This window comes from Hippopotamus amphibius, chromosome 9 (genome assembly GCF_030028045.1).
Source record: "Hippopotamus amphibius kiboko isolate mHipAmp2 chromosome 9, mHipAmp2.hap2, whole genome shotgun sequence".
Classification (NCBI taxonomy): domain Eukaryota; kingdom Metazoa; phylum Chordata; class Mammalia; order Artiodactyla; family Hippopotamidae; genus Hippopotamus; species Hippopotamus amphibius.
In genome coordinates this window covers 31,156,027-31,228,115 of record NC_080194.1, presented here as the reverse complement: position 1 = coordinate 31,228,115, position 72,089 = coordinate 31,156,027, and the positions used below count along the sequence as shown (strand labels likewise).

General features: G+C 43.3%; 1 long non-coding RNA gene across 1 annotated transcript; it reads right to left on the bottom strand.

Moving 5' to 3' along the window:
- Positions 1–33,354: 33,354 nt before the first annotated feature.
- On the bottom strand, positions 33,355–71,857 carry LOC130860881 (uncharacterized). Its single transcript, XR_009055523.1, has 4 exons — positions 71,710–71,857; positions 59,525–59,684; positions 42,889–43,148; positions 33,355–33,500 (listed from the first exon to the last, which is right to left on the bottom strand). It is a non-coding gene; the product is annotated as an uncharacterized LOC130860881 (long non-coding RNA).
- Positions 71,858–72,089: the final 232 nt, after the last annotated feature.

The window sequence follows — 72,089 nt, the reverse complement described above, 5'->3', positions numbered from 1 at the left end:
GATGCCATCAGGGTTGGTTTCTGGTAAGACCTCTCTTTCCAGCTTGTAGACAGCTGCCTTCTTGCTCTGTCCTCACATGACCTCTTCTCTCTTCTCTTTACTCAACAAATGAGCTCTCTGGTGGCTTTTCCTCTTTTTATAAAACCCCAGCCCTATATGATTATGGTCCCATCCTTATGTCCTCATTTAACCTTATTTACCTCCTTTTTTTTTTTAACCTTAATTACCTTCTTAAAGGCCCTATATACAAGTATAGTCCTATTGGGGTCAGGGCTTCAACAAATGAATTCGAAGGGAGACACAATTCATTCTATAATAACTATTCACCTATCAGAATGGCTAAAATTAAAAATAGAATACCAAGTACTGGCAAGGGTGCAGAGAAATTATCACTCACATATTGCTACTGGGAATGTAATATGGTACAGTCCCTTTGGAAAAACTGGCAGTTTCTTTAAAAAAAAAACAAAAAAAAAACACTAAACACCCAACTACCGTATGACTTAGTAATTGCATTCCTGGGCATTGATCCCAGAGAAAGAAAGCTTAAGTTCACACAAAAATCTACACACAAATGTTTATTGCAGCTTTATTTGTAATTACCAAAAACTAGATGACTAGATGTCCTGCAAAGAACAAAGGATTAAACCAAGTGTGGTACATCCACGCCAAAGAATAGCACTTAGCAATAAAAAGGAACAAACTATTGATTCACCCAGGAACACACACAACCTGGATGAATTTCTAGAGAATTATGCTGAGTAAAACAAAGGCAATCCCCAGAGGCTAATATTGTGTGATTCCATTTATATAAAATTCTTGAAGTGACAAAATTATGGAGAACACATTAGTTTTCCAGGGAGGGTGTGAGGGCAGAGGGAAAGTGAGTGTGGCTATGAAAGGGCAACATGAGGGATCTTTGTGGTGATGGAAATGTTCCATACCTCAACTGTATAATATCCAGATTGTGATATTGTAGTATACTTTTGTAAGATGTTACCACTGAGAAAAACCAAGTAAAGGGTACATGGGATTTTTCAGTATTACTTCTTGCATTTGCATGTGAATCTACAATTATCTCAAAGTAAAAAGCTAAATTTAAAATTCTGATGAAATTTTTCATTTAGATGTCATAGGCAAGTTAAGAATAAGCCTTCATAATTGCATGGTCTACAGTGTTTAAAGGTACTTTCACATCCATCACCTCATAGAATCACTGACATTCATTCATGCATGCATGTAATCATTAAAAAATACTCTATCAAGCATTGTGCTTGGGGTGCAGGTTACAGTTACAAATCCTGCAATTTCTCTCTCAAGGAACTAACTGCCTTTTTATCCTCACCAATCACATGAGTTAGGTTAAGCAGGTATTATCATCCCTGTGTTAGAAATGAGAAAACTGAGAACCAAAGGGTTGTGTGTCTTACCTATAGACTAGGAGAAAATATTTGCAAATGATGCAACCAACAAGTGGTTAATATCCAAAATATACAAATAGCTCATACAACCTAATATTGAAAAAATAAATAACCCAATTTAAAAAATGGGCAAAAGACCTAAACAGACATTTCTCCATAGAAGACATATAGATGGCCAACAGGAACATAAAAAGATGCTCATCATTGCTAATTATTAGAGAAATGCAAATCAAAACCACAGTGAGGTATCACCTCACACTGGTCAGAATGACTATCATCAAAAAGTCTGCAAATAATAAATGCTGGAGAGGGTGTGGAGAAAAGGGAACCCTCCTATACTGTTGGTGGGAATGTAAATTGGTATGACCACACTGGAAAACAGTATGGAGGTTCCTTAAAAAACTAAAAATAGAGCTACCATATCATCCAGCAATCCCACTCCTGGATATATATCCAGAAAAGACTAAAACTCTAATTTGAAAAGATATATGCACCCCAATGTTCATATCAGCACTATTTAGAATAGCCAAGACATGGAAACAATCCAAGCACCCATCAACAGGCAATTGGTTTAAGAAGATATAGTATATATATACTATGGAATATTATTCAGCCATAAAAAGATTGAAATACTGCCATTTGCAGCAACATGGATGGACCAAGAGAATACCATACTGAGTGAAGTAAGTCAGACAGAGAAAAACAAATACTTTAAGATATCACTTACATGTGGAATCTGAAAAATAATAAAATGAATCTACATACAAAACAGAAACAAACAGACATAGAAAACAAACTTACGGTTACCAAAGGTGAAAGGGAGTAGGGGTGGGATAAATTAGGAGTATGGGATTAACAGATACTAAGAACTACACATAAAAAGTAGATAAGCAACAAAGATTTACTGTATAATACAGGGAACTATATCCAATACTTCGTAATAACCTATAATGAAAAATAATCTGAATATATATATGTAACTAAATCACCTTGCTGTATACCTGAAACTAACACAACATTGACTATAGCTGATAATTAAATCAACTATACTCCAATTGTTTAAAAAAGGGAATCAACAAAGGGTTGTGTGTCTTATCTAAAGTCACATAGTTAGTTCACCATAGGGCTGACAGTAGACGTGGGGTCCTCTTGTCTTATATTCTTTCCATTTTACCTGAAGCAAAGCAAAATGGTGAAGAACAGGCTTTAAAATCAGTCAGGTAGACTCAACTCCATCATTTATTAGCTGTGCCCTTGATGAGTCCCTTAATCAATTTATGCCTCAGTTTCTTTCTCTGTAAAACAGGGATGGTAGTTCTCATCCTGCAGGATTTTGTAAGATTTCAATTAGTTAACACATGTGATGCACTCAAGATGCCTAACACATCATAATATCCCACTACATGTCAGTTGACATTAGATATTGCCTTTATACATGATAGAAATTATAATAATATAATATTAATTGCTCATACAAATATATGATATTTCTTCCACAAATCTCCCAACCACCATCAAACATCAATTAATATACACACATTGCAAAATGGCAAATGGGTAGAAACATTTAAGGTTTCTGTTTGAGAGAATGGAGAAGTGGCATGCTTGGCTAGAGCTGCAAAATGTTCCAAAGACAGAATAGGGACTAAAAGTAAAAGACTCTTTCTTCATGAGTATTTTTTAAACAATTTAAAAATAAGAGCTCTCTTGTATTGGCCACAAAGGGAAGCTGTGGTGTCCATTTATCATTTGTATCTTGTAATCCTCTCCCTTCTCTCCAGCTAGTGACCATATGCCAAAGTGTGCATGTGTTTTACTGCAGCCAGATAGGCATCAAGACCCTCATCAGTTCCCTCCCTCAACAATGCCCCAATTTTTCACCTCTCCAGCAATCATGGATTAATTATGAGTCTTGTCTCCCCAACAGGTGGTACCTGTGATCACATGACCATATCAGATCCACCTCTGCAATCAGACAGATAAACAGTCTATTCAGCATTCCTAGTTTAAATGTCCATCGCCTGTGTGTGCAAGGAGGTAGGACAGGTGTGGTCTTTACCAGGTGCTCTTTGACTTGGTATTCGAGTGTCTGGTGTCTGTAGACAGAGTTGATGAGGCAGTTCTAAGTGACCCCATTATGGGCCATCAATTTAAATTAGGCCACGCTAAGCCTGACATTCAAGGATTTGCCTAAACATCTCCAAGTGGGACACTGACATGGTCCCATTGCTCCCCACTACCTTCCTAGAGGCACCTGGCATGCATCAGTTTCATTAGTGGCTTATGTCAGGGATTTTTAAGATAGTTCCAATTTCAAATGTTCTCATAGTCAATCATACAAAATATCAATGCCATTGAAATATCTACTTTTCAGCCTGCCCCTTATACCTCAAATTGGCATAAAATTCCTTTTGCAAACTTTGTGTTCTGATCTGAGATTCAGAAAATAAAGTCACCATAGTTTAAGGCTTAATGACTAGGTATAGTTGAGGCTAAATGTAAAGAGAAAGCAAATTATTTCTCAGCCATGACACTGCCAAAAAGGCACCTGATGCTTCACGCCAAGGAAAACCACATGTGCAATGGCTTCGCAGAGGAGCTAAGCTAGCTGCTTGTTTCACGGAGAACCGCTTTTACTTGCAGAGCTGGTAAACGATGGACATTCAGAGTTGGGTATTTGGCAGGTATTTTCTTGAAGATGGATGACGTAAGCCTATCACTTCAAGGAAAACAATAGGCTTTAAAAAAAATCATTATCAAAATTTGAGCCATCAAGTTAAAATTAGAATTTTGGAACACTTGTATCTGCAGCTATGCAGATCATATAAATGTGAGAGATGAACATTGGGACCTGTGAGTCTGATGAAATCCCCCAAGGGGATAGAAAAGAAGAGGATGAGAAACACCTTCCCAGAGGGTGGAGAGCAAAAAGGCAGAGAGTGAAGGAGAATAAAGATGTGGGGTCGGAAGTGGGAGAAGAACAGAGAGAGTCGCGGAGGCGCTTCACTGATAATTGTTGTTTTACAGCGGAGCATGCCTAATGATCTGTAGAAACTCAGCTCTTCCAAGCTTCTATTTTGTTAATGCCTTTTGATCTTATCTGCCATTGAAAGAAATATGCTGTGTTACCTCCTTGCATGGATGTATTATGATGATTAAAAGTATCAAAATATCAGATGAAGAAGCAATTCTGGCTCTCCAATTCGCATCTTCTAAAAGTTGATCAGAATGGCTTCTAATCTTGCAGAAACACCAACAATTCATCTTTATAATCTTACATTTTCTCAGCTTTTTATAAACTTTTGAGTTACAGTTGATAAAATAGCTTCAAACCCTGCATGCTCTGATGCAAGACTGCTGTGCATCTTGCCTACATTCTGGTCCACGAGACAAGTTCACTTGGGTACCGCAGCCGTGTCAGATTTCCGTAACGGTTTCTAAATGCTTGCTCTCAATTTCTGCAATTAGCTTAGCACAGAGAGATAAACAGTTCACAACTCAGCATGGGTAGCACCAGTTTAGACATCAAAACGGTCTTAAAATCCTCTTTAATCCTCTGTCTTCCCAAAGCTCAGCTCCCTCATCTTCTCTATCTCACACCCTACCTCACTGATACTTGTTCCCTCCGAGCAACTCCAACTACCTTCTTAGTAAACGGCTCCCCATACCTGCAGCCATTCATGTCTTCTACCTATGTACCCCCAGCTCAGCAAAGCAAAAACCTTCCTTCGGACCTGCTGTTCTGGTGGGGGGAGGGGAAAGAGAGAGAAAGGGAGGGGAGAGAGAGAGTTGGTGTATGTGTGTGTGGAGGGGGTAGATTACATGGCTTGTAGGGAATAGAATTATAAATATAAATATTTACAGTTTGGCATTTCTGTCCCTTTAACAACGTTATTTATCATAGAACAAAAGTGAAAACAGAGTTAGAAAATAGGTAAATGAGAATATAACTTGATCGAACAGTAAGTGCCTATTAAAACCAGTCTTTGCCTTTGCGAATCATCTCTCTATTTTGCTTATGTACTCAACATTTTTAAAAATAATAAGTATATATTTTCTTTATATTTCAAAACTGTATTTTAAAATATAAAATAATTTAAAAGAGTACAATTCAATAAACATTTTTGAATGTCAATCATGTGCTATGTGATATGCTAGGAAAATCACAGAATGATAGAACTGGGTCACTTATGTTTTCCAAGGATGATATCAATGATTTACAATGAATCCTTTGCAGAGGTTAAAAAAATTATCAGGACTCAAATAGAAGAATGAGCCAAAGATATGGTTAGGCCATTCATAAAAGAAGAAATAAAAACATTTAAAACCACAGGGGAAAAGATGTTCACCACTGGTAACCAAAGAAATATTAGTTTTAAGCAATTTGAGGTACCATTTTTTCATCTCTAATTCATTGAGGATGCCAAGCAGTGGCATCACTTAATGCTGTGGAGTCCGGGTGAGGCTGGTTTCCCCAGAGACTGAGGGTAGCAGTGAAAACTGGAACAAACGTTTACCCTTCAGAACCTCTTTAGATTTCCACATTTATTAAATGCCCATTTGTTCTTTTGTCATGGAATGGAATTCACACCCACTGCAATCCCAATCTTAACTACATGTAATCTGATCTCCAGTTGACTCTTTGTATTCTCTAATTCTTCGAGTCACGAACTTCATGCCATTCTGACATGATGCAATTTGAAATGATGTCAAGAGAGTTTAGCATCTTATATTTCCTCTGTTTATCATTAAATCTATGACAGGCATAAATGTGGTCAGAGAAATCTGTCAAAAACTCTCCAGACACACACGTCATGGTGTTGAAAGTTGTGGGTTAAATATTGCCCAACCTCCTCCTTTGGAATTCTTGCAAAACAGGAAAACCCCAGTTTCTGTGAAGAAATTAAAAGTAGAGATAGAAGCATCTTTCAGCCAAAGTATTTAAGAAAGTCATTTCTGGAATTCTGACTTTCCTCTTGGAAGATGACGTGAGACAGTATTTCATAAATAACTTTGTAAAGCCTGCCCTCTACTGTTCGTTGCAGTAAATGCAGCCAATATCCATAGATTTATTTTATGATTCAAATGAGATCCTGAATAGTTAATCTACTGTTTAAGAGCAGCTTCAAATGTGCCAGGCAATGAATAGATGCTTTACATGCTTGGCCCATTTAATATTTACAATAGCCCCGTGAGGCTATTATTCCTACTTCACATTGGAGGAAACATGCTCAGAGAGGTTAAGTAACCTTGCCAAAGACACACAGCTGATAAGTTCAAGTTCCTAGATTGTAACTCTAGTCTGTCTAATGCTAAAGCTCGCAGTTTTTCTTCTATGTCACATTGCCTCTAATTTACTTATAATGTGACAATTTATTACACAAATACATCCATGTATTTTTTTATCTCCACTATCATTTCCGAGAGCCATTTCAGATGCACGTTTAAAGACAAAATTGACCACAACGCATACTGAAGACAACCTTTCAAACGCTAACTCCAGGAAGCTTTTATAAATTTATTTATTTATTTATTTATTTTATTGGCTGTGTTGGGTCTTTTTTGCTGTGCGTGGTCTTTCTTTTAGTTGCGGTGAGTGGGGGCTACTCTTCGTTGTGGTGCAAGGGGTCCTCATTGCCGTGGCTTCTCTTGTTGTGGAGCACAGGTTCTAGGTGTGTGGGCTTCAGTAGTTGCAGCACATGGGCTCAATAGTTGTGGCTCATGGGCTTTAAAGCACAGGCTCAGTAGTTGTGGCGCAGGGGCTTAGTTGCCCTGCGGCATGTGGGATCTTCCTGGAGCAGGGATCAAACTCATGTCCCCTGCATTGGCAGGTGGATTCTTAACCACTGAGCCACCTAGGAAGCCCTCAAAGAAGCTTTTAGACTTTAATCATGCTTTCTAGTCACACATAATTCTCCCTGTCAAGTGGGCAATCAGGCCACAGGAGCTGAGTGCCCCCAATAAGATGCATCACAGGGCTGGTGCCACTTATGAAGCTATCGGCTTCCACAGGGCATGAAAGTTTAATTGCCGTCGTCCCGCAGTATCCTTGGGGGATTGGTTCCAGGATCGCCTGTGGATACCTACATCTGTGGGTGCTCAAGTCCCTTATATAAAATGGTATAGTATTTGCATATGACCTTGCATATCCTCCCGGATGCTTTAAGTTATCCCTGGATTACTTATTTATAATACCTAAGACAATGTAAATGCTATATAAATAGTGGCCAGTGGGCAGCAAACTCAAGTTTTGCTTTTTTGGAAATTCCTGGAATTTTTTTCCAAATATTTTCAATTCAGGTTGGGTTGAATCTGTGGATGTGGAACTTATAGACGCAGAGGGCCACCTTAACTGGGGACTGGTATTGCTGGAGGAATTTATCAGAGCCGCAGAAGACTGAAACCAAGCAATCTCACCTCCAGGCAGTGTGTTTCCAGCCCCTGCTGCATCATCAGAGGAGAACAGGGGAAGTCTGACAGCATAACTGCCAGGCCACCAGTCTGCACAGGGCGTTAGTTGTTTGACTGATGTGCCCATGCCACTGGGAGCCCAGTGGTTCCCTAAAAGGTTCACTTCCAGCCCTGCTGGGCTGCCAAAGAGAGCAGCTGTGAGGTCTGCTGAGAAGAGCGAGAGAGGAAGAAGGGCAGGGGCAGCTTCTGGTTGATTTCGGAATCACGAGGATCCTGCCCTGCCGCGGTGTAAACGACAGGCGTGTGGGTCGTATCTGTTCTGTCTTCACCTAGTAAATGAGGTCATTTTATTGTCCTGGGTACTTGGTTCGCAAATATTTGAAACACGTCACCATAGAAACATCAGGCCCTAGCCATCCATAAAATTCATTTGTCTTTGAATGTTTTTGTTCATTTAATGTATCTAAAATATCACACTGTTGTGGCAGAAGTATGCGCGAAAAGTTTCTGGGGAAAACCCACTCAGGATTCCAACCCCTGACTTTAGGATTCTAATCCACACAGTCTTTCATGTGGTGGAACCAGGAGATCTTCTTGTGTTATTTGTCCCCCTCCCATCTACAGGACAGGGAGGGACACCAGGGTTTTTCTCAGCCGCAGGCCACTGCTAGTGTGGGGCAGGGCTGCCGCGGGAGCAGGAGCGGAGGGGCGGGGACCTGGTGGGTGGGGCTGGAGACCCACTGAGCTGCTGTGGGTCAGCGCTTTTGGCAGTATTGTCCCGAGTAGGGCAACGTCTGTGTCCTGGGCCAGTATCTGACCCTCCCTTTCTTTTTTCCCTCCAGTTTTCAATCTGGCCCAATTCCAGAGTCCAAGCAAATCTAGTGAGCCAGGAGGCTGTGAGTTGGATTGTTCAGGGCCCCAGCAGAGAGCAGATGTCACTCTCCATCAAACAGGTAAGTAAAGAAAATTTAGGGAAGGGATTGTTTTAAAGGGTTAAGGGAAACCACAAGTGTGGTGAAGCATCCTGGGGTGAGAAAAGAAGGGAACCAACCCTCGGCTGAAGGGACAAGAGAAGGGAGAGGGTACCAGCACCGAGAGAGAGTAGCTGCAGGAAAGGGACGTTGGAACAGACTGTGGCTGTCAGCCAAGGGACGCAGGCAGTGCATGGCTCAGGAAAATAAATAGCCCACCCTCACTCTCTTCCTACCCTTCGACCTCTCGCCTGGGCCTCTCATTGGCCAAATCCAGCTGGAAGCCAGAAGGCAAAAGAGCCCTTGGATGCAAGCCACAAAGGTCAGCCTCAAAGAGCACAGAGCAAGGTGGAGATGGGTTTAAAGTAGATCTGCACTGGAGCACATGAAAAATTTAGAGTACAGGGGCCTTTCTCCACCTGTAGCAATAACTTGTGAGGTGGTATGGTGGATTGGCTAAAGACAAAATCTTTGTATATAAAGTGACCAGTCCAAATACTGGCTCCATCACTTAAGAAGAAATCACTTAACCCCCTCTAAGCTTCAGTTCCACATCTGCATAATGAGAATGTGATTTCCTACTGTCCAGTCCCCCCAGGTATGTGTGCTGGGTTTTCTTTTTTAAGCTACAACCACGCTTCAGGCTGTTAAGAAACACATCCTGATGGGGATATGTGTATAAAAACAGATGATTGAACTTGGTGTACCCCCCAAAAAATAATAAAAAAAAACAAAGAAAAAAAAAAAGAAACACATCCTGTTTTAAAGGGCCTGCCAATATCCTGGGGGTGTCCACATGGGACCCCTCAGGTGCAGGTCAGCAAGGTCACATGGCACAGGCAGACATCCTTCTCTTGGTCATTCTAAATAGGATGCTCAAGAAGGTCCCTGCTTGGCTGCATGGAGAGCATCTGCCAAGGCTTCACTGCACAGTTGATGGTACAAGCTCCTGTCAATGATGAGAGACAAGAGGATCTCTGGAGGCACTGGCTTGGCTTCCACCAACTCCCTGATGCTGGCCACAGACCCAGGCTTGGCCATTTTTCACTAAAGAGGCCCCAGGTCCCTGTGTGGTTCTAAGTCTAATCCATATAGCACTCCACTCCACCATTTCCAAGGAGACCCTCCCTGCAGGTCCCTGGACACAGGTGTGAATGTGTCAGGGGAGGGGGAGTTTTTCTCTCCCCTGTTCTTTTTCGAATTTATTGTTCTAGAACAAATGGACTTTCAAGGTCTTTTCATCTCCATCTGTAAAGAGGGACAAATGGTTGTTGTGAGGAATCATCTATGTGTTATGCAGTGTTTACCTGTCAATATACGTAGATCACTAGCACCCTTCTGGGAACGGCTTTTCATTAACATGCAGGGGAATGAGCTGTATGTCGAACACACAGGAGGCCAAAGCCTCTGCCCGACACTGCCAGGGCTCCTGGGCTGCTCCAGCTCACCCTCCTCACTCGGAGGCTAGAACCCTGACCCACTACTACGCCTTCATTCCCCAGAGAGCCACCAGCTGAAGGCTCATGTGTCTGTGAGAGTCTTTTACTAAAGAGGTGGAAATAACCAAGAGTAATTGCAGCCCAGGCAGAAAGCTGAATGTCAAGTGTCATTACCCCTCATCATTCCTTACGGGTTTAGGGGACTCTCAAAATAGCACTTCTTATCTAAGTTCAAAACCAATTAAGAATTAGATGCAGTAGTCAGACGAAAGAAGACCAAAATATATCCTTTTGTTCGTTAGGTGTTTTGCCTTGTTTTGTTTTATTAATAAAGGTAGGCGGGCAAACCTCAGTCACGTTAGCTAAGCGGGCTTCCTAACATTTCATCCGTGAGTTGAACTTACCCACCCAGACGATGCTGGAAAACCACAGGCCTCCCTTGCAGAGGGAGGTGGGGGGAGTCCTGTGAAACTAGGACACAGAGAAGCAAATAGAATGAGTGTTTTTTTCAGGAAGCCATGTTCCAAAAGGAAAGAAAAGGGAGGTACAGAAACTTGCTGGGCTGTGCATGGCCTTTCCTGCTCTCTAATTCACGAATCTAAAATGTATCTGGAAAAGCAAAGGACCAAGATGAGTCAGTGTACCTTAAGAAAAACAAAATTTGATGACCTATACGCTCCAATTTCAAGACTTTTTATAAAGCTACAGCATTTAATGTGGTATTGGGGCAAGAATACGCAAACAGACCACGGGAGCAGAATAGCGATTGCAGAAACAGACCCACACATACATGGGCAGTTGGATTACGACAACACATAGTGGAGAAAGGATGGCCTTTTTGATGAATTGTGTTATTATTTGTATCATAATATGGAAAAGCTTGTAAATTGACCCCTACCACATGCCATATACAAAAGACATCAAAACTAAGTGGATTTTAAATCTACATGCAATTAATGTAAACAATAAAGCTTTAAGAAGATAACGTAAGAGAATATCTTTATGACCTTGGAGTAGACAAATACTTTTTAATATTTAGTTATTTTGCATTCTTAATCATGAAGAGATTGATAAATTAGAATAGCTTAAAATTAAGAAGTTTTGTTTATCAAAGGACTCTATTAGATGAGAGAAAAGGCAAGCCAGAGTTGGAGGAAAAAAATATACATATATATGTATTTATACATGTATAAATACATATATATGTATATATAAAGGGTTCCTATCTAGAGCATGTAAAAAAGCTGTGGCAAGTTTTTTTTTTCCATTGGAATATAGTCGCTTTACAATGTTAGTTTCTTGCTGTACAGCAAAGTGAATCAGTCATACGTATACATATACCCACTCTTTTTTAGATTTCCTTCTGTGGCAAATTGTTAAATGGTCACAAAACTCCCTCCATCCCAGTATGCACACACTTTTATAATGTGACCTTGCCATTTGTCTTATTTGGAGACAGAGTCTATTTCTCTACAATCAGCCAAACTTCCAGCTGAATATAGTTACACGAGTAAGCTCAGGCAACATTAGTAGAGGGAACACCTGCCAACTCACCAAACCACACAAAAAAGTGATAAGTTATTGTTTTGTCACTATTAGAAATCAATGATAAATCATTACCACCGAAGATTTTGAGGTGTTCTGTTACGTGGCAATAGATAACTAAAATAGAACTCCTACAATAAGAAAAACTTAGGCAACATACTCAAAAAGGCACTTCACAAAAGAAGTGTCCCAAAGGCAAATAAACATATGAAAATATTTTAAATTTCATTAGTCCTCAAAGGAATGCATAAAAAACACCACAACATAATACTAGTAAACATTCCTAGAAAGGCTAAAATGAAAAGGATACCAAATGTTAGCAAGGATATAGAGCAACTGAAACTCATATTTTGTGAGTCAGACGATAAATTGGTACCACCACTTTGGAAAGCTATCTTGCAAGATTATAGCTGGACATAAAAAACCCCTATGTCCCAGTGATTCCATTCTTATGTATATACCCAAAGAAATGTGTACATATATTCACCAAAAGTCATGTACAAGAATATTCAGGGGAAAAAAACGGATCAAAGGTAAACATGTAAGAACTAAAACTATAAACTTTGAGAAGAAAACCTAGGCATAAATCTTTGTAAACAATGGATTTTTGGATTAAACAACAGATTTTTAGATATGACACAAAGTACAAACAACAAAAGAAAAAAGGTTAAGTTGTACTTCATCAGCATTTAGAACTTTAGTGCTTCAAATGATAACACCAAGAAAGTGAAGACAATCCACAAGATGGGAGAAACTATTTGCAAGTCATATATCTGATCAGAGCTTTATATCTAGAATGTAGAAAGAACTCTTACAACTCAGTAATAAAAACATATAACCCAAAGGATATGAATAGACATTTCTCCAAAAAAGACACGCGAATGGCCAATAATCACATGAAAAAAATGGTCAGTATCATTGACACCAGGGAAATGCAAATAAAAACAGATGAGATACCACTTCACACCTACTGTAGTGGCTATAATCACAAAGGTGACAATGACAGGCGTTGGTGAGGGTGTGACGACATTGGAACCTTCGCACGCTACTGGCGGTGCCGTGAAAGAGTTGAGCCCACTGTGGAAAACAGTCTGGCAGTTTCTGAAGATGTTAAACACAGAGTTACATATGACCCAGTAATTCCACTCCTTGGTATATACCCCCAAGAGGAATGAAAACATATGTTCAGAGAAACAGCTGTACACAAATGTTTATAGCAGCATTATTCATAATAGCCAAAAACTGGAAACAACTCAAATGTCCATCAACTGATGTAAAATGTTTATATTCGTGCAATGGAATGTGATTCAGCGAAAGAAAGTAATGAAATACTGATGCATGCTATAACATGTTTAAAAAGGTGAAAGAAGTGACGAAGCCACTGAAAGAAGCCAGTCACAAAAGACCTTAAAATGTATGATTTTATTTATGTGAAATGTCCAGAATAGGGACATTTATGTATCTATGGAGAAAGAAAGTAGATTAGTGGTTGCCTAGGGCTGGTGGGGTGGGGGTGGGGGAATGATAGGCGGAAATACAGTGACTGCTGATGGGTACGGCATTTCCTATTGGGGTGATAAAAATTCTAAAGTTTATTGTGGTGATGGTTGCACAATTCTGTGGATGTTCTAAAAACCACTGAATTTTATCCTTTAAATAGATGAATTGTACAGTAGGTGAATCAGATCTCAGTAAAGTTGTTATTTTAAAAATGTCCTGGAAGTAGATAGCAGATAGTGAATTAATGCCACTGAATTATACACGTAAAAATGGTTAAAATCTTATGTTCCGTATACTTTACGATAATTTTAAACTTTTGTAAAGAATGTTCAAATTGGCAATATTAAAAATAGCCAAACACTGGAAACAAGACAAACGTCCATCAATGCTGAACAAAAATACTGGGAAATATCCGCTGTGCATTTTTGCTATATTCATTGCTATCCGTGAGTGAAAATGACCAAATTCCTGCTGCTTTGTAACAAGATAGCTGAATCTCACAAAAATAACGTGAAAAACAGAGACGTCCAACAAAAAACTGTACATAGTTTATGACTTCATTTTTGTATAATTCAACAACAGGCGCAACGAGTCCATGGCCTGAGAAATCAGGATAGTGGCTGCCTTGGTGGAGCAGGGTAGTGGCTGCGAAGGGGCATGGAGGGGATTTCTGGACACAGGTAATATTTACTTCATCTGAGTGATGACTACACAAGCTATGCTTCCTTTGTGAAAACCTATCAGGCTGTACACATATGATTTGCATAATTTTCTGTAAGTATGCTAGATTTCTTTTTTTTTTCAATTAAAAAAAAATCGTAAAAGTCACAGTCCCCCATGTAATCGTAATGCACAGCCAGGGTTAAAATATTTATCTTCTTTTCCAAGTCACCAGCACCTTCTGAAGGACCCAGCCAAAGACAGCTCTAAAATTCTCCAAAACTTTTTTCACTCTGTCATGGAGAGCAATACACCCCTCCCCCTGCCCCTCACTGTTTTTGTTTGGTTGGTTATTTTGTTGCTACACTTATTTGTGTTTGATTCTGCTCAGAGAAGCTTCCACTGTTATGGCCAAACAAGTCCATTGAGGTGTGTCCCTAACAAAAAAACAGTTTTTTCCCCTTAATGGATTTCTGCCACCTTTTAAGTTCAAATTGCAGCAATATATTTTTTATTTCCATTACATATATAAAGTTCTTAACACAGTGACTAGCATATAATAAGCATCCAATAAATAGGGGAGGAAGACTGAGATCAAGAAACTGGAAAAATGGGGTTAAAGACCTGGAGTCAGAATCAGCCGAAGCTTCAGAACGGAAGAAACAGGGCTGTATGGAGGAAGAGAAAAAGAGTGGAGCTCAGCAAGTAATATATCTAGCGTCTGCTTCCCCTGAAATCCAAGAAAAAGTGGAAAGTGACACCTTTAGTACCTCTTCCTGTGTTAATTAGGGGGGAAAAAATCCCAGGAATTGTGTGATACTGCAGCCATCACATAAAACTGCCAGCACCTGGAAAGGCACATTCTATTTGCATGACTTTGCATGCAAAAAACGCGCAAGCAGCTGAGCTCCGTTTCTCCCTGCTGCCCGGCCCTTCCTATTCTCAGGCTTAGATTGTGAGATAGACTCTGGCAGAGACTGCTGGTGTACGCCGGCATCTACACTCGCCTTTTCCTCCTGGGCACACACCTAAACCACACTTCCCAGCCTCCCTTGCAATTAAGTGAGGGCTTAACACTGGGCTCTGCACAGTGGAATGTGAGCAGAAGTGATGGGGACCACTTCCAGACCCGACCCATAAGCCCTCTTAGGTGATACTCATCTCTTTCCACTGCATGGATTGGAAAGATCTCTTTTGGCTGCATGGAGAGGATTCCAGGGACCCTACCAGGGTGAAGCCTCAGGATGAAACAGCCCAAATAACTCTGGAAGTCCCTCATCCTGCGTATCACCAAATGAGAAGTAAACATTCATTATGTTAAAAGTTTGGGGAGGTTTGTTATTGCAAGTAACTCAGAGGCTAGGGTTACCTCCCTGTCTTTCCTGATCCGGGAGTCTCTCTACCCAATCTCTCAGGCTCATTTCTCCTCACACAGCCACCTGGTGGCCCAAAGTCTCCTACAGCTAAGCCAGCTTGACTTTAAAAGAATTCCAGGATCTCCGATTACGTCTCCCTTTTTCCTTCTATCCCATTCAAGTAACTAATCAGGCATAAAACCGTGAGGGTTAGGTGAGAGGAGAGTGGAAATCATTCCAGTGTCAATTAAACTTCCCACCCTAGAAATTCCACTCATGGGAATTTATCCCAAGGAGGTTAATCAACAGAAGAGAAAGATGTGCATTAAGCATTAAGTGTTCTAACAAAATAATTAGAACCTTCCTAAATATTCAGCCATGAGAGAAAATGTTAGTAAAGTATGATCAATTCACTCAACGAAATATTATGAAGTAATTAAGCATGCCAATTAGGAAGTCTACATAACAAAATGGAAATTTTATTAATGTACTGTTAAGTACAAAAGAGTACATTATAAAATTGTGTTTTCACAATAGTTAGCGCTATGTAAAATTACATACGCATGCCGGTAAGACAAACAAGCAATGAAAAAATCAAAACAAGATGCTTTGACTTGTCAAGATGCTTCAAATACGGGTGTGTGTTTTCTTTTATTCTGATAACTGGTAATGCATTTATAATGCTCTTTATGCATAAAATTAAGCTTTTTCCTGAAATTGTATTAGTTATTAGATGAGGTGATTATCAAATCAAAGTAATTTATAGGGCATTTGTTTCCCAGTAGGTATTTATGTTTTTAAAAGATGTTTCAAATTGATAGAAAGCATGGGGCTTTATCTTTGTGCAGGGAGACCTTTCCTTTCTGTTTTTACTTCCTGGAAAGAAAGAAGCGTTTTGGGTCATTAGGGCAGAAATAACACTCAAAGATAATTAATTTGCCTGGACTACTTCAGTGAAGATTCAATAATGCAGGAAAAAAACCCAAAGTCCTAAGTTCTCGGTGCAGCCAATAAGACTTTTCAAGCCAGGTACTTTCTACTGGTCAGGAAAACAGAAATACCTTTCAAGATATCTTAAGAAGAAGGGGATTTAGTCCAGGGAATTCGATGCTTGCTGAACAGTTGAAAGGCGCTGAGGAGCAAAAGTGAGGGAAAGCCATGGCTGGCTCTGAGACTTACTTCTAGGACTCAGAAGCAGGAAATCACAGCACCCACTGTGATCATCACTAGAGGACACGAGCGATGATCAAAGCCGGCTGCAGCCCCAGCATTGGTGATTCGCAGAGGAAAGTTTGGACCTTTGAAGCACCTCACATCTGCTAAAGCCACACGTCTGTTCATTGGTGCCAGAGGAACAATACCATGGTCTCCACCTATTTTCCGCATTCCAAATCTTGTGCAAGCACCTCTGAGTAGTGCAATCTAGCACAGAATCCTGCCAAGGGATTCTGGGATATTCTTGTCCTCAGGCCTCCATCCATCCCAGTACAGGGGAGAGTGGATAAGATGAGGAATAGTGTTGAGCTGCCAATACACAACCCAGCACAACCGCCCCGACAGTAGGAAGGACGCACCTCCAACTTCTCCAACATCTCCAACTCGAGTGGTTCAAAGAAAGCTTGCTTGACATTCAGGACCTTAAAATAAAAGCCCTTTGCTGAGATTCAACTCTAGGACAGGAAATAGAGCATACCCTCCCACTCTCTTCCTCTCCTAGTCATGCAAGGGCAAACTTACAGTTAGGACTCCCATGGCTGTTGGATCGTCTCATGCAGAAAAGAGTGGATTCAAAGGCAGATGTTCTTCTCTGGATCCATTCTGGCTGACAGGGCACAATGGGGATCACTTCCCTAAGGGACTCAGGACTTACATGGAAGTGCAGGATTCCATCTGAACCATTATCTCCTAGGCAGTTGGAAGATGCCAACCACAATGACCCCGCACTCCTGGCTTAATTAGAGCAATAGGCCATTCCTTTGAACCTGCACTTTTAAAATCAGAGATGGGACTGGGGGTGGAGGGGGGTCAGATTAGTATAGCCCAGACTATGCTCAGTGATGAAGGTCACTGCCCCAAACTGTCAGCTTATCTTTTATCCTTTCTTAGAAGCACTCAGATGCTTTATCAGTAAAAATAAAACAATACTATCATGGCTCATATTCCTGACAGCTTACCTGTACCAGGTGCAGTGCTAAGCATTTTACATGTGTTGTGTTGCATTAATTTTGGAAACAACCTTAAGATAGACATTATTGTTATACCTGCTAAAGAAAATGGAGATTTTAGTAATTTGCCCAAGATTTTGCAGCAAGTAGTGGAAGAGCCACCTTGGAATTTCATTGATCTTTTTCTGGTTTGTGCAATAGGATTTCTGGTCTTCTTTTCACTTCCCCACACACATTTGCCTGACAGGGGCAAGTTTCAAAGCATAATACAACACAGTGGGAGCTAAGCTTATCCAGTAATATACTCAGGACAAAGTTAATAATAGGTTACTAGTAGTGAGATGCATTTCTGTGTGTTGTGAGGGAGGGTGGGTCCCTGAGTTCATTGAGTCTTATTCTAGATTAGGAGCTCCAGGCAGTAGACAAGAACCTATCCTCCATCCAGCCAAAGTTAAGTTCAAGAATGATTGTGTTAAACTTCATGTCCCTGAGTCCATCCAGCCTCATTAGAATTTGAAAGGGGTCCCTCATGGGCTGAAAATGAAGGTGTTGGATCTTGGAGTCCTTGATGCGACAAAGCCTTCCGTTGTCTGCTTGGGCGCTGTCGGAGGATGTGGGTGGTGCTGCTGTGTTCCTGTGCTCCTCCCCCCACTCCACCCACACGCACACACATTTGTACCTCCTCAGCCTTGAAGGTGGCTAGCCCCAGAGCTTGGGGTGGAGGGCCGTGCGCTGCACAACCCCAGGAGGGGACGTGCATATGCTAGTCCTTGTGCATGGCCTCCCCACGGGGCGTGCAGTCCACAGCTGCTGGGGTGGATTCATCCTCTCAAGCATCCGGATGGCCAGGCAGACCGGCAGCCACACACAGGCATCTGTCCTCTCAGCTGTCTGAGACAGTTCATTGTCAGTGTGTCCATGATAATCCTTCCTGGAACTGCACCCACAGAGCAGACAGTGCTACTCCAAGAAAGAGCTCTGGGTCAGCAAGGAGAACTCTGTGGAGGAGTAGCAGGCTGATTCATGTCCCAGGAGAAGTGCTGGAAGGCAAGCTGCTTTCCTCCTAGTAATCAGAGGGGAAGAACAAAAATTTCACCCCCTCGCCGACAGGCACAGCTGGGACCCCATGGAAACCTCTTGCGTGGGATGGCCTACATCTTTCCCTCCCAGGTCAATGATAGGTCAGGAACGGCATTTGCTCTGCCTCACCTGAGACCATGAAGCGTTTCCTACATCACAGGTCTAGGAGCTGAGGCACGTCCCCAGGACTCAGCCTTGGAAAGGTAATCAGTGCCGTTCACAATGGCAACGGCTCCACCTGACTGCCCTGGGGTGAGATTCATGTTCTGGTTGGGGCAAAACCAGAACTGGGTTCCGGGCCTACTGAGGGTTGCACCAAAGACCAGACCAAATGGAGTTATCTATCCAGAACTAAATATCTTTAGCAGAGCGTCTTTGCAAGGAAAGCAAAAGATAAGGGTGTGAGTGTCAGGTGTGACAAAGGACGGTGGAAGATAAATCATGAGGTAAGAAGGCAGGGGATTAGGAGCCAGGTGGGGAGCAGAGACAGGGCAAACAGGAGGCTCAGGCCTGAAGCCGAGAGCACTCCAAGAAGGGGAGCAGGCAGGGTGCTTCTCCAGGGTGTGAGTTCCACGGCGCAGGGCCAGGCCGCTGGAGAGGCAGCAGGTACCGATACCTGCCTCTTTGGTCTCATTCCCCACCCCTCCCTGCGTGCCGCCTGCGCCCACTCCGAGCACACAGTGCTCTCTCCTGCTTCCCCATCTCTCTCTCCAAGTGCCTTGGCCCCTTGTCTCTCTGCTCAGCTGGTCCCAGCTCTGTGAAGTGTTTCCTGATCCTGCCTTCCCCACCACCCCAGCCCAGTCAAGGACTTCCTGCCCTGTGTCCTCACAGTACAATCCACAGATCTCATGATAGCACTTATCACATGGCTGTAATTATTATAAATGCCTGTCTCCCCTGCTAATCTGTGAGATCCCTGGGGCAAGGGCCACGTTCTGTTCATTTATTCACCACTCGCATGGGGCCTGACATATCATAGGCATTCAAAAAGTCAAGTGAATGAATTAGAAAAAAATTTCCTTGGATTCAGTTGAAAAGGCAGTTGCAGTCATTTGAATTATGCAATTTCTATTGTGTCGTCTTTGAAAAACAGTTTCAGTTTTCCTCCTACTACAGATGACTCATTCCTGGGGCAGATAATGCATTTCTGAGGTTCAGAACTTCACTACAGCCAATCTTTTGAAAATCTTTTGTGTGTGTTCTTGTCTAAAGACAAAAACAAGAGAGCTTTCATAATCCCTCAGCTGGGTATTGAGTGATGGAATACTAGAGAGGTTTTGGAACCCCTTTATTTACTGCAAAGCATCCAAAGAAGAATGGGTGGATGAAGAATGAAAGTTACAATGTGAACATTGGCTGCATGTACTGAGCACTTAATAAATGGCAGTGAATGTTGGGCATTTGGCTATGTGATGGGTGTCCCTTAGCTCATTCAGTCCACATGTAGAACCTAACAAGGTGAGCATGATTGTCTCCATTCAGATGAGAAAACTGAGAATCAGAAAATGTAGGTAACTTGCAAGAAAGTGGAAGACGTAGGATTTGAATTCAGGTCTATCTGATTCTGGAATGGCGCCATCTACAAAGATACCCCATTTCTTCCAGACTGAGGGAAGAAGGCATACACCAGAGATGGATGCTGATTTTTGACAAGAGAGCGTGAAGGTAAGAACCCCACACAGCACTCCCACCCATGGATTCCTGAGCAGTGGTTTTAAGTGGACAGAGGTGAAGACAAACATCTGTCCCCCGTGACACTCGCATGATACCCAGCCATCTCCATCCAGCTGTCCCTCTCTGCCCACCCACACGTAAGGGCGTAAAGACCCTTTTCTGCTAGGAGCAAAGATTCTAGCTCACTGCTTAATTACAACTTACTGCTCCTTGTTCCAGCAATACCATGGCAACAAGTAGCATTGGCATAGGAATCAAAAAGGGAGAAGTGTTGCCTAGCAACGGAGTAGTAGAAAGAGCTTTAGGATTCTGGATGCTGAGTTCCAGCTCTGGTTCTGACTAGCTGGGGGCACTGTGGATGAACCCAATTCCTCTGAGCCTCAGTGTCTTGTCATCTGTAAAATGGGGATAATATCAACTATCTTGGAGGATGTTGCCATGACTACATAAAAAGCAAATCATTCCATGCCTGTAGGATTACTGTCAGGATCATTATTTTAGGGAGGAAAACATGATGCACATGGATTAAGTCAGAAAGGGAAAATTTTGAAGGACTTACTAGCTCATTTGGCTTATTTTAGCTACTTTGTTATAAGGAATATAAATTGATAGAAGCTTTCTGGAAGGTCTTTAAGAACTGTCTATCAGAATTTAAATATGGATATCCTTTGACTCATCAACCTCCCTTCTAGGAAATCCCTGCACATGTTCATAAAAGTAGACATACAAGGTGAAAAACTGGAAAGCACCTAAAATGTGCACTAAAGAGGGACTATGATAGATCAACATGATAGAACATTGTGCAGAAGTTAAAACAAGGCAGGTCTTGACTCACCAACATGGAGGGATTTCTAAAATAATAAAGTTTAGTGAAATGTAAGTAAGTCATGGATGCACATCCATCCACAAATATACTCATAAAAATGCATCTTGAAAAACCTGAAAGAGTCTATAATAAACTGTTAACAGCAGTTACCAACTTCTTGCCATTCCCAGAGTAGTCTGTGGATGTTTTGGCCTCCCTACTTTCGCATATGCTGTTCTGTCTGCGTAAAATGGTAAGCCTCCTTTCCACCTGTGAGCCCCCGCTGGTCCTCAGAGTGTAGATAAATATCACCTCCTCTCCGAAGCCCTCCGGGTTCCACTGGCGGACGTCACATGTCCCTCCAAGGCTATATTGCTTATATCATGACACTGCCTTTGTAATTATTTGCTCGTGCGTCTGACTCCCCAACGAGAGTGTGAAATCCTCGGGGAGAAGAATCACATCTCATTGTCTTGGTTACGCCAGGGCCTACTCAGGAGTCTGATATCTCATTGAACTGAAACAAATGGCTAAAACATTAACAGAAATAAGAACAGCAGGTGGAGGCTTTGAGCTCAGTTTTCCCAAAGGCACCCTCCCAAGCCATGCCTTTGTGTCCATTCATAGCTCAGGAGGTGTGCTGTAGGAGAAAAGGAGAAGAAAGTCACGGATAGAGAGTGAGCTAAGTAGAAACTGCTCAAAATAAACAAAAATTCCGAGGCATTGGCGCTCGCAAGCCATTCCCCAATCTGAACAGCAGGTGGCGCAAGTGACCTTGATTTCTCCGATCGACACCGAAGGAAGCCACAAGGTAAGGTTTTGGAGAAGCTGGGAAGATGGGAGTGTGATCGTGAGCCTCTCTCTTCCCTGCCCTGTTGTGGCGCAAGACATGAAAGCAGATTCAGTGTTCTTCCCTAGGATGTCAGCTCCTAGGTATCTGGCTTTCCCGCCTCTGTTCTCCACCGTCTTCAATGCACGCTAACTCAGTTTTGTTCTTTGAAAACGCTCGCACCCTATTGGGGAAATGAGCATTTCCATTTCCACCAGCGGCTGTGACTATTAGTAAAACCCATTTGAGGGAAAATTCAGCAATTCCTGTGAAAAGAAGAGCACTTAGCTTAGAGGAGACAAGCAAGCCCTCACGATTTATTTAAATATTGCCCTGCATTTATTCGTGGGATGTTTGTCGCTATTTGAATTTCTCCTGGGGACAACTGATTAGCCGGTTCTTTAAATGGTAGGTAAGCCAGCGAGTTTCTGCTGACTATAATTAATGTTCAATTTTATATATTAATTAGGGTAGGTAGTTATTTTGGTAAATTTGGTAGTTATTGTTATAACTTTATGTAATGGATTTATTTGCGGCTAATGCAGCCATGAAAGTACATAATAGCTAGATGGGCTAATTAAATGCTATACTGTTGCTGGGGAGGGCTGTTGTTTTTGTTTTGTACAAAATACATTTATTATTTCAACAAATATTTATTAAACACTTACTATTTATGCAAAAACTGCTTATGGAGTGGCTACCACATTCTAGGCACTGTTTTAGGTGCTAGGAATAAAATGCATCAGTGGCAAACAGATTCTCTGTCCTCGTGGAACTTTCAATCTACTGAGGGAGAGTTAATAAACAAGTACATATACAGCAAGTGATTATAGCTGTGATGAAAAAGGATAAAGCTACCAAAAAATAAAAGTGATGGAAGCTGTTATTTTAACTTGGGTGCTCAAGTTCTGTATTTTGTGCTGGAGCTTCAATGTTGATCAAAATCAGACATGATTTCTGCCCCCCATGGAGCTCTAATGTCAGAAGGAGAGAAAGCCACTACTCAAATGACGCATATGACTGTCTACTGCTATTAGTGCCTTGAAGAAGTACGTGCCTGGTGTCATGAAACCTTGTTAAAGGGAAATGCGACCTCTTTGGGGAGGTCAGGGCAGATATCTCTGAGAAAGTGATGCTTACACTGAAGTAAGAAGATGCTAGCACTGCTTGATGTGAAGCATAAATAGAAGTTAACTAAGCCAGGAGTATGCGGAATAGTCCAGGCAGAGGGAATAGCCATGCAAAGGCCCTGGGGCAAAAGAGAATGAGGGAGAATGGGGAAGGGAAAGAAAGCTAGAGAGGGGAGAATAGAATGAGGGGATAGAGAAAAGGAAACCTATAGGCCGTGTTAAGGGTTTTGTCATTGTTCTAAAAAGATGAAAAGTCATCTGAGTTTTAAGCACAGGGCAGCATAATTAGATGACTACGTCAAAAAGATGTCTACAGACGGACGCTCTGTAGGGCCTGGGGGCACTGGAGGGACTCAGATTACGTGTGGGATAGCCCAAACCGTAGCAATCATCCCTGCAAATGATAGTGCTGACTTGGACTAGGGCAGTAAGTTGGGGATCAAGAGCAGTGGGTGGATTTGAGAAACTTTTAGGAGGGAAAGGACATAGTCCTTGGTGATAAACTGGAGATAAGATGTGCAAGATAAAGAGATGCCAAAAATAAGTCTGAGATTTCTGGCTTGTGAGACGAGATGAACAGCAGTGCTATCCTCTAAGACAGAGAACGCTGAAAGAGGACCACGTGTGTGTGGGGGGGGCGGGGGGGTGTAAGATTTGGAGCCTGCTGATTTTGAGCTGCCTTTGAGACTTCCACATGGAAATATCAAGTCAAAGTTGGAGCTGTGCGCCTGAAACTCAGACGAAGAGGTCAAGTCTGAAGGTATGTGTCTACATTCTCTACAGAGAACTGAATTTGTGGGTAAGGATGTGCTCACCTAGGAAGAGGAACTCTAGCATTTGATGGTGAGAATGAGAAGCATAGACCTGCAAAGGATACAGGGAAACCAGAGAAGAAACCAGAAGAATATTTTGTCTTTAAAGCTAAGGGAGGAGTGTTTCCAGAAGGGGTGAGCCCCTGCTGAGAGGGCAAGGAAGACGAGGCTGGGAAAACGTCCCTGGGACTTGATGACAAGGAGGTCATCAGTGACCCAAATGGGAACTGTTTTGGTTGCTTGTGGTGCCAGCATCCTGCTTATAGTGGCTAAAGGGGGAGTAGGGGAGTAAGGAAAGTGAAGACATTAGGTAGAGGCAACTCTTTGGAGGAGCTCAACTGGGAAGGAAAAGAAAGAAATGGACGGGGCCATGGAGTTGGAGAACTGAAGTCAACCAGGTAGAAAGCAGAGATGGGGATGTAAAGGAAGACGGTAAGCCAGGAACTCAGGTCTTTAGTGGATGAAAGCCTGTGATTGTGGGCTGGACGATGACGGCAACAGGGAGGGAAGAGAGCAGTGCGGCTCAACATCCTGGCCCTCGAAGGGTAGGTGTTGTAGAGCAGCATTTGGGAACAAGGACAGCGACAAGCCTTCCAGCCCAAAGACTGTGGGTGTGGAGGACGGACAGCCATGACTGGAAGAGGGGTGCAGGGTGTGTGGTGTCCTCAGGGCCAGCCAGCCTTCATTACTCAGAAGAAGTGGGAAGGAACACACAGAGGAAAAGTTGAAGAGCTCGGGTGGTTTGGTGGTTGTGGAACAAGCAATTCCTGAGGGCTCAGTCATAGGAGTCTGGGAGGTCAGGAGCTCGGTCAAGGGCAAGGAGGTCCAGGGCATGATGGAACGGATGGAACATTAGCAAAATAATGGCTAGATAGCTTATACTTGTGTTGATGACTGATTAAAACAGGGATGGGGACTTTCCTGGTGGTCCAGTGGTAAAGAATCTGCCTTCCACTGCAGGGGATGCAGGTTTGATCCCTGGTCAGGGAACCAAGATCCCACAAGCTAGGGGGCAACTAAGCCCACGTGCTGCAAACTGCAGAGCCCACGCACTCTGGAGCCCATGCACCACAACTAGAGAGGCCATGTGCCTCAGCGAAGATCCCATGTGCCTCAAGTAAGACCTGATGTGGCCAAAAATAAATAAATAAATACATACATACATAAATAACAAAATATTTAAAAACAGCAACAACAGCAACAATAGGGATGACCAATAGGGAGGATTTTGTATCAATTCTCCCTTTTAGGAGGGTGGACACCAGGTCTACTGGCTGCAGATGGGGTGGGCTGTCATCCCCTGAAGCTCTAGACAGATGTGCTGGTGACAGCAACAGGATTGGTGACCACACACTGTCCACAGCCCAGGAGAAGGGTCTACGAGATAGAGATACTGCTCAACCCATTACAGAAAAAACTCACCCTGAAACCTCAGCATCTCACATATCAGAGCTTTCTTCGTTTCTTAGCTTACCTTCCTGCCACATTTGCATTGACTTTTTAGGGACTTACAGTATACCCGTAACTTGAAATGTTGACTTTTTCTCCTCTTAATATTACACCAAGTATTCTCCACGTTGTTCCATCTTTACCACAGTTAACCTTCAACAGGGTAAAAATAACTGTTGCTGCAGTCCGGGAGTATTCTTTTGAATGTGAATATATAAAACACCCCCCCCCCAACACACACACAAATAATGAATTCTCCATGCAGACACGCATCCTGCCTACATCGTGGGTCATCCATGGCCCACTACTGTGTCTCAAGATCTGTGGATCCCGTCTTAATCTTTTCTCTTTAACACTCGGAACAATTATCAGCAAGCTAGCACAACCCCACCCCTTTCTCGCCTACTCAGAAAAAACATGGTAATGCCTGAAAAGACATTGCTATAAGAATAACCTTGAATCCACTCCAATTGATAACAAAAGCAGCTCATTTGAAAACTTTGTTGTTTTTACTATTTTTTAAAAAAAGTATTTATTTCTTTTTGGTTGCATTGGGTCTGTGTTCCTGCACATGGGCTTTCTCTAGTTGCGTGAGCGGGGGCTACTCTTCGTTGTGGTGCACGGGCTTCTCATTGCAATGGCTTCTCTTGTTGCGGAGCTCAGGCTCTAAGTATGGGGGCTTCAGTAGTTGTGGCTCGTGGGCTCTAGAGCACAGGCTCGGTAGTTGTGGTACACGGGCTTAGTTGCTCCGTGGCATGTGGGATCTTCCCCACCCAGGGACCGAACCTGTGTCCCCTGCATTGGCAGGCGGATTCTTTTTTTTATTTTTTTTTTATTTTTTGGGGGTACACCAGGTTTAATCATCTGTTTTTATATACATATCCCCGTATTCCCTCCCTTCCTTGACTCCCCCCACCTTGAGTCCCCCCCACCCTCCCCGCCCCAGTCCTCTAAGGCATCTTCCATCCTCGAGTTGGACTCCCTTTGTTATACAACAACTTCCCACTGACTATTTTACAGTTGGTAGTATATATATGTCTGTGCTACTCTCTCGCTTCGTCTCAGTTTCCCCTTCACCCCCCGCCCCCTCCCATACCTCGAGTTCTCCAGTCCATTCTCTGTATCTGCATCCTTGTTCTTGTCACTAAGTTGATCAGTACCATTTTTAGATTCCGTATATGTGAGTTAGCATACAATATTTGTCCTTCTCTTTCTGACTTACTTCACTCTGTATGACAGATTGTAGTTCTATCCACCTCATTACATATAGCTCCATCTCATTCCTTTTTATAGCTGAGTAATATTCCATTGTATATATATGCCACATCTTCTGTATCCATTCATTTGTTGATGGGCATTTCGGTTGCTTCCATGTCCTGGCTATTGTGAATAGTGCTGCAATAAACATGATGGTACAAGTTTCTTTTGGGATTATGGTTTTCTTTGGGTATATGCCCAGGAGTGGGATGACTGGATCATATGGTAGTTCTATTTGTAGTTTTTTAAGGAACCTCCAAATTGTTTTCCATAGTGGCTGTACCAACTTACAGTCCCACCAACAGTGGCAGGCGGATTCTTAACCACTGCTCCACCAGGGAAGTCCCAGTGCTTTTACTATTAATTGTGCACTTTACTTGCTACTCAGTTTAGACCCAAGTGTAACATGCCAGCGAATCCTGCCACTGTTGCCAAGGGCTGCCGGTCTCTTGGAGAAGGCAGACTCTAGCTCAGGAGACAAGAGCAAGGCCAGCACCCCACAGTGGGTCACGGAGACTGCAGTCTTCTCAGAGGAAGTGACATTTGAGTTGGCTCTCGGAGGAGGCTGCCCATCAGAGCAGGAGGGAAGCCCATTCCAGGTAGAAAAAAGAGCTCCTACAAAGGCGTAGAGGCCCAAGTACATGCTGCCTAGGTGAGGACTGGTGCACATTCTGCAGTGACTTTAACCTGCTGCACAGAGGGAACCGTCGAGATGGGAAGGGGCCGTGTGACTCACTGAGGGATTTCAACTTTTTCCTTAGGTGTGGGAGCCCTGTAAGTTTTTTTTGTTTGTTTCAATTTTATTGAGGTATAATTGACAAATAAAAGTTGTGTATATTTAAGGCATATAGTATGGTGTTTTGATATGCATATACCTTGTGAAATGAACAGCACAATCAAGCTAGATACCATAGCCATCACCTCAATAGTTACCTTGTTAACACTTAAGATCTACCCTCTTAGCAAATGTCAAGTATACAATATAGTATGTTGACTGCAGTCACCACGCCGTACATTACATCCCCAGAACTTATTCTTCCTGTATAGGTAAGCTTTGTACTCTTTGACCAATATCTCCCCAACCTTCCCACCTCTACCCCTCCACCCCCATCAGATTGGCAGTCCCATTCTACCCTGTGAGTTCAACTGGTTTAGCTTCCACACGTAAGTGAGATCGTATCAATACCTTTTTCGTCTTTCTGTGTGTGGATTATTTCACTTGGCCTAATGTCCTCCAGGTTCATCCATGTTGTCATAAATGGAAGGATTTCCTTCTTTCTTAAGGCTGTTTAATATTCCTTTGTATAAATATATACCCTGTTCTCTTTGTCCATTCACCCATCAACGGACACTTAGGTTGTTTCCATGTCTTGGCTATTGTGAATATTGCTCTAATGAATGGGAGAGCAGATATCTTTTCAAGATCCTGATTTCATTTTCTTTGGACATATACCCAGTGTGAGATTGCTGGTAGTTTTTAAACAGAAGATGATGCTATATGAATACGCCTTGATTTAGAAAATTCCAGTAGGAAAAGTCTAGAGGAAAGAGCAGAGATGCTGGCGGCCAGGGTAGGAGAGGGAGGTGGGGCGGTGGAGCGTGGAGGGGGGGCAGCTGGAGAGACAGACTCAGCAGATGACGATCCTTTGAACTCAAAAGAATTGAAGGAAAGGCGATTGCCTGACCTCTGTGTTATCTGGGCCGGTGTGTAGTCTGGTCAAGTGGATGACTGCGCTCTGTCTGCAGTTTGCAACACTGTGTCATCACACTGTCAGAAATCACCCCATGGGGATTCCTAGGTGGCGCAGTGGTTAAGAATCCACCTGCCAATGAAGGAGACATGGGTTCGAGCCCTGCTCTGGGAAGATTCCCAAGTGCCACGGAGCAACGAAGCCCGTGTGCCGTAACTGTTGAGCCTGTGCTCTAGAGCCCATGAGCCACAACTAATGAGCCCATTTGCCGCAATTATTGAAGCCCATGTGCTTAAAGCCTGTGCTCTGCAACAAGAGAAGCCACTACAATGAGGAGCCTGCGCACCACAATGAAGAGTAGCCCCCGCTCATAGCAACTAGAGAAAGCCCGTGTGCAGCAACAAAGACCCAACACAGCCAATTAAATAAATAAATAAATGAATAAATAAATAAATAAATTTATTTAAAAAAAATCACCCCATGACTGAAGACAGGGTCGCGCAGTCAGTGAGAAGTTTTTCTATAGTGAGGGGCTGTGGGAGAATTTTTTTTTTTGCAAAAAAATAAAAACAATATGAGGAATAGGGTCCCCTACGTAACTCTCCTGCTTTGCTGGTTAGCAGAATTAGCAGAGGTCAAGGACTCAGATGGACTCCACTTTGAATCCCTGCTCTGCCTCTCAGCAGCTTTGTGACCTTTAGCAAAGAACATGTAACTTGCTTGACTCTCAGTTTCTTTATCTAGAAAATGGACAGTAATTCCTACCTTGAAGGACTATGGTGAAGATTCAGCAGGATAATACATGCAAAGACTCCTGCCCTAGTAAACCTCAAGGCATATTCCTTCCCTCCCCCTTCTTCATCCGATGTGGTTGTGTAAGGGTTAATAGAACAAATAGCTACCAACCAGGAGCTGAAAAACAAAGGGTTTGGAGGGAGAGGCTAGTGGGTGTACTTCCAGGCAGTCAGGGAAGTAGGATGAGATGTTACCCATTAAAGCTGACTAATTCCACTGGAATTAAGCGCAGGACAAAGGAGGTTAATTCAGTGAAATATCTGGAGTGCTTCAAAGACCTCTGTGTGTGTGCCGCGAGTCCGCTTCCAGGGCTGGGTCGCCTCCTCTGGCAGGAGTGGGATGGCTGTGCGTGTGACAAGGGGCTTCTAAACAATGCCCTGAATTCTAATTAATGGGAGCTGCTTCCCCACCAGGCACCCAGGCAAGGGATGCTGGCTGCGACCTGGGCAGGGCGGGCTTCCCTGAACTCCAGCTGCAGGCTGAGGTGCCTGGGTTGGGGAGGCTCCCGAGGCTCTGTGGCCCAGCTGGATCGAATGACAGCCCACGGCTGACTCACAGCCTGAGAGGCTGGCAGTTCGCTAGCAGCAGACCGGCCGGCGGCCCAAGGGTGAGCTCATTAACCACAGGGGCCGTGAGCAATGCCCTGTCACCAAGGCCCACTCCATCTGTGCGGCAGAGAGGCCCCATCCCCGCTCTTCTTAAAGGCCATTGGCTCCGGGGGGTCCAAGGACCACTTGTCCCCGTATCCCTGGGTGTCCCCATGTCCCTAAGTGTCCCCGATATCCTGCGGTTTTACCTTCCATAAAGGCAATTCATTACATGGCTAGTGATGGATGATGTCATTTTTGTGCCTTGGTGAGAAGGTCACATGACTACATTCATAAAGCAGAACTCAGTGCTCAGCCAGACACCGTGCCCCAATTTGGGGTTTGGAAAACATGGTTACTGTTAATGTGCTAAACTGAGGCCTTCCTGTCTGTGGTAGAAAAATCTACCAGGATGGTTTGATTAACCTAAGAAAATTACCTCCAGCAGGCCTGCCTAGCCTGCAGAAATTGCATCCCTTTGTGAGGCAGACAACAAGAGAGAAACACAGAACATATACGTCCGCGTGGTATCTCTAAAATCGAAAAACATCCTCCTGAAGAAAGGAAACCATTTCAGTCTTCATTCATCCTTATGGTCAAATTGGGTCACAGAAAAATAGAGATTAATGGTATCTCTTAAGAACAACCAAGCCCTGAGAAATGTTTCAAAAGAGGTACCTCTTTCGTGTGGGTAACTTTTAAGTAACCAACACACATTATAATTTGCTATTCCAAGGAAGTGTGTCAAGACTGGTGAGTAAATCCATTGCTGGCTTATATACCTGGGCTCTAGGAAGCTCTTTCCACTCCCAAGAATTTCCCCACCCACTTGCGATGTTCTGGAGTTTCCTTTGATTCAAAGTTGTTACTTCCGGAGTCCTTTTTCACAATATTTACATAACGGAATATTTACATTACCAGCACTGATAGCATTTGAGAGACAGCTGAACACTATAGCCTGTTGGATTTCTTTTCCTCTATTTCCTTCTCTCCTTTTTTTCCTTTTTTCCTCCCTCTGTCCCTCCCTTCTTCCTTCCCTCCTCCATTTCATTCATTTATTTATTCCGTAAATATCTGCTGAGCACATACTATGTGTTGGGCATATAGAACAGCATCTCAGGGCCTGGGGCCATGGATCCATGACTTAGACATGACTGAAGACTCAGTTTCCTTATCGGCCAAAAGGGAACAATAATGAGACCTCCCTCCTAAGACTGTTGAGGGATAGTATAACCTGCTACATGTAAAACACGTTGCTCCGTCCCTGGTCCTTCCCAAATGTCCCCTAAATGCTATCATTGTTATCAAAATAATACAGGATGTAGGCTCTGTAGTTAAACGGCTCAGGTTCAAATCCTGGCTCCTACCTACCAGCAATGCGACCCTGGGCAAGTAAGTTCTCTGTGCCTCAGTCTCCTCATCTGTAAAATGGGGCTAATAATAGGTATTTGTTTCTTAGAGTTATTGGAAGGATTGATTAAGATAATACTTGTAAGGTACGTAAAACAGTGCCTGGCACACACTAAGCACTCAACAAATCATAGCTGTGATGGTTGCTGCTATTGTTATTAGGGGTTCCAGAAATATGAAAATGGGAAATAAGAAAGACACTCTAGTAGGGAAGCATGTAAATGAATACTGCCATGGTGAATGAGTAGAAAAGCAGAAGTAGGTACAGAGCACGGGAGGAAGGTTTAGCTTCTGGAGAGAAGGACAAAGTAAGCTTCACCAAGGAGGTGTCCAAACAGGACGTTACTAGGACACATGTCAAACCTCATTAGGGAATGCTTTATTTTCTTCATCTTCCCAAATTTATTCTTGAGTCTCAAGTACAAATATCTCTGGCCAGTTCTCAAAGTTCTCTGTAATCTGGCCCAACTCTATTTTCTTGCACACTCAGATACATCAGCCTGCCTTACAGCGACACGTCTCCCTGACTGTCCCTCAGCCTGACTTTCTGACCTTTGGCCCCACAGGTCCCATGTTCTAGAACGTCCTCCCTCTCATGGCCACCTGTGTACAGATCCTACGTGGTCTTCAAAACCCAGTAAAACGTCACCTGCTCTTTGAAAACCACATTCCGCATTGCTGTGCCCTCTTCTGCCTCCTTTGCACTTTTCAGAACCCTGCAGTTGGCATCGCCCCATCATCCGCTGGCATTTGTCTTTTTAAGCCAAGCTCCTCATTTGCCTTCCGTAACTGATTCCCTATTCATGGGATTTTACGAGCTCATGACATTTTACAAGCTCTCCTGCCCCACCCCCACTGCTCACTTCCAATCAACCTCCTCCATAATGATGGTCACACCAGCTCCCTCGGTTCCTCCCTCCTCACACCCTCTCGGGCTCTTACGCTGGCCTTTGAGCTGAGGATCTGACTCCTGTCTCCTATTCCCAATCTCTCCTGCGCACTGTTGCCTCCACAGAGATTAGTTGGGGCCAAGAAGAGGCAAAAAAAAAAAAAAAAAAAAAAGACTGACTTTTCATTGTCTACTCTTAGGAATCTTTCCAGTTTAAATAGATGAATAAATTGAAATAAAGCCTCTGTGCCTTATCCATTTTGTTCCATCTGAGTTGGCAATTCTCAGGAACCTCCCCAGCCTAAGGTGCAGAACCTCTTGGCCCTGCCATGTAATGTCTTCCTTCTCATCGGGCACAGACAGGCTGGCTCCTTGGCCAATGCCAGCCGGTCCACACGCTCTCCCCAGGGAAAGGCTTCAGATGTGCTTAAAGAGAAGAGAACTGGTAATGACAGCACACCTTCCGTTTGAAGTCCAGCTTTGTTTAGACATTTTTTTTGCTTAACTTTTAAGTTTTTGAGAAATTAGAAGAAACTTTTTCATCTCTATCCGGGTAAGGCAAGAGAATGTTGTGTCCCTATGAGCTTGTGATAGCCTCTCTTTACTAAGGAAGCCCTGCCAGGTCTGGGGTCCAAGTCAGGGGCAGGAAGCAGCGTAGGGAAGTCTGGGCAATAGTTGTCATTGATTTTGATGGGAAATAAAGGGAGAGTGAGACCCTTTGACCCATGTGCTCCTTGATGTTCACAGTTCCTGTTTCTTTATAATCAAAAGGCTCCTGAGAGTATTGGAGGCAGGCACAGATCTCACAGATCCTAACACAGCTGATTAAAGAAATAGCAGAATTGCCAGACTTTTACAAAACCCGCGCAATATTAGCACAAAGTGACTAAACAGCAGTGCACCTGGGTTAGCACTGCTGAGTGCCCAGATAGTCAATGGCATCCCACAGGCAGTGCCCTGGGGCTGGCGTGGGGGGTGAGGGACCCTTTGCTGCTCCTAACCGAGGCCCCGCTCTTCCCAGACCCCACTTTCCCACCTCCAGCCACAGCAGAGCCCAGGTACACTCCTGCCAGGCCAACAAGCCAAGACGTGAAAGAAGGCACAGCATCAAGTAATCAGAGATGACAGAAACAGGTCAGAGGTGGAACGCAGGTCTAGGAAAAGATCATAAAGTCCACAAGAGTTATCCGAGCTGCAATCAGTGAGAAAATATTCTAGCAACTTCCCTCCCCACTGGCCCCCAATCTTTTGCAGTTGCCAGTTTTTCTCCAATCTTCTCCCTGAGTTGCCAACGGACATTTGTCAATCCAGTTCCAGGTCACAGACTTTAGCCAGTTACAAGCAATTATCCCTGCATGGAGGGAAGCTTTGATCCAATTAACAGGTCATTTACAAGGGCTCTTTGGCCCCTAAATAGGTTTTTCTTTGCCCATTGCTAAATGCTTAAAATAAATTTTTTAAACAAACCGAAGTAGCGGCTCCCATGGAGATGCTGACTGATGTGAAGAGGGTGCAGGGGGGAGTGCCCTCTGTCCTGAGACCGCAGTGTGCATCACACACCCAGAAGTGAGGGGTCAAAAGGCAGGAGCAGGGCTCCTTCAAGGCGTCTACCCTCAGCTTCTTTCCTAAGGCAAAAAATTCCAAATTAGTGTTTGTTTTCTTTCACAAATCAAGGGCTTTGCATTTCCAATGAAGTGCCTTCTACCAAGAGGAGTTTTATAATCCAATTCAAGGGGATTTCAGCTCATAAAAGAGGATTAGGAGCCATTGGGTAGATGACAAGTTGCAACATATTTCCTATCAAGAGCCTCTTAAGGTTCTTTTCCCTGTCTAGGAGCTCTGCTCTCTTCACCGTAAGAAGCTCAGAAGACACACATTAGAGACTCAGGTAGTTTTCTCTCCTGAGGTGCCCCCACCTCCTTCTCTAGCTCTTTGCTGTACATCATTTAAAGAGTCCGTGTTGCCTTTTTAAACTTTGAGACAAAACAAAAATGTCTGGAAAATGAGAACCAAAATTGTAACCAATCCTCGGGCCCCTGGGCACAGGTAGTAAGATGAACAAGATTTGAATTTAATCTGTTCTGATTTCTAAGTCTCCATTGGGTCAGCCACCTCATCCCAGAAAAGGGCCAGATGACAACATTCTTTCTCTCCAAACAGGAGCAGTTTTCCAGGCTGGCTTCTCAAGCAGGAGCTATCAAACAAAGTCCAGAGAGTCGCCACCAGCAGGACTCAGGCAGCTGGAACCCAGTTCCCTGGCAGCTGCCTGCAGGTCTGGCTCTGTACCAGGGCTGGGGCTCCCGTGGCATTCTTCTGCAAGATGTGTGAGCTGGGAGGAAGGATGAGCGGACAGCCCTTTCCAACCTCCCTCTGACTCACAGGACAAACGAGGGCTAATTGTTTTTCTCTTGAATGAGCATGTAAGCATTTAAAAAGGCTGCCTTGTGAATGGGAGACCTTAAACTTGCAGTCAGCCATATCTGGGTCCCGGTTCTTGCTCTGCCACTTTATAGGTGCGCATACATCTCCAAGCCTCACATCCTTCATCCTTCCCCTGTAAAGGATTGTCAGGATTCAAGGGAATATGGAATAGGATAGGGCCAGACTCCATAAACGCCTGCTAAGCAGGAATCATCCGTGTGTTCAATGGGCAGATTCAAGAATAACAAGCCTAATCTGCACAAGTCAGAGCTGCTTTTATTTATTTTCATGGTTTCTAACTCCTTTGTTAGAAGATGGGAACTTCCTCCTGGATTTCTTCAGCTGCTAAATAAGGCTCCTATTAAACTCATAAGGAGAAAGGCCATTGTCTAGACAATATCCTCTTGGCACCCTCTAGAAGGCCACTGGTTTCATGTGATCAGTCTGTCCTCACAACTAATTTTGAGGCTCCTGAGTGCCAGGGTGATCACTTCAAGTTGCCTGCTTCTGAGTTTAGGTGACATCTTGATATTTGGGTCCCTGATCTCATTAGGCGTTTCTCCATCAGCTCCTACCTCCCCTCCTGGTGGCCTCTGAGCTCAGGATGCTCAGGACAAGTGCTCCCTTCCTTCCTCCCTCCCTCGCTCCTTCCAAGTGCCTGACCTGGGGCTAGGCTGCAACCAGGACCCCAGAATCTCCCTCTTCTTGTGCAGAAATTCTGAAGCAAGCGGTTCCCTCTGCCTGCAGCTCAGGTGGAAAATGTCCCGATGTTACCGGTAGAATGATTACATTTTTACTCACACGGCTTCCTCCCTTGGGTATCTCCACCAACGCTTTCTGAAAGGAACATTTTTTAAAAATGCTTTTCTGCTATTATTCCCTTGCTTCATTTTACCTTCTCCCCTCTCCCCAGCTTTGTTGTTTGTTGGTTCAGTCTGGTTATTAATATATTGGAATAATAGCCCCAGTTACCAGTAGAGGTGTAAATGGGACATGCTTCCTTAACCTAAAGAGTTACAATAAAGAAGCAGATGTTTTTTACTCATTCATTCTGGCACATTTCCTGAGCAGCGGCTGTCTTCAGGTTACTTTGCTCAGGAAACAAAGATGAATAGTACGGCAAGGCTGGCTCCAAGGAGCTCAGAGCTGAGGGCAGGAACTCTGACCCCAGGCTTCACGCGTACGATTCAGAGGGCCCACAACCCTCTGAAATGATAGCTATAGTTTATGTATGTGCACCCACTGAATTTTTCAGGGAGAAAATCCATAACTCTTATCAGATGCTCAAAGGCATCCAGAATTTAAGAAAAGTGGGGTTGGGGAGGAGTGGTTAAGAGCCACTGATCTAGCAGGAGATACTGACACGTAAATGAATTGTTAAGATGCAGTATCTTACAGTCGCCTTTGACGGACTGCTTCTCTCTCCCCTGTATCCAACCTGTCAGGAAATCCTAGTGGCTCCACCTTGAAAACATATCACAAATTTGTCCTCTCCTCATCCCTACCACTGCTACCACCCTGGTCCATGCCATCATTACTGCCTGGAGAATTGCTTCTACCTTTGTGCCTACAGTATATTTTTACCACAGAAGCCAGCCTGGTGCTTTTAAAGAACAAAGCAGATTATATCACTCCTCTACTTAAAATGCATCAAACGCTTCCCTGTTCATACAGAATAACTCCAAAGGCCTTATTCTGTTCTGGAAGGACTAATATGCTATGCCTTCACCTCTGTTACTTCTCTGACCTTGACGCTAACATGTTTCCTCTCACGCACTCCTCTCCAGCCTCATTTACTTCCTGCTGGCCCTCATACATCCCTGGTAAATGCAGCAGGGCATTTGCACGCCCTTTCCTCTGCTGCAACCCTCCTCCCCTAAATGTCAGCTTGGCTTCCTCCTCTACTTTATTCAAATCTCTGCTCAAAAATCACCTGATCGAAAATGTCTTTTGTGACCAACCTAGCTAGAGCAGCACCCACTTTCTCTCTACCTTTGTTTTCTCCTTCATCTGACATCAAATGATATATTTGCTTATTTGCATATCGTACACACACGCGCGCTCGTGCGCATATAAACCCCTTGAGAGCAGGGACTTCAGCTGTTGTTAGGTTTATCACGCTATTCCCAGCCCCTAAAAACTTCTCAATAAACATTTGCTGAATGAATGAATGAACGAATTGCACATGGGGTGAATGCAGTGAGGTGAATAATAATAGCTTTGTCTGTAAAACACGATGGAAGACCATGGGGAAAGAAGCCGCTAATTCTGTTTCGGGAAGGTGAGGGGGAGAAACCTGTCGGGTTGTTAAGGAAAGCTGCTGGAGGAGGTGACATACGCCATGAGCATGTTAAAGGCAGGGGCCTGGAGCCAGGGCTGCGGAGAAGCGGCTCTCAGGCAGGGGAAGCAGCAGGGGCTCAGAGCTGGGAGGGGAACTAACTATAAGCAGCTCCCGTGCCTGGAATAGTCACCGAAGGAGGAAGTCAGGGAGTGATAGGAAATGAGATGGAGCAATGGACAGGGCCCAGATCATCAAAGGTCTAATATGTCTTTGCTGAAGGATCGAGATTTTATCCTGTAAGTGATGGGGACCCAGGGAAGATTTTCAGCAGTGTGGGAAGTATGCTTAGAAAAGTTGCTCTGTGGCAGTGGGCAAGATGGGTTAGAGGCGAGAGAGCCTGAAGATAGGGAGCCCAGTGATAAGTGTGATACAGATGGCATAGGCAGGTGAGAATCAAGGAGGCCAGAGCTAAGAAGGGACGGTAGAGATGGAGAGAAGGAATTGGAACTAGGGAAGCAAGAACTCTGTGACCCACTGCATTTGAAAGGTGAGAGAAAAGAAAGAGTCCAGGTGACACCACATCCGCTAACAACACGTGGCCCTGGTGCCCCAGCCCCTGTCCCACACTCATCGAGAGCATCACCAACCATCCTTCCTCCTGAGACATGGCTTGGCCTCCTCAACGCAGTGTGCCAGGCAGCCATCACCAACTGATTGGAATGTCAAGTCTCAATCTATTTGTCAATCCTGATGTAAGGTTGTAGTTTGAGTGGCTCTATGGTGCCATCGTAAATAAAATAAAAAGTACAGAAAAAGGAGAGGGCTCTGGCAGGGAAGATTGAGGTTAAATTTGCCCACGGGGTCCAATGCATGTGGGAATTATTCAGATGGAGGACAGTGGCGAGGATAGCTAAACAGCTCCCACACACATGTCCTAACTTAGCTGCCCTGCATCTCCTTCCTTATCTCTGTCATCCTCCTACCTGAGGACTGAGAGCACACCTGTCAGCCTCCCACAGTTCTCCGAACCTCCAGCCTCAGGGCCTGAGCCCTGTCCTGTTTGGTATCCTTCACTCGTCTCAAGCTTCATCATGTACCTCTTACCACACAATTTATGTTCCAGCCCCTCCTCTCGCTGCATCATCTTATTCCTTTCCCCCTGGAACATTCTTCCCCTCTTCTCCACTCCTCTAGCTTTGTCCATTAATGCCTGCTTATCCTTCATCTGCCAGTTTAGATGTTGCTTCCTCCGGGAAGCCTTCCCTGATGCCCTCTCTTAGCACTTGACTTCCCCATCTTAGCACCACTCTATCCCATGGTGTTGCAATTGCCACACGATTTGTCTGTCTCCTTCAGTAGCCCCCAATAGCCTGTAAGCCCCATGAAAGCAGGGCCATACATCTCATGTCTCTAGTTATAGAGTAGTAGTCTCTCCGTACCTGTGGTTTCCTCCTCCACATTCCTAGATGAGTTCTAAGCCCACCCTTGAAGCCTAGTGTCACATCTCCATACACAGCTATAGGTGTGTTCCCATCAGCCTGCCCCCCCACCAGGCATCCTTGTGTCCCTCCTGTCCCAGCATAAGTCGAGGTGGAAGGAGATGAGGATGGGGAGTGGGTGTTTGGAGAGGCTCTCAAAAAGCTTCTGAATCTCCAGACTTAAGGGCGCTGACACTCATGGCTTCATCTTCACGTCCCAGGGGGAATGAGAGCTTGTTGGAAGTTGTTAGGTCTCAGATATTATTTTCATAAATGGGGTTGATCCTTCATTCATTGGTAGAGCAGAATTCATAGAGTCTAAAGTATGAAGCAGGGAATTCCCTGGTGGTCCAGTGGTTAGGACTCCGCCCTTCCACTGCAGGGGGCGCAGGTTCGATCCCTGGTTGGGGAACTAAGATCCCAAACCATGTGGCCAAAAAATTAAAAAATAAAGTATGAAGCAGAGTTTAGATTCTGGTTGGTTCCTTGGGAGACATTTGTTTCCTAAGTTAGCCTTTCCAGATATGAGATGACAGCTGCTTCCATTTTATTCTTCCCACGTAAATGCCTAAAGGTGCCTATTGGGAGAGTAGACAACCAAGAACACAGTTTCTAGAAAGTGTGGAGAACATCCTCCTCTAATTCCTGTAGGGAGACATTTCTCCAAGAAAGTCTTGTTGGGAAAAAAGACACTGGGGACCTAGGGATACCAGCACCTAGTGCACTGGGCACTCATTTTTGTAGAAAATAGCAACATAAGAGGATGCTGCTTTGGGCTGGGGAGAATATTTGGGGAAAGTGAGAGAGTGCACAGAGACAGTGACACAGAAGACAAAAAGGAACTGGCTGGGAGTTTAGCAGTCACTGTCGTTAAACGGGGTCCTGAGAATCTAGCTGGTCTTCACCTCTTATACATGCCTATCTTGGGCGAGACATTGATTCAACAAACATTACCTGAACCCCGACAGCGTGCTACGCACTGCGCCAGGAGTTAACAAGAGGCAGCGGCCACATTTGCGGCTGGAGCACATTGTGTGTCTGAGCACAATGCTTCCTGCTCAGGGCTCTGCTTCAAGAAAACGGGTGTTGCAATCCGACAGATAAGAGTTCAGACCACAGCTCTGGCACTTACCGGCCATCTACTTTTGAGCCAATTAGCAATCCCGCATTTCTAGTTTATAAAATGGAAATAATAGTATTTATCTCAAAATGTTGCTGTGGAGAAGAAGCAAGGCGGTGGCACATAGGAGGCCCCCTGCAAATGTGTGCTTTGATTTTTCATTCAATACATATTTATTGCTATTATTCTGGTCCACATTCTTGCTCTCTGAACTCCATCACTTTTGTCTCCATTATTTCAACATCTTTGTAAAGACAAGAAGAGACAGAAGAACATTAGCCAATGTAGAATAACAGCTTATACTAACTTGTCTAAATAGGCATTTTACCTGCCAAATAGTTTGGATTTTCCCCCCAAAAGAGATTTTTAAAAAAATCTCTCTCTAATTAAATCAATGGGCAGAATGCCTTCTTCCTCAAGTGACAGCTGACATTGCTGGCAATACTTCTGTATGAGTGTCTGGCAGGTGACCATCGAAGGCGGCCACAGAGGTGGTTAGTGCAGCCCTGACATGAATGGCCAGGCAGCCTTGGCAAGTATCACCTGCTTGGAATCCTCTGCTGCTGGCAGAGGTGACCAGGCAAGATCACACATCCAGACAAGGTTCAGGTTTGTCCCATTGTCACTGAGAGCCCAGAGAGTCTGACTCCAGTGAAAAAGAATTCTCAGGGCAACCGTAACACTTCAGGTTTGCACATGCTCACACACACATACAATACACCCAGAACCAGAGCCAGGATGATGTCTCTAAGCAAAGAGCCTACAGTGCATCCTGGCTACAAAATAAATAAGCTATAAAAGACATTCCAGGCACTATTGGAAGTATGCGTATAGGTGGAATGTTAGATGATATTATGGAATTAGGGCTAATATGCTTAGGTACGAGAAGAGTATTGTACATGTGGGAGACTGGCCTACTTGGGAAATATATATTGAAGAACTTAGGGGCAAAGTGTCATGGTGTCTAGAAAATAATTTCAAATAGTATAGCAAAATAGAAAGATAAATAGATAGATAGACCAAGAGATAATGCAAATATGTCAAAACGTTTACGATTGTTGAATGCAAGTCAAGGGCTTATTGGATTATTTTTTCAACTTTTCCTTATGTTTGAAATTTTTCATAATAAAAATAGGGATGGAGAGAATTACAAAGTATGAAATAGCCACAAAAACACTAAAAAGCTGAAGTTTTTCATGACCATCCTGATTCACCTGAGTTTTACACAGGATATTAGTGTGAATAGGGATGAGAGGAGTGTAGAGGATACTTAGGGGGGCTTACTGCAGACCGCATGGGAAGGGGCAGAGCCACCCAGAACAATATGATGGACATCTCTAAAGACCTTTATCCTACTCAGCTCCTTCTCTTACATGTTCTCACTCAGGCTTTACAAACAACCCAATGAATGAAGTAGGTGTCACGCTCTGGTTTTTTTAGTTATGGGAACTGTAACTCAGAGAGATTGAAGTCAGTTACCTACAGTCATGTGACATGTGACAGCGCCAGGACTAAGCCCAGGTCTTCTACTTTAACTCTTGTACTCTCGGGACTTCCCTGGCAGTCCAGTGATTAAGACTCTACACTCCCAATGCAGGAGGCACAGGTTCTATCCCCGGTGGGGGAACTGAAATCTCGCATGCTGTCCGGCACAGCCAAAAAAAAAACAATCTTGTGCTCTTTTCTTGACATCGTGTATCTTGCTGTGGGTTCTCCCAGAAGCAGAACTTTAGACAGGAATTCAGGTGCATTTGGGAGGTTCCTGGGGCCAGTAGTGGAGGAGTGGAAAAGTTGCGAATGCATATTGAGCCAGTGACCAGAGTGGCTAACTAGGGCTAAATCCCACAGGGAAAGTGGGAGATACAATATAAAACATATGCCCCATAATGATCCCAACCAGGGGTGAGGGAGCTGGGATATTTATTCCCCAATTACCAAGAATCCTTGCTTGAGGACTGCTCCTAGGAGTGTTAATTCCCCAGCACTTCCAGCCTCAGACACAGAAACACAGACAGAAGGTTGACCTGTGCACCCCGGCTCAGTTCATTCAAAGGATGTAAATAGCATATTGACAGTCTGGCTTTAGGGAAGCCCAGCCTCAGCTGCTGCCTTTCCTCTCTTTACCAGCCAGGCGCAAGAAGTAGAGATCATCTCAGACTCTTAACACCAGCCGAGGAAATCCAACCCCTGCTTAGGGTAAGGTAAGATTTAAAGGCACCCATTCATTCAGGTGGAGCCACATCTGGGAATCACAACCTAAGAGGAGCAGCAGCTCCTGACCTGAGGGGTGTGGACATGCAGACATACATGTGTACACAGCATTGCTGGTTTTGAAGATACCTCAAGCCATATAAGGCTAAGAATGAACCACTCAGAGGGAGAAGTTCAACAGCTGTTTGCCAGAGCGTAAAAGCAAATGAATGGGGCTCATCATACAATCAGACACTACATCAAGCCCCTCATTACAACCAGAGACGGGTTACAGGCTGGAATGAATATGGGCCCCAGTGGCACGATCCAGCATCCCTTTCACACCTCATTATTCATGCTGCATGCAGTGCTCTGAACAAGCAGACACATCCAACTGAAAATCGCTTACAAATGGGAAAATACTGGGCAACAATGCTTTATTTCAAATCCGTTTTTAAAATTTTACAGCCACTATAGCTCCAGCAACAGAACTCAAAATATTTCACTCGCAATTCTGCAGCTACCAGTAAATCAGTCAGCTGGTTTTTTTTCCATGTCTCCTTCCAGAGAAATAGAAGTCTCTCAAGGAACTAAACTGTAGAGACGAGACATGTTAGAATGGGGCAGAAAGAGGCAGGTCACCTAAAGGAGCGGGGATGTTCACATGCTTGGAAAGGAACCAGTCAGTCTTGGAAGTGCTGACAAATGACAGTGACCAAAGCAAGCCCCAGACACTCTGCCCAGCACCCTCTCGGGAGATACAGAGCTTTAGTCAATGGGTTTTGAGTGTTTCCAATTCTGCTGGCAGGACAAGCCCTACCATAAAATCAGGTGGTCTTAGCTGGAAACTATGAGATACACTTTCTCTGTAACTCTTGTCTTCTGGTTCCCTGTAGATCTGCTCACAAAGATAACACTCCAGTCCCGCTGACTCTGAGCATTTCTGATCCCCATTGCACTGAATCTCTCATGAGAAACCAAGAAAGTTCATCTTTTTTCGCTAACAATTATACAGGACTGTGTGCCTAGCACTAAGTACTTTATATAGACTCACTCTTTTCAATCCTCTTGAAGACTCTAGGTGGTAGACAGTATTATGGTCCCCATTTTGCAGACGAGTAACGAAGAGTGTAAGTGATTTGCCCAACGACACGGAACTAGTAAAGAGGCAGAGCCAGAACGTGAACCCAGACAGCCTGGCATCAGAGCCCATGCTCTTAACACCATGCTACATTGTCTCTCGTTAAGTCTTGGGGATTTTGTTCGTGATAAAATATACATACCATAAAACTTTGTTTTAACCCCTTTTACGTGTACAATTCGGTGGCATTAAGTACATTCACAATGTTGTGCTGCCATTTCTACCGTCTATTTCCAGACGTTTACCATCTTCCCAAGTGGAAAGTCCATACCTACAAAGCAGCAAGTCCCATTCCCACCCTCCTCTCCCCTAGCCCCGGGTAACCTCTGTTCTACTTTCTATCTCTACCTATTCTAGGTACCTCATATAACTGGAACCCTACCGTGTTTGTCCTTTGGTGTCTGTTTTATTTCACTTTGCGTAAAATTTTCCGAGGTTCATCCATGTTATAGCGGGCATCCGAATTCCATTCCTTTTTAATGCTGGGTAGCATTCCATTGCAAGTATATACCACATCTTGTTCATCCATTCTCCCATCGTTGGACATTTGGGTTGCTTCTCTCATGAGCGTTTGATGCTCCCTATAATTTTATCCCCCATGGCGTCTTCTCCTTCTTCTTTGGCCTCCTCTGCTCCTTGCCTCTGGGGAGAGAAGGCATCATAGTGTTGGGACAGGTGTCTCTGTTGCAAATGATATTTATCTTTCTCTCAGAAAGCCAATACATTGTCACTCTAGTGTCTACCTCAGGCTTTCGTTAATTACATTTAAAGTAAAGATAGACTCTAAGTCCTGACACATCTGGGCATTGACATGGCTAAGTCTCCTGGTCTTGAAACTGGGAAGCCACAAAGTCTATCCTGAGATAAAAAAAAAATATACACGGTTCCAGATGCAAGCATTCTCCATGTCTGACAGGCAGGTGTATGCTTTTGGAGGCAGCTTTATGTTTATATGACATTAATTTCCGTAAGTGCAACATATGCTTTGTATACTTAGCTGCTGTTTATTCAAACCTTATCATGTGTCAGGCACCATGCTAGGTACTTTTCAAATATTATCTCATTTAATCCTGACACCAAGCCTGCAATAGCAAATATTATTACCCCCATTTAATAGATAAGAAAGGTTAAATAATTTTCTCAAGATCACACAGCTAATAAGTATCAGACGGCTACATGCTACTCCAGCAGGTAGCTGAGCCATAATTTACTTACCTGGTGGCTATTTTCATTGAGTAAAAGTTTCTGTTACTTTAAGGAATATATAAGGAACGTCTTTATGCACATAGCTTTATCTTTCCTTGAGGTTAGTTCCTGAGGATGTGTCTCCAAAAGTATTATTACTGAATCAAATACTGTGAATATTTTTGTGGCTCTTGAATTGCTACAATATTTTCCAAGAGGCCAACAAAGATGGCTACTCTGAGATTTTATGCCAAGGGTCCAGAATTGGTGAAATTGCAGATCAGGGAGGCAAATGTTGAAGCCCTCCCATCACTGCTGTGTGAGTTTTTGTTTGTTTTTTGAGGGGTGTTGTTTTTCTTGTATCTATCTGATCCAACATCCTTAACCTGACCCTAGAATTCCAGTTAATCCCATGGCACCAAGTCTGACCTTCCTCTAGTGATGTTCTGTGCCCCCAAGACATTCTTCCTTCTGTTCCCTCTTCTACCAAACACCCACCCACCCTCACCCCCAACAAACCTCCTTTATTTGTCAGGGCTCATAACTGTCATAGAAAAAAGGAGCCTCTGAACAAATTCACACCAAGTCATTAAAGAGTGACCACAACACCCAGTGGTAATTTGTAATTTGTTTTTAAGATAGGATGCCTGGGGAATTTGTTTTAAGGAATAATGAGACAAGCTCTCAGAGTGGTGTATATGAGGATGTTCCTGGGGGTGTTAATGACATCAGCAGCTGGTTAGGCAACCTAGATGCCCAACAACACGGGATTGTTAAATAAATTATGATAAACCGTTCATCCGAACACCACAGAGCTACTAAAAATGGTGATGTAAATGCGTACTATTGACTTGAAATGGCAGTATTAAATGAAGGGGGCCAAATTATAAAACATTTAATGTAATCACAATTTGGTAAAGGAAATAAATACAAACATACATGCATATATCTTTGTGTGTATATATACACATGTATATCTCTGTGTGTATATATTACATCATATATGTAACATTGTATATGTATTATATATATATAATATCAATACATACATAATCAACAGCCAAAAAAAAAGAAAAAAACAACTAGAAGGATAGTCACCAAAATGTTTTCTTTAGGAAAGTGGGAGTAAGGATGATATTTTCCCCCCTTTAAACCTATTTTCTAATTAACATGTATTACTTATGTCATCTTTTAAAAAAACTTTTTTGGGGATGGTTGCTTAGAGTTGGCACTGCCTTGGAGAGAATGAGCATGTAAGGGCATATTTCAAACACTGAGCCAGGTGGGTGGGAGAGACATGGGGGCTGGGAGCTTGTCAGAGGGTGGGGGCTGGGAGCTGGGAACACGTCCATCCACAGCACTGATACTGGCCACTCCACCTGCCCCTCAGCCTGGCCTCTCCTCACGATGCCCCGAAGGAGAAAAGGGCTCGCACCACGTTGCCGCTCTCCGAAAGGCTATAAAAAGCGAGTTGATTTAGGATTCTATGAATCCCTACCTACTCTAACATATGTTGAACATTTCTGTTGTGTGCTTTTGTTAAAAATGCTTTTTAAATGAGCTGGTGCCCATATGCCCCAGGAACCTAAAATGCGGCTAGGTAGGCTGGCACAAGTCATGTTTCTTTAATTCACTTCCTTGGGTTTCTAATGAGCTCAATCCCAAACATGCGGCAAACCAGGGAATGATGCTCTTCCCTTATCTCCCCTCGACCTTCCTGGGGGAAAAAGAAAAGGTGGAGATGTCTTACAGCACCTATCCATTTCCTGAGCACTGGTTTTAAACATGGTTTTGTATTTAGTTTTTGCTTTTCGGGGCTTGTTTGTTTTAGCTATTCTGGAGCATGGCAGGCATTGGTGCAGGGGGCATTTAGGATGGTATTAAGAACATGGGCCTCAAGCTAGACAGAGCTGGATTTGAATCACAGTCCTGAAACTCACTAACTGGGTGATCTTGAACAATTTATTGAATCTATTCTATTCTGTTTCCTAAGCTGTAAAATGGGAATAATGAAACCTTATCTCATAGGGCCATTGTGGAGACTGAATAAGATAGCATGAAAAATGATTAGGAGGGACCCTGGAACATACTGACAGCTCAATAAATATTACTGTCCTTGCTCTAGTTATTGACGTATCTGCAGGGAATTATATCACAGTGAGATGAGTAAGTGATAGAGGAAAGCCAGGGTCTTGTGGAAAAACATACCAGGGCGCTTCCCACATATGTGGGGGAGTCAGGGAGCACCTGCAGGAAAAAGTGACATCAAAGTTGGGATCTGAAGAACTGGTAGGAGAAGTCTGGTGAAAGGGAAGGGATATGGGGAGGAGAAAGGGTAAAGGTCACAGAAGTGTAAATGTTCAGACAGCGGGAACTGCATGTTCCTGAAATTACAGTCATTTACACCCTTGCAACAACCATAAAGCAAACATCAATACTACCTCCATTTTACCAAGGAGAATACAGGCTCTGAGAGGTTAATTCATTTTTCCTTTATCACACAGCTAGTAAGTTATGGCTCCATTCTACCTTAGTAAAAAGAGACCCTCCAGCACCTCCTTATACTAAGTATGTAGATCCCTGTAGCATCCCATGAATTGTGGCCCTTGCTCAGGAATCTTCTTCAATTAAGAAACCTGGACTGGGTTAGCCTCTGAGGACACAAAGATGCTTAAGGCATGGCTACTGTGCTCCGGGAGCCCACAGTCTGACAAAGGAGGAAAACTTGTGATTAGTCATAATGCCAGACAGACTCTAAAATGCTGTAAGTAGAAATTAGAAAAGTCTTCACAGACGTGAAGTCTCCATGACTTCAAGTATAAACCTACTTGAGGGAGAAGGAAGATTCTGAGAGTCGGAAAGTGGCTCAGAAGATGCAGTCTAAGTAGAATGAACAGTCGGGATAAAGGTGTGGAGTTGGGTACGTGTGTATGGTATATGAGGACATGATGACTACATCTTCATGGCCACAGACTGGGAAGAGATGAACAGAGCGAAACGACGCTAGAAAGACTATGGGACCAAGTCACAGAGGATCCCGAATGCCAGGCTAGGGCAATGGGACTTCCGAAGCTGATGAGGAGACATTAAAGGTTGTTGAGGAGGCAAAGGATCTGGTCTGTCCTGGATCAGGAAGGCCTTTAGGAAGCCCTAAAAACAGAAGGCTTGAGCTAACAAATGAAATGTGGAGGGCATGGAGAAAAGGAGTCACTGAGGTACAGTGGTTAGGACCCTGGGACTGTACAGTGGTTAGGACCCTGGGACTGAATGGATTAGTGAGAGAAAGGCTACGGGAGCTCCAAGCCCCCACTTTCTCTACCTTCGTACCATGACACGGGAGCTCCATTCGTGTTCCAGGGTAGATGCACAACAGGCTTTTGGAAACTTCTCTGGATGCCAGGCAAGAAGGGTCAGGCCAGAAGCAAACAGGAAAACAGGAAAAGAACCACAGTCCTCTCCCTGCCACCCACCTAGTTCCCTGTGCCCAGGTCCTGTCATCCTGGCATCTTTACACTCATCACTGTGCTTAGTTTTTATGGAGCAGAAAGCAGGTGAAAAGTGATTCATAATTACTGTTTTCTGCCCCAGGAGCGTTACTCCCTTTGTACTCTAAGACATGTGGCAACTTCCCAATAAATACTTTTTAACAGTTTGATTGATTGGGTAGTTGGTTGATGGAAATGGACTAGCAAAAAATTTAGTCAGCTCCTATGAATTTTTGAGATTCTGGAACACTAACCCACTTAACAGTCCTGCCTTCAAAACAGGTTTCCCTTATTATCCTTATAATGACATAAGAACACTTACATGTTATGCTGAAGTTCCCAGGTCAAGACCACCAGATAAATAGAGAGCTTTTTTTTTTAAGGGTTTCTATTCCCTTTGTTATCTTTCTTTTTTTATTGGAGTATAGTTGCTTTACAATGTTGTGTTAGTTTCTACTGTACAGCAAAGTGAATCAGCTATATGTGTACATATATCCCCTCTGTTTTGGATTTCCCTCCCATTTAGGACACCGCAGAGCGTTAAGTAGCGTTCCCTGTGCTATACAGTAGGTTCTCATTAGTTATCTATTTTATGCATAGTATCAACAGTGTGTATATGTCAATCCCAATCTCCCAGTTCATCCCAACCCTCCTTCCCCCTTGGTATCCATATGTTTGCTCTCTATGTCTGTGTCTCTATTTCTGCTTTGCAAATAAGATCATCTATACCATTTTTTTAGATTCCACATATATGCCTTAGTATACAATATTTGTTTTTCTCTTTCTGACTTACTTCACTCTGTATGACAGTCTCTAGGTCCATCCATGTCTCTACAATTACCCAATTTCATTTCTTTCAATAGCTGAGTAACATTCCATTGTATATATGTATCACATCTTCTTTAGTCATTCCTCTGTTTATAGGCGTTTAGGTTGCTTCCATGTAAATAGAGAGGTTTTGATGATTTGCCCAAGACTATAAAGTGGATTGATGGACAAACTTGGTTGAGATAAAAGCTCAAAGCCACCACACCTTATCCTATATCCAGGTTAATGGGCTGGACCCCACACCCTATTCATCCTCCAAACAGCTGCCTATATGATCTGAAATTCCCACTGGGAAAAAGAAAAGTCACTAACAATGGGCACCCCTTTCCTAGAAAGCCTAGAAAACATCCTTGAAACAGAAATTTTCCTTCCATATTTTAGCTAACTTCCTAGATCACTCAGTGGTTCTTCTATTTCAATTTTATTTAACAGGCACCCAGACAGGTTTTTAAAACTTTCACTTCTTGATTAAATTTAACAATAGCCATCAATTCAATTCTAGAAGTGATGATTTTTGGAGTCGGAGAGAAGTATCTCCCCACCATCTTCCAGAGTGTTTATGTCATACCTTTCGGCAAGAGATACAGAGGAGTGCTTAAACTTAAGCACTTTAAGAGGCTTCTTAAACTGCGATCTGCCCAGAAGTCTCATTAAAAAGCAAATTCTGATTCAGTAGGTCTAGGTTGGGGCCTGATACTCTGCATTTCTAGCAGGCTCCCAATGCTGCTAGTTCTCAGACCACACTTTGAGTTGCAAGGACATAGAAGACACAGAGCAAATCACAAATTAACTCTAATTCTCCTTAAAGCCTTTTGGGGAACCACAGAGGCAGCTTGGTGTGGTGTTGGAGAGATTCAGGCTTGAATCTCATTTCTCCATTTACTAGCTTCTCTGAGTCCCAATTTCATTTTTTTGGAATTAAATTAGACAATGCACACAAAGAATGTAGCACAGGGCCTGACGCAGAGACATTGTTGCATCCGTGGTAGCTAGCAGTACTACTTTTGAAAATAACAGCAACAGGAAGATAAGTTGTTCTTTTTCCATTTACTCCCCTACAGAATTTTGAGGAAAGGAGTATTTGTGTCACAGCGTGCCCACCATTGTTTATTGAGCACCTGCTCAAGGCATTCTGGAACTCCCACTCCTCCATCCCCACTGCCCTGACAACGCCCTGCCCCATGGCTTGCTGCACAAAAGCAAATTCTACTTGCTCTAGAGGAACAATGTGTGTGTTCAAAACCCTGAGCAACCTAAATATTGCAGGAGAGAGCATAGAGGCCTGCTTGGAACTGTCACAGCTTAATGCACCATCATGCTTCTCAAACATTTGCCAAAGGCCTACCCTGAACGTGTCTCATGCTGATGTGATTTGAGGAGGAAGGAAGAGAAACCATGCTCTCAACCATCCTTGCATTCTGCCTGTTTCTCTACCTCCATCCCATCCAATGAAGATAAACTTTTCACCAAGTCCCAGAATCTGTTGTTTGTCCACTAGAATGGAAGCTCCTTGAAGGCAGGAATTGTTGCTTATTTTCTCCACTGCTATATCACCAGAGCCTTGCACAGTGCCTGGTACATGGTAGGTGCTCTGTAAATAGTTTATTCTGCAGAGGCAGCTGTGATAAAATAGCAGAAAGAGCAAATATGAAATCAAAGTAGTTTGTGTCCCACCCCCACCAGTCTCAGCTGGTATGACTTTTGTGCATGTGTGTGTGTATGTGTGTGTATGTGACTTTGAGCAAGTAGCTCATCTCATTAAGCCTCAGTTTCCCCTTCTGTAGACTGAAAATAATGCATACCCATCCCACAGTTCAGTAAAATATTGCATATAAAGCACCTGACACATGGCACATGATCAGTTGCTGGAAGCTGAATATTCAGTCCTCCCCTGTACCATTTGATATTACCATACTTTTAAATTGCACAAACATTTAAACATAGATGAAATGCAAAGATCTTTTGGAACATCTCCAAGTTAGAAAAATAGCCTTTGTTCGCCGGAGATTTAAATTATGCCTGTATATGTATAGAGACCTAAGAACGCATACGAATCTGACACTGACAAATGCGAGCATGTGGAAATGCCAGCCACTCTGTAATAAATCTGCTCTGGAGGAGGAGAGCAACGTTGCCTGGAGATTTTTATCCATCTGAAAATGTTACCATTCACCCAGGGAAAGCCAGGAAACGGCAGTGGGACAGTTGGATCTAAGTGCTCTGACATTTCATCACCGACTGACACCATCAATGAATTTAGAAGCCGGAAGAGATAGCCATGTTGCTTCACGCAGTGTTGAATTAAGAAAATGGCATATTACAAAGACAGCAAGGGAGCTGTCAAAGCCTAGGTTTCTGAGAGTTTTCTTTTGTCACAGACTCTTCCAGAATAAAGGTTAGGTATGGAAATGTCAGCGGCTGGGAGCTTTAGTTGAGAAGAACCCAAGAGCCCACTTTACAATAGTAGCTTAATACCCATTGAGTACTTTTCATGTGCCAATTGGGCTAAATGCTACTTGGAAAATCTTACTGAATTCCCACAAAATCGCTATGAAATATACGACACCCCTCCCACACACACACACACACTTCAAAGGTGAGCAAACTGAGTTGTAGGGGAGGTGGCTCGCCCAGGGAACACAGCCAGGGCTCCATTCTAGGTCCATGCAATGGCAGAGACCGCCTTAACATCTTTGGAAGATTGAGAGGTAGGGCTGCAGTGGGAGGAGGAGGATGGAAGACTCTCTTGACTTGGATGCTCTACAGAGTTTAGAGCCTCACAGTCAAGCAGCAAGTGCTTTCTGCCACTTAGTAGCTCCATGGCTTGTGTTACTTAGGCCTCCTCATCTAAAACATGAGGGATTTAATAATAATAATAATAATAGAATAATAATAATAGTAACAACTAACTTCATATTATGTGTCAAGCACTGTTCAAATATTTGGCACATGGTATCTCATAAAGTACTCTCAACAACTCTTATAAAGGAAGTACTATTATTACTCCCATTTTTCCAGGGACAGAATCTAATAATGATGGGCACAGAGCCTAGCATACAGTAAGTGCTCAATAAATGACAGCTATTACCGGGTATTGCACTGCCTTCTTGCTCACTTTTTGCAAGTTCTCCTCCATGCCCAGCTTTCTCCTGAACCCCCATCTCTTCCTTCTCTTCCTTCTGTAAGTCCCGTCCCCACGCCGAACTTGCCCGCCCCAGAATGTCTGAGATAAAATTCACCAGTACCCCCTCTAGTGCCCCCTTTCTCCAACTCCATATCTTATTTTTCTATGAAATACCAATATTTAACTCCTTAGCATTTAAAGTCTAGAGGAAAGATGCAACCAATTGTTGAGTAAACTATACATGCTGATTGTAAAATAAAGGTTATCATGAGAACTGGTCTGGAGACACTGAAAGCATTCAAAGAAAGTTTCATGGACCACCACTAATATCAGGAACAATTACTAAGAGCTTGCAGTGTGCCATACACCATACTTAGTCTGACTTTTTAATTACCTCATTTGATCTTGAATTAGACAGAGATATTGTCCTCACTCTGCAGGTGTGGAAACTGAGACAGGGAGTGTAAGTGACTCGCTCAAGGTCATGGTGCCAGAGGCTGGCAGAGTCAACGCTGTAACAGTGCTCTGACTCCAGAGCCAGGGCTCCCAGCCTTTGTACTTGAAGAGTCCTGAGTCAAGCAAGACATCTGTGTTGCAAGCCTATTTTCACCACTCTGGCCTTACATCCTTCATCTGTAAAGTAAGAGGGTGCAATGAATGATGAAGTGGATACTCTAACAATCCTCTCTACCTGTGAGGCTGAGATTACATCTCCCCATTTTACAGATATGGAAAAGAAGATGCAGTTCTCCGAGGTAGTAGAAAGCAAAGAACTATTTTCTCTGACTCCACACTCAGGCCATTTCCTCTTGAAGAGGCTGCCTTTCCAAGTTCAGGATCCAATCATCAGTCTTTATCGAAACCATCCATTTCTGGAATCAGTTTGGATTGTGGATGGAATCTGGTTTCCATTCAAGAATCACTTTTGTGACTTCAGCTCTTCTTCTTTTTCAAACTCATCCATTTCTCTCTCTCTTTTTCTTTTTTACTTCTGAACTAGACGTATTAATGAAAACTGAAATCAAATTTTCTATATTTTTCTGAAGTTGCTAGAATTTTATTCATTAGTTTCTGTCTCTAGAAACTCACAGAAAAGTTGGGCATCTTTGGGTCAGCTTTCAGCTCACAGGTCAAAGAAAAGAAATACAATATATAAAACTGTATATTAAATATATTATGAAGTATGAACAATGGTCCTAGCATCACATTGTCCAGGAAATATATTATTTAGAGGTTTGCGAATGATTTTTTTTTCTAGTAAATTAACTCCTTAAGATCATTAACATAAGCAAACAAAAAAGACTAGCAATCTCAAATTCCAAATTCTATAAGAGGAGAATTCCAAAGTGTGGGTAAACCCACGTGATAAGTAGTATGAGAAATGTATTAAGGTATACAGTTTTTTAAACATAGAAAATTGACTCTCCAAATATTTATGTATTATATGAAGTACTACTTTTTCTTTGTCCCTTTTCTGTTTAAAACACTCGCTTAATAGAAGTAAATGTTTAATGCCTATTTAAATTAAAAAAAATTTGACAAAGAAATTAAATCCAAGTTTGCTAACAAAACTATTTTAATGTTTGCATATTCTTTTCATCCATGGTTTGCATACAGACACATTTTAAATATCTATTAAACTAATATTGTATATTCTTACATTTTTTTATTTAATAAAGCATAAACATTTAATATCTTTTTATGGATTTTAGTATTACTATTAATGACTTTATACAATTCCAGAGGCTGATATACCATAATTTTCTAAACCATTCTCCTCATGGTCTATTTCACACTTTCTGCTATTCTACATCTCTGCTATTCAATATGGTAGCCACTAGCCACATGTGGCTATTGAGCACTTGAAATGTGTCTAGACTGGATTGAGATGTAATTTAACTATAAAATATGCACCAGGTTTCTAAGACTTATCATAAGAAGTAATAAATGTAAGTGTTTATATTGATTATTGAAGCTGAAATTATAATATTTGAATATACTGGTTAAATAAAGTAAGTTATTCAAATTAATTTCATGTTTCTTTTAATTTCTTTTAATATGGTTGGCAGAAAAATTTTAATTACATATGTGGTTTATATTATATTTATATTAGACAGGGCTGGTCTAGATAACAATTCAGTGAACAACTGCCTACATATAGATTTCTGCTTCTGTTGAATTATTTCCCCAACCTACATGCCAGTGAGGGAGCTTACTAGAACAAAACACGTATTTTTTTAAATTGAAGTATAGTTGATTTACAATGTTGTGTTAATTACTGCTGTACAGCAAAGTGATTCGGTTATACATATATATACATTGTTATATATATATTATTTTCCATTATGGTTTATCATAGTTTATTGCATATAGTTCTCTGTGCTATACACTAGGACCTTGTTGTTTATCCATTCTATATATAAAAGCTTACATCTGCTAACCCCAGCCTCCCACTCCATCCCTTCCCAACCCCTTCCCCCTTGGTAACCACCAGTCTATACTCTTTGTTCGTGATTCTGTTTCTGTTTCATAGATAGGTTCATTTGTGTCTTTTTTATATTCCACATATATGTGATATCTCATGATATCATATTTGTCTTTCTGACTTACTTCACTTGTATGATAATCTCTACTTGCATCCATGTTGCTGCAAATGGCATTATTTCGTTCTTTTCTATGGCTGAGTAGTATTCCATTATGTATATGTACCACATCTTCTTTACCATTTGTCTGTCAATAGACATTTAAGTTGTTTCCATGGCAAAACATGTATTTTTATGGCTCTTGCTACATATCACTATATTGCTTTTCAAAGGAGTTGTACCAATTTATAAAGAAACTAGTTCTGGGTCTCTCAGGAACTCTATTGGCACTGAATATTCAAAATAGTAAAAGTATTTTAAAGTATTTTTATTTTTGTTAATTTCCTAAGTGTAACATGGGTGTAAGAGTCAAACTGTCTGGATTTAAATCTCAGCTATACCCTAACTAGTCTGATTTGAGCAAGTTACTGAACCTCACTGGGCCTCAGTTTCCTCATCTATAAAATGGAATTAGATGAATTTATATATATTAAACACTTTGTAAATGTTAAGAATTATAAAATATTATATGTTACTATGATGGAAAATATCATTTTAATCTGTAATTCTTTGATTACTACTCAGGAAAAATGTTTCTCAGGGTAAGTGTTTAATATTTGTATTTTGTTCTCTAAATTTTCACTTCATATCCTTAGGTCACTAATCTATTGAGATCTTCGGTTTTATTTTTCTTTTAAAATTTGAATTACTTCTTCATATATATATATATCATATAGTTGAATACTTAATCATTTTTGGAACAATTAGTTTCTCAGTTTGTTGTCTTTAATTTTGTGTCATTGCTTTACATTTTAAATGTTTTACACTCAATATAGTTCATCATTTTTTAAAAATGTAATTCTTCCTTGACTTCAAAGCTATGAAAGTTATCTCTCAACAAGTGATACCCATGTCTTCCATTGCTGCTGGATCTTCTACAGTTTGAGGCTGGTTAATTTGTTTAGCAGAGGTTGGATTTTGCTAAAATTTTAGACTTTGACGTGCAGAAGATGAAACAGAAACTCTTCCATTTGGGTGCCAGGACACATTAGGTGCCTTCCCAGGGATGTTACGGTGACTTCATTGGAAACAGTGGGGCTCTGTGAAGACAGAACTGTTCAATTCTATAAGCAAATCAAATGGATCTGGTCTAAGTCCTTACTGTATGCAAAAGTACTTACAGATAAAACAAAGCAGCGCTAGGTTCAAATCCTCACTACTTACTAGCTGTGTGGTTGGAGGTAAATCACAACCATCTGGGAGCCTCATTTTGTTTTACTGGAGATTAAATGCATATGAAAATGCTTAGCATAGAGCAGCCAAAAATCAAACTCAACTTTTAAATTCTTTATTTTAATGCAATATTCAAGATTATCTCATTTTCTTAGTGAGTCAGAAAAGGGAGTGGTTCTTTAATAAACTTTTCCTTGTTAATCACATTTGACTGGATGTACCAGAAATTAGCTACCCCCACAAAAGATGACTAGAATATGCCTGCTGTCTGTTCAAGGTGAAGCAGTAGCTTTTGTCCTGTTCCACTCCCTACATTAGGCCTTAAAACAAACCTATGAGGTAAACAGAGCATTAACTCGTCTCTTCTCTTCCCTCCTCTTCTCTTTGAAAAGAAAACTGGGGCCCAGGAAGTTTCAGTGACTAGCCCAGTGTCACACAGAAGTGCCTCCAACAAAACAAAAACAGTCTCCTAGTCCCATGTACTTTCCAACTGCAAGAAGCTCCCTCTAGGTATACAGTTGGTTGAACTGGTTAACCTCTGATCCCTTCCAAACCAATTAACATAGTTATTAAGTTTGCTGGCTCTGGATTCCAAGAGACCTGGTGAGGTGCAACCTCCAACTCCACTACTTTCAAGCTGTGTGACCTTGTACTGGTCAATGAGCCTCTCTCCACCTCAGTTTTCTCATCTGTCATGTGGAACCAATAATTTTACCAAACTTATCAGGTTTCAGGGAGGACAAAAAGAAGTGATGCAAGTAAAGCACTTAGCACAGCATCTGGCAGTAGTAAGTGCTCAAGGCTCGTCAGCTGAAAATGAAAAACTAAACAATGTCTAGGAATAGTTGGGTTTAGAGGTCTGAACTCAAGTTTGAGTTAGGGCATCCACGTGCTTGATCCATTAACTAGGGCATACTATCATGAAGACTTCTGGAGGTTTTTCCGTGCTGCGTCTTTTGGTCCTATTTGGCATTTCAGGCTCACAGAACCATCTGTGGCAACTCTTTGGGCAGGTGCCATATTCCTTACCTGTCCCGGCTGGAAACAGCATAATTGGATACAACATGAGAAGCGATGGTAACGTCCCAGAGATGTTCAGTGATGAGCGTTAGTTTATCTACTGCAGGAACTGCTGAGGGGCAGCCAGAAGACACTAGAACTTGACTCTATTGTACTGTTTAACTCTGCATTTAGCAATGGCAATATCCTGATCCTCTCTAGCTGCCCGCAAGGCTGTTTTGCCTCTCCGGCTTCTGTGAACCCAAAGTGCCTTTCTCATCGAAGCTCTCACATTGGGCCAGATGTGGCTGGCCTCCTGGGGACACCACTACTCTCACCAACCACCTAGAACCCAGACTTCACACCCCCTCGCTAAAAAGGTGACTCCAAGCAGCAAAGAGCGTGAAGCAGACTCCACTCAGGACCTCTTAGGAAGGTCAGGAGAGGGCTGTATCATACACCATACAGAAAAGTAGATCAAAGACTCAGCTTTGAAAGCTCACGTTCCTTGCCAAAGCCCCCTGCCCAGGGACTGACGGTCTGATCGCCTCTCTTTCTTTCCCACAGACCCATGCCTTTTGGTGTTTTCCGCAGTTTGGCCCCAGCCGTTGCCTTGACTACCCCACAAAAACTTGAGACTTAGCTGGTCCCAGCCCCCCTAAAAATGTACTTCAACCACCACCTCTGTTCTTGCCCAATCATGCCTCTGGCATCAAAGCCCCATCCTTGAGGATCTCATCAAAAAATTTACCCAACAAATCGAAAGCCCTCCTGCAGGTGTGTGTGCCGATTTCACCAAGAAAATAGTATTATCTCAACGATGACTCTCTTGATCTTCGCCTGACTTCAAGTCTGCTTGCCTGTGAGCTCTGCAATAACAGCTGACGTTTATCCCATGCTCGCTCTGCCAGGCACTAGTCTAAGTGCTCCACAAGGACTTTTTCATTTATTCTCGTGACAAACCTTTATGATTAAGGATCATCATTGCCCTGGTTTTACAGATGAAAACCCGAGGTATGGAAAGTTAAGCAGCTTGCCTGTGCTCACACAACAAGTGGCAGGCCTGGCATTCCAACCTGGTTGGCTCCAAAACCCACAGTCTGCAGCAATAGGTCACAAGGGCAAAGACTGGATGGTTCTCAGGGCCCAGTTCCCATCCCCTTGCGCAAAGAAGCCCCCCACAACAGAGGGGTGTCGACTGTTTGCTGAGGAGCCAGATTTGGTTGGTCTTATTTCCTGTCTTCTATTTTGGAACACCTATTCCCCTCCCTTCTGTTTCGTCATTCAACTCAAAAAAAAAAAAAAAAATCACATATGGAGTTGTCTGTCATGTGCTGGGCACTGTGCCTGCTAGTGGAGAAACAAGGAAATAGAAGGCAGCGTCCGTGTCCTTGTGTGTAAAGGTCACTGCAGGTGAGAAAGACACAGTATCCAATAAAGTATAACACAACATTGAAAATGCCACATGGGAGACGTTAGAATACAGAGGTGACCCTGCAGGTGAGGGCATACCCTCTGGAGGGAGAGGCAGAAAATGGTGCCTGGAAGAAGTGGTAGCTGGGCTGGGTTTTAAAGAGGTGGGGATGGAAAAGAAAATAACGCTCAGCTACAAAGTCACAGCATTGTGTCCCGGCTCCGTCCTGCTGTGTCATAAGATTGAGTGGAAGAGGGAGAGCTGCCACAGGTGGAGCTCAGGAGAGGCCCGCTTGGAGCTGCCTTGATACCCAGCTAGCAGCCTGACATGCCCCCTGAGGGAGACTGGGAGTCAGAGAGGCTCCTGGGCAGAGAGGGGCTGAGGTCCTCCTGTCTGTCTGGGGAGAGCACTCTGAGGACATCATGGAGAATGGACGGGAAGGTGTCTGTGGGCACCATAGCCCATAGACCCATGAGGAGGCTCGTGGAATGGTCCACAAGAGGAAGAGACACTGGTCTGGATTTGGGAGGAAAAGCAAGTATTTGAGGGTTTCTTAATGAGATATGGAAGTTTTGACATCATAGATTCTGCTCTTTCAGTTTTAGTAACAGCATTGTTGTTTAATCACATCGATACAGCTTTTCTTAGTTAATTCTCTACATGCTCAGAACTTGAGGTAAGATTCCTTGATTTAGCAAATTGAGGAATCCACTTCATTCTCTGGATATATTTCCTAAAGTCCAATCAGGAGTAAGAAGCCACCATTGCCCATCAGCTATTTCTTTTCATCTACATTTTTCTGACCTCTTTCTCAGAAAGGCAGAGTTCAGGATCTCTGATCTCAGATTCACAATTCCTTGCTGAGATTTTAGAACATTGGGAGCTTGAAAAAGTGTAGCACAGGGCAGTAATTTTCCAACCGGACTGCCTTCATTGGTCTATGTTCTCTGTCCAGCTAATTACCTTCCACCAAGGCCAGGAATGAGTTGAACTGGCCCATGGGAAGCCTCAGTGATGTGTGGGCCCTGGGAGGGGTTGGCATTACTGTTTCTTCAAGTTCTGATCTATAAAACCACAAAGATTGAAGAGTAGGTAATTGTATCCCCCAAACCCTTGCAACCAAGGTATTGGTTGACATTCAATAAATGCTTGCCTGTTGAATGAACGAATGAATGGATGAATGAAATGGAGAACAGGCGTGAGACGACTTGTATATGTTCAAATAAACTTGAACTTGCTTGAACTGTGTTCCTTCAACCTTACAGCAAGTGAGGGATCTAAGACAGTTCATTATCCAGTCTTCTCAGAGAGATCCAGATATTGGAACCAGGGGCTATAGCCCAGAATCTGGTACCTGGTAATGAGAATGTAACCCCCTGAAACTGAAGCTATTAAAATTCAACATATATAGATCAAGACCAGCAAAGCAACCTCCTGAGTGGAGTCTTCTTTCTACCCCCAGTCTATCCCTAGTACAAACTATTAGAGTTGCTGTTCTAAAATAGAAATTAGGTGGAAACTCTGCCCTGTGGGAAACAATTCCCCCTCACCTATACAATAAAGGAGGATTAACATTCACGAGAGCCTATAGTATACTGTGACTGTCCTAGGAATTTATACTTCACCTTGTTTCAACCTATCAACAGCCCTCTGGGGCAGGCATTATGTCCCCATCTTATAAATATGGATGCTGAGACTCAGATAAAGTAATTTGTCCTCAGTCATATAGACAACAAATAATGAAACTCAAAGTCAATTCACTCCAAACCCCAGGACATTTCTCCTCATACTGCACTGCCAGAAATCCTTTCCATTATACCACGCTGTCCAGAAGCCTTTGTAGGGCTGTAGGCCTTTTATGAGCTGACTCCATCCCACGTTTCCAGCTTTATCTCCCTCACTCCATGTCCCTCTCTCCCTGAGCTCCTGCCACAATCATCCATGAGGTATTTCAGTGGCAGTCATGTGCTCCCAGGTCACAGACATTTTGCAGTGCTGTTGTCCTCTGGTCTGTATACCTTGCCCCTTTCTCCACCATATACACTCCTATTCATCCTTCAAGATCCAGTTCAAATATCCTCTCCCTCTGAAAGTTTCTCTGATCACTCTCCCCCACCTAAGCAGTTGATGGCCCCCTGCCCAGGGGTCCCACTGCCTTTGGTACCTACCTCCATCACCGCAAGCAGCTCTCAGTCTTATCCTGTCTTACACCCCATTAGCCATGATTGCATGTTTAAGAATCCACTGCAGGCAGATTCTGTGTGCTGCCAGCCCTCCAGCGAGGCAGATGCCACCCTCTCTCCGTGGAAAACACTCACACAGCATTTCCTGCAATGAAATCAGGCAATTGTTTTAAAACAAAATCCTTCCTGGGTAGAATTAACCATCAGGTGAGCTGTGGTTTTATTCACACTGCAGTATGTGAGTATACGTGATGACTTGTCCCATTTTGCACAAGGTGCTACATTCTTCTTCTTCTTTTTATTATGACTATGAAATGTATGGGCTATGAAACCTTGACATTAAATTAGCCTCACACTGTCCCTGCTCCTCCCACTCCTGTTCTATGAATAGTAGACTGTGCTGAGAGCAGGACAAATGAATCAAACGTGACACCGCTTTCCCAGGGAGGCTGAAGCTCAGGATTATGGAATCGCTGGCTGAGGGCTTGTGATTTGCACACAAGCCACTGCATCATTCATTTTCTGCTGATCTCGTTCTTTTGGCTAGAATAGTGTGTTGCCTTCCATGCACCTGATTGAGCCAGTCACAAAGGTAATAGCTATGACTACTAGTATAATAATAAATAGCTATCATTGATGGCTTACTATCTCCCAGGCAATTTTAGATGCTTTGTCATGCTCCCTTCCCCACAAGCTTGCAAATGTAATGGCTTTGTGGTTAAAAACAGGTTCTGCAGTCAGACAAATGTGGATTTAAATCCTGACTCTCCACGTCCTCACTGTGTGACCCTGAGCAAGTCACTCAACCTCTCTAAGCCCTAAAATCCTCATGTGTGTAAAATAAGAGTGACACATATGCCTGTCCTTGAGTTGCTGTGAGAACGACATTCATCACTGTGTGGGAGAACTGGTAACGATTTATCATCTTACTATCACTATTAAGCAGGATGAAGAAATTGTGGCTCGGAGAGGTTAAGTAGTAGCAAGCCAATTGATATACAGCTACTAAGTGGTAAAGCTGAGATTTGAGCTCAGATCTGTTTCTTTCCAATGCAGCATAGCAAGACTGCACAGTGGTTAAGAGTATAGCTGCCCAAGTTCAATTCTGGCTCTGCTGCTTGCTAAGCTTTGTGATCTTAAGCAAATCACTCATCCTTTTCTCTGTATCTCAGTCTCTCCATTTGTAAAATAGGTGTGGTGCGTTTGTTGTGACAATGAAATGTGTTGGTATATGTACAGCTCTTAGGAGGGTGCCTGAAATTTATAAATGCTATACATGTTTACTATTATAATGACTTTCTTAATTTTCCAGCATTGGGTCTTGTTGGACTCCCAGCGCAATAGCTAGGGTGAGTGATGGTGGAAATTTGGGCAGTTGCTCTGGACAATTCAGTTGTTTCTGCTTCTCTAAGATATTTCTCAGAATGTTCTTTGAGTGGAATTATGTCCTGACCTTAAATCTCCTCTAGTATAAATATTCCCAGGTTCTTCAACTGCTCCTAGTGACACTTGTAAAAACTGCCCCCACCATTAACCACACTCTGGTTGCTTCGTCCTCTAGAGCATCCTCCAGACCAGGTATCAATCCTCTAATTGATAGAAGATTGATACCTGGTCTGGATAATTCTTTATTGTGAGGGGACTGGGGAAGGGGCTGGCCTATGCAGTGTAGGATGTTTAGCAGAATCCCTGGATTCTACCCACTAGATGTCAGTAGAATTCCCTCCCAGCGTGACCACCAAAAATGTCTCCAGACTTTGCCAAATGTCCCCTGAAGGTCAAAATCACCCCCAGTTATAAACTGCTGGTATAGAGCTTGGCCCCAAATTGACTAAATTCTCAGGATGGAGTCTAGAGCTGGATATGCAACACTGACCACTTTTAAAGCAGCTGCAGATTACTTTAGCTCCTTTGACCATTAAGCAACTCTGTTCTGTCATTGAACTTGCTGACTGCTAAGACCCTGAAGTCTTTTTCACAGTACTGCTCCCTGTGCAGATGGATTTTTGGTCTAAAGTGCATCTCTTCCTCAGAAATGTGTTAGAGACTGCCAATTGGTCCAGCTTGTATATGATTATCAGGGTAATTCTCTCTAAAAACCACCTTCCCCCAGTCCCAGAAGTGGCCACCCTCTTCTATTCTTCCAATCCCACTCACCTACAAGTCCTGTTCCAAATGCCACAGCCCTAGAAAGTACCCCAGATCCTTCATCAACGCTCTTATTTCCCAGCTTGGTCTCCACTGTGCTTTGCTTGCATCCTATGAGCTGTTTCTCCCAGAAGACTGTTAGCCATTTGAGAGCAAGGACTTACTCAGAGGGGGAGTCAAGGAAGGGAGGGAATACGGGGATATGTGTATAAAAACAGATGATTGAACTTGGTGTACCCCCCCCCAAAAATAACAAAAAATAACAACAAAAAAAAAGGACTTAGAGAAATCCCACAGTTGCATTCATCTGCTCAGTGCAAAATCTGTCCTAGTGAATGTTCTTTGAGTGGAATTATGTCCTGATCAGCTCATAAGGCCTTCAACCTGTCCTTGTGTTCCAGCACATCAACACTCAACAATTCCCCCGGCATTGAATGCCATCCCCACACTGTATACACTTACCCACCCAACCAGTCTCCAGATATATCACCAATTTCGTCAGCTCACTGCTTCTGCCCGGGAACAAGTCTGCCTGAGAGTCCACAAATAGCTGCTTTCCTAACCTGAAACACCTACCTCATCCTTAAATCCCAGTCATCGTCTTAGGCAAAGCTCAGCTCTTATTTAGCTGCTTTGGATCCATTTTGGAATGAGACAGGAAATAAAATGCAAATCCTATTTTCACAGCTGAGCCTTTCCTTTATTCTCGAAGGCAAAATACTGGGGTGACTGCTATAGGCTACCCAATCAGGCAAGTCACAATGGGCTCAAATCACAAGTCTGTAGATTTTATAACACAGTGACTCCAGGGAAATTACTTCATTTTCCTACCTCAGTTTCCCCATCTGTAGATGAGGCATTTACTTACATGTAAGTGCCTGTAGCACAGGGTAGGTGAGAAGAGTGAGATAATGCATGTAAAGCATTCCGCCCAGAGCCTAGCACATGATAAGCACTCCAGAAGCATCAGCGGTTATCAGGCCTTCCCTGACCAGTCCACCTCCTACTCATCTCCCTTCTAGATTCCCATGGTCCATAGACTGTGTACCACCTGATCTATCCCTCCATTATATACTGTCTTACATTATTCTCTTGCATGGGTTTAAGATTTGGTTGTGTCTCTTCAAAGACTGTTTAAATACTCTGACACCAACAACTCATTCATCGGACAAATATCTGGGGTGTACTCACTGTGAGCATCGGGCTAGGCCCTGTGGATGGAAAGTGCACAGATATATCGAGCTTGGACCCTGACCTCTAGGAATTTATGATTTAGTGAGGAAGATAAGATGTGTACAATAAAGAGTTACAACCACGTAGAGAATAACTAGTGTCATTGGAAAGGTGTAAGAGTCCAAAGGCAAGAAGACACCCCATTGCCTGGGATGATCAGGAAAGAGTCAGGAAATGTGGGACTTACAGAGATGGAGGATGGTGAGAGAATGCTTCATGGGAGGATGGAACAGGTTAGGCAGAAACTTGGGGGTGGGAAGGCAAGAAGCTTATGTGGGAAAATGAGTGACTTTAGTATGGGGTATGTGAAAGGCAGCATTGGGAGATAAGTTTGGGAGACAAGAATACTGAAGAAGTTATATTTCATTCATATGGAGTGGGGAGAGTCTGAAGCCTTCAGCAAGGGCAAGGCTTGCTCTGGAGGGATGCACGAAGATCATTTCTGAGGCCACAACAACAATTGAGGTATGAGATAGAGGGGGTTATGAAGATGGGAGAGAGGGATGGATGTGGACAAGACCCTGTCATGTGGAGAGGATGTGGATTCTTATGTGGTCTTCACTTTGCCCCCTATAATCTAGTCTCCTCACACCAGCCAGAGGGACCCTTTGGCCTTTGTATGTCAGACCATGTCACTTTTCTGATCAAAACCTTCCAAAAGCTTCCCATCACACTTAGAACTAAATTCCAAATCCCTTTCCGTTCTTTACAGCACAGTCTGTATGTGCCACTTCTCTGGCCTCATCTCTTTACTTTCAACCTGTCACCTGATGCATTCCAGCCACTGATCTTTTTGTTGCTCCTCAAGCATGCTCCCACCCCTGGACCTTTGCATTTGCTGTGCCCTCTGCCTGGTACATTCTTTCCCAAATAGCCACATGGTTTGTTCCCTCATCTCATTCCAGCCTCTGCTCAAATCTACTTCCTCAAAGAGACCTCCTCTGATGAAAATAAGCAGCATCCCCACCCCTCACTTTCTATCTGCTTTATTTTTATTGATAGCACTTATCATTTACTAACTGGCATTATAATGCATGTTGATGTGTTTATTTTTTTTAATATTTATTTATTTATTTGGCTGCGCCAGATCTTTGTTGTGGCATGCAGGATCTTTAGTTGTGGCATGCAGGATCTTTAGTTGTGGCATGTGGGCTCTTAGTTGCAGCATGCAGGATCTAGTTCCCTGACCAGGGATCAAACCTGGGCCCCCTGCACTGGGAGCATGGAGTCTTAACCACTGGACCATCAGGGGAGTTCCAATGTGTTTATTGTTAGGGTCCCCACTAGGAGGTAAGTTCCATCAATTTGGGTCCCTGCTGTATCCTCAAAATAAAAGAATGAGTAAATAAAGGTGGAAGTCAAGGAGACATCAGCATTTCCAATCTGGGTTAATGGGAGGCCAGTGGAGCTGCCATGGATGAAGACAGGAAATACAGGGGAAGGAAGGACTTTGAAAAGAAAAATGAGGTCAGTTTCTAACATTTAATCTGCAGTATCAGAAAGAGACCGCAGTTTATAATCTTAGATGGTAGCTGGGAAAAGGACTGGAATTCAGGAGGGTATTAGGATTCAGGAAACAACCACAGAGAAGCGATTACTCAGCCATGAGACTGAATGGGCCAAGAGCAGAGCAGAGCACCAAACCCATCTTTGAGGCACACCCAAAATGAGGAAACAGGCAGGGGAAGAGAGGTTTTCAATAGCTGCCCATTGTTCTTGGGAGTAAATCCCAAACCCTTTCCATGCCTCGCAGGACCCTGCATGATCTGCCCCTTTGTTCATGGCTCCTGCCTCATCTCGCCACCACCTTCAGCTATACCGGCCTGCTTTCAGGTTCTTGAATTTGCCAAGCACCTCACCTCAGAGCCTTCACAGCTTTCCTGCTGTTTCCTGGAAGCCATCCCTCCAAACTCTCCACTCCTCACCCAGCTAACACTTATTCATCCTGCAGATCTCAGCTTAAATATCACTTCCTCAAACTGTCCTTCCTTGGCTTCCCCTCTCTCAGTCTTCCTCCCTGTTATATGCTTTTGTAACACTCTTACAAATAGATGAATACACACACACACAGATGCAACAGGTAACTGAGACAGAGAAAATAGATGACTGTTTGTCTGATGTCTGTCCTCTTAAACCGTACACATCAGGGGCCAGTGGGCCAGGGATGATGCCTGTGTAATTCACCACTGTGTTCCCAGCACCTAGCACAGTTGTGGTTCATAACAGATGCTCAATTAAAAAAAAATGCTGAATGAATGAACTGAAAGAGTAGCAAGAGAGGTAAGAGGAGAACCAAAATCGTACAATGACTTACAGTCAAGGCAGACTTCCTGAGCAGAAGCAGGGCGTTGGCATGGTCCAGTGCTACAGCTGATTGTGGCAGGCTGAAGATCAATGCAAACCAAGAATCCAAGGGGCTAGATTATCATAACTTTAGGAACCAGATTTAAGTACAGTGATGAGGGAGGGAGACGAGGTGGTGAGTCCTGACAGCAAGTGATGAAGGAGAGTGTGGGTGGCAGAGAAACAGAATTGGCTAGTATAGACTACTCTCTCCAGAGATAAAATTAAGAAGAGGGAGAACAGAGGCTGGAATTGTTAGCAGAGTCACCAGAAGGAATTTGAGGGTAAAGGAGAACTTCACATTTTTATGTCAACAGAAAATATTTAGTCAAAGGGAAAAACAAAATATTTTTAAAAAGTAGGAGATGATTGATGGGGCAAAGCATCTGAAGAGAAGGGGAACAGGATTGGGGACTCAGGTGGAGAAGCTGGAACTGGGAGTCGGGGGGAGAAGACTCACAAAGTCTGGGCAGATGCCACACGTTGCATGTACATCAGGCCATTCCAGCCTCTCTACAGATCCCTTTGAGGCAGATACTATTATTACTCCCACCTAGAGATGAGGAAAGCAAGACTTAAAACATTAAATTGATTATTCCAGGACACAAAACTACCTGAGGACTTCCCTGGTGGTGCAGTGACCAATGCAGGGGGACACGGGTTCAATCCCTGGTCTGGAAAGATTCCACATGCTGCAGAGCAACTAAGCCCGTGCACCACAACAACGGAGCCTATACTCTAGAGCTCTTGAGCCACAACTACTGAGCCCACGTGCTGCAACTACTGAAGCCTGGGCGCCTAGAGCCCATGCTCTGCAATGAGAAGCCACCCCACTGAGAAGCCCATGCACCACAACAATGGAGCCTACACTCTAGAGCTCTCGAGCCACAACTACTGAGCCCATGTGCTGCAACTACTGAAGCCTGGGCGCCTAGAGCCCGTGCTCTGCAATGAGAAGCCATCCCACTGAGAAGCCCATGCACCCCAACGAAGAGTAGCCCCCGCTCCCGGCAACTAGAGAAAGCCCGCACAGCAACAAAGACCCAACATAGCCAAAAATAAATAAATAAAAAATATAATAAATTTTAAAAAATAAAAGTTAAAAAACAAACTACTTGATATCTGAGCTGGAATTCAAGCCCAAGGTTGTCAGTTTTCAAAGCCCATGTTTTTCCATTATTCTTCATAAGCATCCCAAAGGATGAAGGGGAAGAGAAAGACTGTCCCCACTGAGATGGGGTAGAAGGGAATGTGGAGGAGGGCAGGGAAGTGGAGAGAGCTCCGGTGAGATGGCCGGCCTTCCACAGTCAAAGAGGAGGTACAGGCATCTTTGGAAAGCAGAGCTTGGCTCCAGGAGATGGAAAGGTTTGGAAGAGATGCTAGCAAGTGGAGGAGGAGGTGAGTTGCGGGTGATGAGAGGCTGGCCAAGCAGGAGAGAGGAGCCTTCTAAAGGCGAACCAGAGGAGTTTGGAATGGGTCCAAACAGCCTGGTTTCCTGAAGTTCCCCAGCAACCTGGAGGAGTGGAGACAATAGAAAGGGTTCGTTCGGGCCTAAAAGTTGGCAAGGGGGGTGAACGGGGAGACTGCAGCAGAAAGACAAGAGAGCCAGACAAGGAGCAGCATCTCTGCAGTGACTGAATCTGGGGTTGCAACTGGGCTGATGTTAGAGACATTAGGAGAAGAAGGAACTTGGATTATGAAAATGGAGGTTTTGAGGCCAGTGCAGTGGAAAGGTCATCAGGATGAGGGTGGGAGTCCTTAAGGGAGGCAATGGGAGCTGGAGAGGTGAAGACCATGAGCCTGGTGGGGAAATTCTTGAGGAAGGAGGGCGCCCTTCCCAGAAATCAATAAATCACGGCACAAGGGAATGCCAAATGGACGGAGTGGACTCCAGAAGAGGGAAGTCTATTGCAGAACAATGACAGGACTATGGTCTACGAGCCGGCGAGGAAGGCATATGCTTATCGCTTCCCAAAGAAGAGAGAACACAGAGAGGTGGAGCATGAGTGGCCCCAGTGGGGAACTCGGTGAGGGGAGCGGGGTCTTGACAATGCAGTCAGGTTCCCTTGAGACAGTGGCAGTAATGCTTGAGGAGATCACTGACCACCCAGGGAAGCTCTTTGAGCTTAGAAGGAAGGTCAAGACTGAATTTGTAAAGGAGTGAGATAGTGAAGGAAGAGATAGGAAGAGCAGTATCTGAGGCTGTGCTCTGGATGCCGAGTTTAAATAATAGTAACTAATTCACTGCAAAAACGACCGTTGAGGACCTATGTGCTAGAGTCAGAACACAGATAAGACACAGTTCACACCCCAGAAGAGCATCATTTAACAGAGCAAACAGATTCATACCTTCGTGGTTAGAATGCAGTCAGATGGCTCAGGTTCAAATCACAGCTTGGCCACTTGCCACTTGCAGTAGACAAGTTACTCAAACTCTTTAAACCTCAATTTTCTCATCATTAAACGGAGATAACAATAGGGCCCACCTCACTGACTTGGTATGAAGATTAAACAGGATAACATGAAATGAACTTAGCACAGTGCCTGGAACACATTTTTCATCGATGCTAGTCATTAATACTAATCAGAATAAAAAGGAGAACTGCTGAGATACAGCTATGACCAGAGTACTTTTCTTACTAGAAGAAATCAGGAAAATACTTGATTATTTCAGGGTGAGGAAGTTCTTTAAAGCAGAACATAAAACTCAAAAGCCATAAAGCAAACGATGGTCATATTTACTGACATAAAAATGTAAGCTTAAAAAGAATGCGCACCTTCTATATGACAAGACTTTATAAAGTTAAAAATAAAAATTTGAAAAAAAATGTTTAGGCTCTATAACAAAAGAAAGTTTATATGAATGCTATTTTAAAAGCCATATCAATAGTCAGATTCACAGAGACAGAAAAAATAAGGGTGGTTGCCAGGGACTGGAGGGAGGGGGGATGGGGAGTTTAATGGGTACAGAGTTTCAGTTTTGTGAGATGAAAAGAGTTCTGAAGATGGTGGTGATGGTTGAACATTGTGAACGTGCTTAATGCCACTGAACTGCGCACTTAAAAATGGTTAAGATGGCAAATTTTATGTTATGTGTATTTTGCCACAATTTTTTTCAAGGCTATTACAAATGAGTAAAAAGTGAAATTGAACACTTCTACAGGAAAATGAGTGATGAATGTAAATAATCATTTACAGACAAAGGACACAAGTGGTGATTAAATATGAAAGACTATTCAACTTCAACAACAATTAAAGACAGGAAAGTTTTTGACCAGTTAGGTAACAAAGATGTAACACTGATAATATCCAGTCATGGCTGTGAAGATTCAGACATTCTTACCAGCCACGGATGGGAGCGTAACTGGGCACTGCTTTTTTTAGAAGACAATCAGGCTGTAGCTATCAAAATACAAAATGGGACGCCATTTGGTGCAATAATAGAGGAGCAGCCACTCAAATATATTAAAGGATTTATCCCAGCATTGCTTGTAATTTAGAAAAATAGGCTACCTAAATAGCCATCACGAAACTGATTTTTTAAATGATGGTACAAGCCTACAATGAACCAGTAATCAGCCATTGAAAGATCAAGGTTGTTCTCTTCTAATGTGAAAAGAAAAATGAGAGAGAATAATTGAAAAATGTCACTCCATAGTATTATTGTGTGATCTGTGTTTTTTCACTTTCCTTTCTTTATTTAAAAGAAAAGAGTACGTTTGTAAATGCTAGAGGAAAGAAAAGAATATGTTTGTAAGTGCAGAGAAAAGAACTCAGTGGTACCAATGGCCACCTGGGAATGGGAAGGGAGGATTTTGCTTTTGACTTTATACGCCTCTGTGATGCTTGCTTGAGTTTTCTAGGAGCATTTTCTAATTTTGTGGTAAAAGAAACAAACATGGGAAAATGTGGAAGAAATCAAAGTGTTTTAGGAGGCAGAAACAGACCTAACAGCCTGGGGGAAGTGTCACAATGGAAATGAGGTATAATAAGGTGCTGCCCGGTGAACAGGAATGTGTTAGGAGGAGAAGGTGATGAAAGACACCCCCAGGATGAGGGAGTGGGCGCCTGGGAGACAAGGGGGAGTGGGGCCAGGGAGCTGACCAGGCAAGACAAGGCACTGAATTGATTAAAGCAACTCCCCCAAGTGACAAGTGGAATGTTGGCTTAAAAGACTACAGTGGGCCCTCTGTATCCACAGGTTCCGCATCCGCACATTCAACCAACCGCAGATTGTGTGCTATGTTTACTATCTCCGGTTGGCTGAATCCCCGGATGCGGAACTGAGGATACGGAGGGCGATTATAGGACTTGAGCATCCGTGGATTTTGGTATCCAGAGTGGGTCCTGGAACCAGTTCCCTGCAGGTACTGAGGGTTGACGGTACCTTTATTCACCCAAAAGTATTTATTGAGCACTCACTGTGTGTTTTGGATTCAGTAATGAATAAAACCCACATGAATCCTTTTTCTTTCAAGTTTCTTTCATTCTAATGGGAGAGGAAGACATCAAATACATTTAACTAAAATAATAAAATAAAATACTTGGCAAGGGCTTTGAAGAAAATACCAACAGTGCTAAGATGGAGACTATGAGGAGATTGGGTCTAGGCAGACCCTTCCAAGGCAGTTACGTTTAAGCTGAATCCTGAAGGATGAGGGCACTCGCTTGATAGTTTGGAGGGAGGGGCCAGTGCTTTTTAGGCAGAGAGAACATGTACAACACTGAGCAGCATAGAGGCTTATTTAAGAATGGAAGACTAGTCAACTATTTTTCAAAATAACACCGTGCATCTAGACCTGCTGAACACCTGGAAACACCTGTGAACTTATTAGCTTTTTGTATTAGTGGCATTTAAATTTTTATTGTATGCTGAATTTTGTACTATAAGCTTTGTTCATGAATCATTAGGAATTTCTATCTTTGTGATGTGTGTGTGTGTGTGTGTGTGTGCGCGCATATGCACGTACGAGAGAGAGGAGAGAGAGAGAGAGAGAGAGGAGAGATTTGGAGTATAATATAGGTATGCTATCCGTCTCCATGTTAAACAATTAAACACAGAAATCAGTGCATCCTGAAACCATTATCTTTGAAACTGAACACCATAAGTTTCATGGTACAAGCCAATTGTTACTGAAAGTCAGATTGAAATTGCAAAAAGCTGCAAGGAAGGAGAGCAGGGATCTGGGGTACAGCATTTTAAAACTTCTAACCATTATCTGAATAGCAAAGAGTATAATAACTGATACGCAAAACTCTCCCTCATTCAATTAAACATTGTTGATTTTTCCAAGAGCCAAAGATGGAGCAAACACAGTGCCTGTCCTCAGGGAGCTCACAGACAAAGTGGGGAGACTGACACATGGGACAATCTCACACAGGTAGTAACTGTTAGAAGAGAGCCTGCCTATAGTGTGATGGAAGCACCATCTGGGAGCATTGCACTCAGCGAGGGGTAGGAATAGGAGCCCTCCTGCAACGAGAGGTAATGTTGGGGGGCTGGGGGGGGTCAGTAGGGGGGTGGCCTTTCACATAGAAGGAGCTGCACGCATAAAGAAAGCAGAGCTGAAAGGACACAGTGTTTTCAGGAAATAACCAGCAGGCAATTGTGGCGAGAAGGTCAGGGAGTGGCTAGTGATGAAGCCAAAAGCGGGGCAGAGAGTCAGTGGGGAAGGGCCTTGAAGGGCCATGAAGAACTTTCCAATTTCTCCGGGGGAGGGGGAGGGGGGGCAGTCCCTCAAATGCTTTTAGGAGGAGGGAGGCGATCAGAGCGGTGTTTAGGAATCACTCTGACTTCCGTGTGGAGGAGACGCCCCACCCTCACCCCAGCCTCGCCTCTGTACCCCAGGGGTTTTAATGGGGGATGGAGAAAAACATCAGCCAGTCCTAGCACTTGCTCCCCAGTAGGGCGGACCCTGCACCCACCCAGCCATTTTCTCCAGGGAAACAGGAACCAGGAGGGTGGGGGCAGTGTCCTTATGAAGCCCTGTGCACACCGCTACATCCCCACTTAAAAGATGCCTGTAGTCCCGTCACAGGCTCAGACAGAGCTGAGACCTGGCTTCAGGCTCCTTCCTAGAGGGAGTGAAGAGGAAGCTTATCCTTTATGTGCCCAGGAGACAGTACTGCTTGATGCTGGGTTATTTCCTAAGCTGAGCTTTCTCCATGACTTTATATTTCAATTTGGGAAAGCCTTTGTCATTTAGAAGTTATGTTTCTGGCTGCAGATCAACAATGGCAAATATGGACACTGGGAACAGGCCCAGAGTCCCAAAATGATTAATATCCTGTGCTGTGAGATGTCAAAGCGCATTGATAGCCAAAGCTTTTAGAGAGCCAGGCAGTGCAGTGTGATGGCAGTCAGCCCCTTGAGTCATTTGGGGGAAAGATGCTATAATTCCAAGATACTAAGTCAATGAAATTGAGAAAAGGATCTGAAAACAAACCTTGTGGACGTTCATTTTCAGGAAATGCTGTGTTGGTTTGCCAAGCTCCGATTAGCCATGGATTCTCTAGGGAAGCTCAGCCATCCCAGGTTTACTGTCCTCTTGCTCTAGACCCCATCACTTGCTTTGACCAATTGCCGTCCTGCCTCTCCAGACTGTCACATATCAATCGCTCTGTTTATCTTATTGTCGGCCTGTTTTGGAAACACGCTCCTAGCCTCCTGTCTGACTCATAGGTTAAGGAGCATGAGTAATTCTTCTGGAACTCACTTGGAACAGGAGGGAACCCTTCCCTTTTGATTTCCGGTCCTAAAAAAAGACAAGATAGTTCACACAGGATGCTAATTAGTTTTCCTCTTCAATAGTTAGTGTGGCCTACC